At 43.5% G+C, this 71472-nt stretch overlaps 4 protein-coding genes and 1 long non-coding RNA gene across 5 annotated transcripts; all 5 read left to right on the forward strand.

The window, feature by feature from the left end:
• Window positions 1-24974: 24974 nt before the first annotated feature.
• LOC127771018 (sphingoid long-chain bases kinase 1-like) lies at window positions 24975-32288 on the forward strand. Its single transcript, XM_052296816.1, has 9 exons — window positions 24975-25529; window positions 26842-27367; window positions 27465-27821; window positions 28934-29027; window positions 29123-29160; window positions 29245-29391; window positions 29559-29658; window positions 30399-31351; window positions 31910-32288. The coding sequence occupies exons 2-9, from the start codon at window positions 26960-26962 to the stop codon at window positions 32057-32059; spliced, it is 2247 nt and encodes a 748-aa protein (XP_052152776.1). The 5' UTR covers window positions 24975-25529; window positions 26842-26959; the 3' UTR covers window positions 32060-32288.
• A 5678-nt stretch (window positions 32289-37966) lies between these two features.
• On the forward strand, window positions 37967-39307 carry LOC127769835 (homeobox-leucine zipper protein HOX22). The gene is made up of 2 exons (XM_052295494.1): window positions 37967-38453; window positions 38571-39307. Exons 1-2 carry the CDS (start codon window positions 37968-37970, stop codon window positions 38913-38915), a joined length of 831 nt encoding a protein of 276 aa, XP_052151454.1. The 5' UTR covers window position 37967; the 3' UTR covers window positions 38916-39307.
• A 9579-nt stretch (window positions 39308-48886) lies between these two features.
• On the forward strand, window positions 48887-51501 carry LOC127769586 (uncharacterized membrane protein At1g16860-like). Its single transcript, XM_052295179.1, has 4 exons — window positions 48887-49343; window positions 50063-50218; window positions 50836-51047; window positions 51141-51501. Exons 1-4 carry the CDS (start codon window positions 48954-48956, stop codon window positions 51337-51339), a joined length of 957 nt encoding a protein of 318 aa, XP_052151139.1. The 5' UTR covers window positions 48887-48953; the 3' UTR covers window positions 51340-51501.
• Window positions 51502-52871: 1370 nt separating this feature from the next.
• Window positions 52872-54418, forward strand: LOC127769422 (uncharacterized). Its single transcript, XM_052295007.1, has one exon. The coding sequence runs from the start codon at window positions 53131-53133 to the stop codon at window positions 53758-53760; it is 630 nt and encodes a 209-aa protein (XP_052150967.1). The 5' UTR covers window positions 52872-53130; the 3' UTR covers window positions 53761-54418.
• Window positions 54419-63043: 8625 nt separating this feature from the next.
• LOC127769315 (uncharacterized) lies at window positions 63044-63734 on the forward strand. Its single transcript, XR_008016755.1, has 3 exons — window positions 63044-63276; window positions 63368-63429; window positions 63541-63734. It is a non-coding gene; the product is annotated as an uncharacterized LOC127769315 (long non-coding RNA).
• The last annotated feature ends 7738 nt before the right edge of the window (window positions 63735-71472 follow it).

Raw genomic sequence — 71472 nt, forward strand, 5'->3', positions numbered from 1 at the left:
TTGTCGTGGTATACCACCATTCCACCTATGACAATCTACTCGTGGGAGCATATGAGAGATACTTTTCGAGCAGGTTTCATTGATGTATATGAAGAGCCAAAAGAATCAGATGACCTATACGCCATGAAGCAGATGCCGGGAGAAACCTTGAGAAGTTTTATGGTAAAATTTTCAAGAATAAGGTGTCAGATCAGGCAGGTAGATGATGAAATGCTCATAGCATCAGCAAAAAGAGCTTTGTTGCCTGACCCTCTCCGTTTCGATCTTGCAAGGAATAGGCCAAAGACAGCAAAGGACCTATTTGAAAGAATGGAAAGTTTTGCAAGAGGAGAAGAAGATGAGCTAAGGGTGCAAGCAGAAGAGGCTGCATTGTTGGGAAAGAAGCAGACGAAGAACAAGCAAGTTTCTTTGGGGGAAGAACAAAAAGCAGAAAACACTGCAAAACCATGGAAAAAAAATTCAAGAACGATTACAAGCAAGAACAGAAAAAACAAGTAAACTTCATTGGAGATGACTCAAATAATGGAGAAGGAAAAGAGAAGAGACAATGGGAAAACACTCGTGGAGGAAGAAACAATTGGAGGCAGTCTGCAAGAGGTCGAGGACAATGGTGGAATTCTGGCAGAGGTAGAGGACAATGGTGGAATAATGACAGAAGCGGAGGAATATAATATCAGCTTGATCATAGTAAGTTTTGTAAAGCACATGGTCCAGGTGGTCATTCTACGGAAGAATGCTATAGCAAGTTTTGCCAAATTCATGGTCCAGGAGGCCATTCCACTGAGGAATGTAGGCATATGGCTTACTTAGTGGAAAAACATGTCAGTCGATATGAGAACAAGTATGAGGGGGCCCGAGATCAGCGAGGGCAAAATGCTATAGAAGCACCACAAGTCATGAAAATAGAAGCAATCGAAGAAGCTCCAAAAAGGGTGATAAATGCCATAACAGGAGGCTCTTCCTTGGGAATTGAGTCAAAAAGACAAAGAAAAGCATATGTGAGACAAGTAAATCATGTAGGGACAAGCTATCAGTCAAATCCACCAGTTCATTCGAAGACAGTAATTTCCTTTGGGCCTGAAGATGCGGAAGGAATACTTTTCCCCCACCAAGACCCTTTGGTGATCTCAGTGGAAATAGCACAATGCGAAGTTCAAAGAGTTTTGGTTGATGGAGGAAGCTTAGCGGATGTGTTATTCTATGATGCTTTCAAAAAGATGCAAATACCCGAAGACAGATTGACAAGTGCAGGAGTGCCTCTGCAAGGTTTTGGTGGACAACAAGTACATGCAATTGGGAAAATACCTTTGCAAGTGGTTTTTGGGAAAGGCAACAATGCAAGGAAAGAGGAAATAGTGTTTGATGTGGTAGACATGCCGTATCAGTATAATGCGATACTCGGAAGATCAACAATCAATATCTTCAAGGCAATAATACATCACAATTATATATGCATGAAACTTCCTGGACCAAGAGGTGTGATAACAGTCCGAGGTGGCCAGTTGGCGGCAAGAAAGTTTGAGCTTTAGGGAACGCCAAATGTCAAAGGAGTCCATGTCGTTGATCAAAAGCATGGAGAATACTCTAAGTTGTAGAAACCAGTTCCTGAAGGGAAAACTAGGAATGTACAGTTAGATGATGATGATCCTGGAATATACATTTTGTTAGGAGAAAATCTGGAAAAGCATGTTGAGGAGGAAATCTTGAAAGTAGTGAAAAGCAATATGGATGTCTTTGCTTGGTCACCAGAAGAACTGAAAGGGGTAGATAGAAGCCTGATCGAACATAACTTGGCAATCAAGCAAGGGTACAAGCCAAAAAAGCAAAAGTTAAGAAGAATGTCAACAGACAGGCAGCAAGCAACAAAAGTGGAGCTTGAGAAATTGCTCAAAACAAAAGTGATAAGAGAAGTGATGCATCCTGAATGGTTGGCTAATCCAGTCCTGGTGAAGAAGGCAAATGGAAAGTGGAGAATGTGCATTGACTTTACAGATCTCAACAAAGCATGCCCAAAAGATGACTTCCCATTGCCAAGAATAGACCAGTTAGTAGATGCTACAGCTGGCTGCGAGTTGATGAGTTTCTTAGATGCATACTCCGGTTATCATCAAGTCTTTATGATGAAGGAAGATGAAGAGAAAACATCGTTCATCACTCCGTTTGGAACTTACTGTTTCATTCGAATGCCATTTGGCTTAAAGAATGCAGGAGCAACTTTTGCAAGGTTAATAGGCAAGGTATTGGCAAAGCAGTTAGGCCGCAATGTAGAAGCTTATGTAGATGACATTGTGGTGAAAAGAAAACAGGCGTTTAGTCATGGCAAAGACCTACAGGAAACATTCGAGAACTTAAGAAAATATTCAGTCAAGCTTAACCCGGAAAAGTGTGTTTTAGGGGTAGGAGCAGGAAAGTTGCTTGGTTTCTTAGTGTCCAAGAGAGGCATAGAAGCAAATCCTGACAAGATTGCAGCGATTCACCAAATGGAGCCACCAAAAAACACAAGGGAAATGCAAAGGCTAACAGGGAGAATGGCTTCTTTGAGCAGATTTCTTTCTAAATCTGCAGAGAAAGGCTTGCCATTTTTCAAAACCCTAAGAGGGGCAAACTCATTTGAGTGGACAGTCGAGTGTTAGAAAGCTTTTGATGATTTGAAGACATACATACAGAATATGCCAACTTTAGCAAGTCCACAGAAAGGTCAACCTTTGCTAATGTATGTAGCGGCAACACCAGTGACAGTAAGCGCAGTCTTAGTGCAAGAGAAAGAAAACAAGCAGATGCCAGTTTACTTCGTATCAGAAGCTTTACAAGGGCCAAAGACAAGGTACACAGAAGTGGAAAAGTTGATTTATGCAATTGTGATGGCTTCAAGAAAGTTGAGGCATTACTTCTTATCACATGAGATAACCATACCGTTAGCATACCCGATAGGAGAGGTATTGACAAACAAGGAGGTAGCAGGAAGGATTGCAAAATGGGCAATGGAACTTCTACCATTTGATTTGAAGTATACCTCGAGAACAGCTATAAAGTCACAAGTTCTGGCGGATTTTTTGGCAAAATGGACTCCCAATGAGGTGGACCAAAAGGAAGAAGATGAAAAACCATGGATAGTATACTCTGATGGAGCATACAATGCCACTGGTGCAGGGGCAGCAGCGGTTGTAAAAACACCGATGAAGCAAACACTCAAATATTCTGCAAAGCTAGTTTTCCCATCAACAAACAACACAACAGAATACAAAGGAGTTTTATTAGCCATGAGAAAGGCAAGAGCACTAGGGGCTCGACGATTGATAATCAAAACCGATTCAAAGCTGGTGGCAGGTCACTTTTCCAAGACATTTGAAGCAAAAGAAGAGACAATGACAAAGTACTTGGAAGAAGCAAGGCTGAATGAAAAACACTTCCTTGAGATAACAGTAAAAGCTATAACAAGAGAAGAAAATGGGGAAGCCGATGAGCTTGCAAAAGCAACTGCCACAGGCCAACCATTGGAAAATTCATTCTTTGATGTGTTAATTCAACCAAGTTATGAGAAAAGAGAAGTGGCAAACATACAATGCGAGATAGATTGGAGAGAGCCAATTCTGAAGTATCTGGTTAGTGAACAACTTCCAGAAAAGGAAGAAGAAGCAAGAAGAATACAGTTAATGTCAAGGAAGTACAAGGTGATAGAAGGGCAGCTGTACAAGAGCGGAGTCACTGCCCCTTTGCTAAAATGTGTAACAAGAGAAGAAGGGATGAGAATGGTGGTAGAAATACATGAAGGGTTGTCCGGAGCCCATCAAGCACCAAGATCAGTTGCATCGAAGGTGATAAGACAAGGAGTATATTGGCCCACGATCATCAAGGACACAGAGAAGTACATTAAGACATGTAAGGCATGCCAAAAATTTGGTGCAACGTCAAAAGCACCACCAAGAGAGTTGCAACCAATTCCCCCGGTTTGGCTATTTTACATATGGGGAATAGATATAGTAGGTCCTTTACCAAGAGCAAAAGGAGATTTACGTTTTGTCATTGTGACAATTGAGTATTTCTCAAGGTGGATTGAAGCAAAGGCAGTAGCACGAATCACATCTGCTTCGGTACAAAAATTCATTTGGAAGAACATTATATGCCGATTTGGAATACCCAAGGAGATAGTGTGTGATAATGGAAAACAATTTGAGTCAGGGAAATTCAAAGATATGTGCAAAGGTCTTAACTTGCAAATCAACTTTGCTTCTGTGGGTCACCCTCAAACAAATGGCGCCGTTGAAAGAGCAAATGGGAAAATAGTAGAAGCTATAAAGAAAAGGCTGGAAGGTTCTACCAAAGGAAAATGGCCAGAAGATCTATTGTCAGTCCTTTGGGCTTTAAGAACGACAGTTGTTCGATCAACTGGCATGACTCCATTCAGGCTAGTATATGGAGATGAGGCAATGACACCAAGCGAGGTGGGAGCGAATTCACCTTGAGTTGTGTTTGATCAAAAAGACGAGGAAGGAAGGGAAATCACCTTGGAAATGCTAGACGAGATAAGAGTGGAAGCATTAGAAAAAATGGCACAAAGCACAGAAGGAACCAAAAGCTATTACAACAAAAAAGTGAAAATCAGGCAAATAGAAGAAGGTGATTTGGTCCTCAAGAAAACACTCAATGAAGTGGCTGTTGAAAAGTTGGAATCGAAATGGGAAGGACCATTCATAGTAAAAAGGAAGTTAGAAACAGGAGCATACAAGCTGGCACACCTCGATGGAGAAGAGTTAAAGCACACTTGGAATGCTATTTCCTTGAAGAAATTCTATGTGTAAAAAAAAGAAGAAAAGAAAAAAATAAAAAAAAAGAAGAACAGAAAAAAAATAAGAAAAGAAAAAAAAGAAGAGAAAAAAAAGGAAAACATGTTGCTCGAAGTGTACAACACCGACCACCTTGTAAAATTTTGTTGCCTTCTCGATGTTAATACATATAAACAGGACGTAGGGTTGTTATCCATAATGGAGGCCCGAACCTGTATAAAAAACTTGTCTTGTGTGTTTGTGAATCGAGTAAACACTCTGCACGCTTCGGAGAGAAAAATCAAACTCGATAGCAAATCGAGAAAATCCTCCACACGCTTCGGAGAGGAAAATCAAACTCGATAGCAAATCGAGTAAACACTCCGCACGCTTCGGAGAGAAAAATCAAACTCGATAGCAAATTGAGAAAATCCTCCGCACACTTCGGAGAGGAAAATCAAACTCGATAGCAAATCGAGTAAACACTCTGCACGCTTCGGAGAGAAAATCAAACTCGATAGCAAATCGAGAAAATCCTCCGCACGCTTCGGAGAGGAAAATCAAACTTGATAGAAAATCGAGAAAACACTCCGCACGCTTCGGAGAGGAAAATCAAACTCGATAGCAAATCGAGTAAACACTCCGCACGCTTCAGAGAGGAAAATCAAACTCGATAGCAAATCGAGAAAACACTCCGCATGCTTCGGAGAAAAGCTAAACTCGATAACAATCGAGTAAATCCTACGCGCCAAGATTTAACCTTCGTCCGAAAACCTAACGATAAAAGGCTCGAACACTCTTATCCGATTCGAGCAAAAAGTGGAAAATCCAACGACGAGGTAAAGCGTGTTTTCGACCTTGTCACTTCTTTGAAAGGTAAGGAGGACGGCGGTTTTCGAACAGATTTTACCTTCGTCCGAAAACCTAACGATAAAACGCTCGAACACTCTTATCTGATTCGAGCGAAAAGTGGAAAATCCACGCGACGAGGTAAAGCGTGTTTTCGACCTCGTCACTTCTTTGAAAGGTAAGGAGGACGGCGGTTTTTGAACAGATTTTACCTTCGTCCGAAAACCTATCGATAAAACGCTCGAACACTCTTGTCCGATTCGAGCAAAAAGTGGAAAATTCACGCGATGAGGTAAAGCGTGGTTTCGACCTCGTCACTACTTCAAAAGGTGAGAAGTTTGGAACTTTTCGAACAATTCTCTACCTTAGTTATCTTGAATCAGAAAAGTATTCGGAAGAAGTTTTATTGAAGATAACATGACAAATTACATCTGATTCCCTGTTTAAAAAGGAAAAGAAGAAGGAAAAATGACATTGAGAGGAGAAGGCATTCCTGTGTAAGGGACAATTGAGTAGCGCCTTTTCCATATTCTAAGTTGACGCTCAGATGGTCTAAAAGTTTGCCAAAAATCAATGCTACTCAAATCATTATTCGAACGTCGTTTTCTGAACTCGACAACGAAGTCGCGCAAACTGCCATCTTGATGTTCTCTTTGCCATTGGAAAAATTTAAAAGAAAAAATACAAGTGTCATCGTAATATATTTTCTTCTCTTCATCATCACAATTAGTTGCTAGAGGAAAAAGCAACTCTTGTGTGTTCGAAATGCTATGTGCTTCACATTTCGAGTTGAACAACATTTGTTGCGTCGAACCACAACTTTTCGGTTCAAATAAACCTGCATCCCCGACAAAAAGGAAATGATGGTGAAGCACAGGCATACAGAGAAAATAGCTAGTGATACCCAAGCATATTTAGAATATACACAAATAAGTTTTCGACCATAATAGGTTCGATCAAGCAAAATAATAGTACTTTCAAAGACATCTAGTGTTTTCCCAGTTAGTTCACCCTAAAAAACTTCACACCTGCGAATCAGATCTGTGAGCATCACCACCGTCGTCTGGTTGGCTCGAAGAGGATTGTGTGGTGTGTGAGCTCGAAGCCAACGATGCCCGAAGAGAAGCAAGGGTATCTTCATAGCCTCTCTTTTTCCAATACCAAACTTGAAAAGCTTTGACGACAGATCGAATTGCCGCACAGTGTTGAGCAAATTTTGACTCATCGCCAAGTAAGTCGGTGATGGATTCCTTTAAACCAAAGAAATGGTTACATCCGTTCGAAAGAAGACTAGCCGATAAAGCCTCAGCGGAGATCTTCGAACAACGAGAGGCGAAGGGCGCAATACCATCAACCAAACCAGTCGATGATTCTTCGACCCAATTGGCAAGAACAGACAATGTACTATTGTCGGCCGGAAGGCTTACATTAGCTCCAAGTTTTCGCACAGCGTCTTGAACCATCTTGCAACTCTCCAAAAGCTTCGAACGGCAATCTTCGAGTTCTTTCAAGAGGGAGGAATTCTTCTCTTCTTGGTTCAGACGAGCCAGTTCGAGCTGCTTGTTCTCTTTTTCTGAAGCAGCAAGTTGCTCCTTAAGCTTATCTGCAGAAATGGCTCTTTCCCGAGAAACTTCTTGGTGATCAGCCACCGACTGTTCGAGAATCTTTATGCGGGCATGAAGTTTTTTATTCTCTTCGATGAAAGACCTTTTCTCGTCGATTAAACCCTTTTTGTCGCTGCTAAGTTTTCGAACAAGATCGGCAGCAACCTGTTTCTCATCTGAGACACACTCGACTTCATGGCGGAGAAATTCTCTGTCTTTCTCAAGTTTAGCTATGCGTTCGAGCGATTTCTTCCGCCGGGCACATATTGTTGTGAGTGCTTTCATGGCAACACCACGTTGAAGCCGGGCGATGGTCGAAGTCTGAAAAACAAAAAGCAAAAGAACTATGAGCAACATAGAAATGAAGTAATAAAACAATCGGTTCGAGTAAAATAGGAAAAGAATACCTGAGCGGCAGAGACATCAAGTGCAGCCCAGGAAGACATAAGATCGTTTTCCTCGACAAATTTCTTCTCCAGTTCGGGAGTGATGAGTATTTCTCGAGCTCATCCCCAACAGAACCGAGCGGGTGGCGATATTTCAGGTAATTTATGCAAAAATTCAAACCGAGATGGCTATTTTCCCCCAAATCGGAGAAATTAGGTAGTCCCATTAGCCATCGACCATTTTTCGTGCATCGCTCACTAAATCCACCGAGAACATCTTGGATTAGCTGGGGGGAAGGAGTTGATAGAAAGGGAGGGGAATGTATTTCGGCATCCTTCTCCTCTACTTGGTCAGGTTGAACAGTTTCTTCGACGATTTTCTTCCCACTCTCTAAGTCTTGAGCTATTTGAACCGAAGTTTGAAGTTCAATAGTGGAGACTTGTCACCACTACGGGGAAGATTGCTCGAATCAGTTGCTCAAACTAGATCAGCTTCGACATTTTTCTCAACCACCGTTGCAACCGATGCAAGCACATCCAAAGGGGCGACAGCATTAGCAGGCGTGGCAAGGCTGGCGTCAGCTCGAATGGGAGTGACGTTTATGGCACAAACGTCAACTAGAGTGTTGTCTTCGTCAAGCTCATCATCACTATCGACAACAATCTGAATCCTTTTCGAGCTCGGTCCAGGAAGGGAACTGCTAGGACTAATTTTCCTCTTCAAAACACTTGGAGCAGCTTGGGCAGGAGGGACGACCGAGGCAATTTCCTCATCTGACAATGAATTCGAGTCATCGCTTGAGCTGTCACTCGAGTCATCATCACTGCTCGAGCTACCTTCGCCGGATTCATTCCCTTCATTTTCCTCATTCTCCACATGCTCTTCATTCCCATCATTACCGTCGTTATCTGTATTTTCTTCGTTTTCCTCAACTTCAATATCGTCTTCATCAGAAGACATTTTCCTCGCAGCTTTCTTCTTTTTCTTTTTCTTGCCCGAGTCAAGGACAATCTCAGGATGAACTCGAGCAGGAATATCGAGTCCAAGGGCGGACATCACTCGATTCATCCTTAAACCATTTTGCAAGGATTGGTACTTTGCGTGCTCATCTTTGGTATAAGGACCAAGATTTTTCCAACAAGGGTGGACAATGTCTGTAGGAATAACAGCTATAGCAAACAAAAAAACATAATGTAAGTACAAAACATTCGAAGGAAAATGTTCGAACTTAATAAATAACATGAATGTGTTCGACCGAAAGAGAAAATGAAAACTTACTATTCGGATCAACCTCAAAGGGAGGCAAAGTTGAAGCGGCTTCTCTTGGCACTTAGTCCTAAGAGAACAGTCCACTCGGCTGTGAGTGGCTGAATGCCAAGGCAAACAAATTCTTCCACCAAGTCTCGAACACTGAACTTTGAGACAAGTTCTTCCATTCGAGAGCGAATAGAAAGAAAATCCGTTGTAAGAGCCGCTGGCGGTTCGACTATAACCTTAGCGATCTTGCAAGAGAAAGTGAAAGGACACTCTTTGTCAGCAAGAAGGTTGGCAGGGATCTGATGGTAAAACCACCTAGACTGCCATTTGTTCCCCCATTTAGTTCGAATGGCAGGTACGGCTGGCCAAGGGCATCCATGCTTCGAATGGGGGGAGAAGTTGAGACAACCAAACTTCGAATTTTGCTTGGTGTAGCGGCGGATGCTGTGGAAATATGCAAAATCCTCGGCACGAGGATTCCCGCCACAACTCCGAATCATCCATTCGAAGATTCCCACGCACACAAGCACATTGGGGGTAAGTTGTGGGAACTCGAGTTTGAATATCTTTAACACTTCGATCAGAAAGGGGCTGCACGGAAATCTGAAGCCAGCCTCAAAGAAACCTTCGAAAACTAGTGTATATCCAGGCTTGGGAGAAGGATCAGACTCGCCAACAGGTCGAACCAAAAATTTCCGGCTCGAAACGACCCCATTTTGAACAAGGTCATTCAAATGCTTGTCTTTGATGGCCGAAGGGCCCAAGACAATCCCACTTCTCTTGGGTTTTTCGACCTTTTTTGATTTGCCCTTCTTATTTGTTTTCTACTTGTCTTTTCCCATCGCAGAGAAGGGTAGTCAAGAGAAAAAGATGTCTTCGACTAGAAAGAGTGTTTTTCGAGCAAAGACAGATTCGAGTCAAGTACAGGACAGCACAGTAGCCGGCTGAAAGCGATCCCTGCGGACATTATATAGGTCTGGGGGGTGGGGGGTCGCGGTTGTGAGCGGGCGTCAACCCCGAAGCGGCGCTTCACCTTCCAACCATCCAATACAAAGCTGACACGTGGCACACATTCAAGCATCATAATAAATGTGCATATTCAATACATAAAGAATATGTATACACATAATAAATAATATATATATATATATAACAAACAAATAAATGCATAATGATTAACAAGAATAACCACCTTCGAACTTCAAATTTTTATGTCCCAGTGTTTTTTCGACCGAATAGGAGGACGGCGGTTCTCCCCCAGCTTTTGATTCGAACACGGTTTCGGCCGAAAACACACATCGCCCTTACCCGTGAGGGGCTTGCTGTAGCAGGGGTCACCACCGCTCCTCTATATTCGGCCCAAAACACTGTAGAGGAAGAGATTGAGTTAGAATAGTATCCGAGTGGCAAATGGTCATTTGAACAGGGAAACGGTAAAACGTTGTTCGAATTGGAAAACACTATTCGAGTCGGAAAATACCGTTCGGGTACATTCTTGTCACTAAATCTCATTATCCGTTTTGAGTATTTCCTGAGTTAACAACAGGTCAGCTACCGGATAAGTCGGAAAGGGTGGTCAAGCTGGAAAAGACTATTTGCCATGGAAAAGACCCATGGTGGTGGAAAAGACCCTCGGTCGAGGAGAAGATCCATGGTGGTGGAAAAGACTCTTGATCATGAAGAAGGCAATTTGGACAACAAAGATGCCAAGAGAATATTCCCGAGGACCACTCAACCACTTCATCCAGCTGGCACCAAAAGACTATAATGACCTCCATAATGTACGAAAATGCCCTTAGGGTTAGCTGATATAGCAAGGGCATGATTGTAATTTCATGTAGGCCCAACAAAGGGCGCAATTGTAATCTCACATGTAAAGCTGTGAACTATATAAAGTAGACAAAAAGCCTGTAGCAGGCAAGATATCTTGGAATACTAAAAGTCTTGTCACTTAGTGTGTGTTCATTTGGTATTCGGGCTCATTTCTCAGGATAGGCGGGAAAAAGGGTGTTTTCCCGTCTATCCCCAATCTTGTCCGTCACCTTGGGTCACGACATATTTTTTAACACAAAATAAACATATAATCAAGATATATACAATGTTAGATTTACTAAAACTAATTTGAGATGTTGCTTTTTTTTATAAATTTAATTAAACTTTTTTTGCAGGGAAAGAGGTAAATACATTACTCAGCCAGCGTCATCACTGAAGAGATTTAATTAAATTTAATTAAACTTAACAAAATATAAGTAAGAAAAGATCAAAACGCTTTATAATATGAACTGAGAGTATCTAACTAAAGAGATAATGTTCGGTGTTGTGGTGCTGTTATGACTCGATCTTATACTGTACCATTATCTAATAGGCACGCATGTTAATACTATTCCTACATTTGATGAGAGTTATTGTCTGCCGAATTATTGCGTGCGCATGCAGAAAAAGGGCCTATCGATACTTCCTAATTTTCTACGATCTTGATTAAGACTCCAATATACTCCACCTGCCAAACTGATTACATATAATACTCTGCATATCCACGATAAACTGATTATATAATCTCACAAACCGTATCTCGGACTTATTTGTGGAAAAAGTGACCTTGAACAAGCTATGGACCTCCCCCCCTCTCTCTCTCCATGGTGGAGACGTAGAAGGAACTTGCAGATCAGACGATCGATCGATCGACCAATTAATTACTGTTGTTACGTGGGTAAAAGGTTAATCACGCCATGGGCAGAGTCAGAGACGTAGAGATTACAGATTTACAGAGAGACGGGCCAAGGCGGAGAAGGAAGGAGAGAAAACGGGGGAGGCGGCAGGCAAAAGAACCGTGCGAGACAAGAATACACCGAACCAGCTGTGGCGTGGGGTCCACCCCCCACGCGACGGGAGGAGGCGGAACATGGCGGACGCTTATCGCGGATCCCCCACCAAAACCCCGGCGCGGCCCCCTCCCAAAGTCCCAACCTCCATCCGAAATTTCCTCTCTCGTGCCAGCCAGGTAATACCACCACACGATGCCCGCGCGGTGGAAGAAAACCACGCGGCCAATCAACCCCGCCAGCTAGTCGATCGGTTTTTCTGTTTCCTTACAGCAAGTTTAATAGTAAAGCAAATTATTAGCTTTAAACAACTATAACTAATCTAATAGCCCATTCATACAATAGTTAACTATAAAAATATACTACACCGTTAATACCCGGTCTCCCCTCTCATACACACATAACGTCTTAAAGTCCGTGTTGCAGCCGGCTATAAATCTGTAGCCCGTTTTCTCCTCTCTCTTCTCTTTTCTTCTCAATGTATGGCTATAGCTGGCTTATAGCTGCTATTGTACTTGCTCTTAGGCTGTGTTCGGAGGAGAGGGTTGGGAACCCCTCCTCCTCGGCACGCAAAACGAAGTTCGTTTTATTACATAATTAATTAAGTATTAACTAATTTTTTTGAAAATGGATTAATATGATTTTTTTAAACAACTTTCATATAGAAAGTTTTTTTATAAATCACACCGTTTAGCGCTTTGAAAAGCGTGCACGTGAAAAACAAGAGAGGTGGGTTGGGAAAATGGGGGAATAACACAGCCTAGTTTGGTTTTTACTCCTCTCCGTGTGGGTATAGCTTAACTACTACTACCAAATTATGAAGGTGGATCTGTCGAGCAATCTGTATAGGCGTGCGCAAAAAAAAAAAAGAAGAGTTTTTACAGTCTTAATTAAGTTTAATACTATATTATACTTTCATACCAACATCAATAATTAAGTACCACATTACGATCCATCGTTTGCTCAACTTACAAGCTGCAGGCAAAATTTAAATTTTAAATGTTAACTTTACCCTTAATTTAAATTTACTTTTTAAGTCGCTAATAAATATTATGGCTCATAATCAGCTACTATAAAAATGATGGGACTAGCTATGTCTTTGCAACATGTGAGTATATTAAAACACAACCTACTTTTGGAACTACCATTTTTCCTTTATGGGTATGTTCCCTTTTTTACGTCTCAAATAATTAAAAAATATATAGAAAATGATTGTGTTGAATACATCACTTATCTATTGTGCTGAGAAAAAATCAATTCCAAATTCGATCCACATAGGAAGAAAGGAAAACAATTTATTCACTAAATAGTACAAATTTACTATTCATGGTTAGTTTCCTTTTTTTATCAATTTGTGTAGGTTGCATTTGAACTAGTTTGTTGGTGTACGGTGTATCACATAGGAGTAGCTATTATTGCTATTATTTTTTTTCCATAACTAATTACTATTGATACGTAAAGAACGGGTATATACATCATAAAGAGTAAAACGACTTTCGCGTTTTTTCCAAGTAAAATTATGCCTTCTTTGGATAACAAACGCTGAAAAATGTACGAAACGTAAATATAATGAAAATGCAGCTGTATAATAAAAACAAGCATGAGTGTTTCAGGTAACTCGGTGGCGTGGCCAGACAAGGGTGGTTGGGATGCTTGCGCCATTTTCCCCTTGTCCTTGTTTCAATCTGTCGTGCCTGCGTTAAGATTCGTACTTGCAAGGAAATGGTACCGAGCTGCATCTAGCTTGGAAGCATACCCAGATGCAGCAAGCTATCCCACATGTATGGTGTATCTTATATTATACGCAAGAGTGACTTAAACTAAGCCGTGAGATAGTACAATTTACAACTCAGGAAGTTGATCTACACCGAGTAAAGTAGTAATTTAGCGTTGCCCTTTGATGGTTGGAGGTTTGGAGCAGCACATTCTGGTTGCCAGCCAGCCCATCATTAATCCGGGCGGCGCTACCATTTGTCCACTTCAAACTACTACTCCAGCAGTACAGGTATTCGGTTATTAGTACCAGTAGTAGTAGTTCTATACCCTAATCATAAGTTATTGATCATAACCAAAGCAAGCTTTGGAAGGAGGATAGATGGGTATATATGTGCGTCATGTGTTGCTGTGGAATCTAGCTATAGTCTCTCCTGCGCATCCAGGTGGCGCACGACCTCCTGCCCTCGGTGTTGCTGTGATTGTGCAGCGTGATCCATGTTAACTCGAGGTGATAATGATTGATGATGCCCTTGAGGGCATTATAAAAGTGGACCTTGCATATATCCAAGTAGGCAAATGATGGGCATGGATAAAGTTGTCATGAACCTAATTAAACAAGTACTGCTTCCATTACCACTTGAGCTCTACCAAATTTTATGATGCTGGTCAAAGGTAATTAAATTGTTCATGCATATAACTTTATTTTCAGAAAACGGGAGAGAGTTAATTTATTACCGTGGCCTACTATACTCCGGTCCTAGAGAATAGACACTTCAGCCAGAATGTGTATTCATGCTGGTGCGCGAAGAGCATGCATGCCATTTGCATGGTCCGTGCCGTTCGCCTATGCGCAAGCCACGTCCATAATTGTAAGCAATGCAGAATGTGGACAAACCCATCAGCTGAAGTCTGAAGCCTGAAAAGCCTATCTTGGCAGTGTTGCACCCAGTTTCAACGGTAAGTAGAATAAAGATAGTGGAATGAAATTAAACTTATGTTTTTACTATATGTTCTTTCCTTCTTTTTACAACAGAAAAATATATTAAACAATAAGATTTATAGTCTCTGATCTCCAGTTCATTTTTTATTTAATTTTCTGAAACTTGCAGCACGTATGTCATTTTCGCCAGTAGCTATAGTAAAAGCACTGAACAAATAATTACATAAAATTTATTGCCGACCATTTTAAAATACATATCAAGAGCTTAGCTGCCGTATATCACCACAAGCAAATAGTTAGAACGTAGCTATCGACTTATCGTGATTCCTGCAGAAATGATTCTGGGAGGTGCAGGAACACAGCTACATCTCTTTGGATGCTCGAACAACATGTGAAGCTTAATTTACCAGCTAGCTGTAACAATGGGCCCCATCGTTTCGCTTATTTTCTAATAAGCCAAAACGGTTTATTAGGAAATAAAAATAAATTTATAGGTAAAACTTTTATATATGTGTTCTTGGTGACTTAAAAGCCAATGCTGAAAAAGAAACTACGTTGAAAATATCTCAAAATTAAGTTTGAAAATTTAAAATTTGGCTTTTTCTTTGGCTTAATGGGCCATCCGATGGGAGCCAATGATACACGTACTAATCATGCCACATACGGATAACTATTCTAAAATCTCGAGGGATGTTCTCTCATTATTTGTACTCTCGAGGGATATCCTCTCATTATTTGTACGTCACTTAAATGATTATGAAAAAAAAGAGAAGACTTATTAATATGTGATATATCACTCCACAAACATGTAAATTTAAATTCAATTTGTACATCTCGTAACAAAATATCAAATTAAACTACAGCTAGTTATAACATTGTCAGGGTTACGGATACCACATACCTAATAGTAGTTGACTAAATCTCGGCAGGACCCACCACATACCATGTCTTATACGGAAACAACCTTCGGATATAGGAGGAGTTCCGGATAAGGAAGGACAACCAGAGTTCTACATAGAAACGACAAAGACTACTCGGATTGTATCCATATTGGTCTCCCTAGTTCTACTTGCACAAGGGGACACCTATGGGTATAAATACAAGAACCCCTAGGAGGAGAGGGGAGAGAATCAACATGCACGGAACAACAGAAGCCACAACATACAAGCCAACATATGCCAAGACAAGCCGCCGGATATCGACATCATAGATATGCCTGGATCGACCCTATCCGGTACCTACAGAGGCCGGCCGTAGGGATCTAGCGATGTCTCTGATCTCGCTGGGCACGAACTCGAGGAGGAAGACTACCTTGTTATCGACTACGAGTCAGACCTTCAGACCGCCATGTCGACAACAGTTAGATAGGCTACCCCAAATATTGTACTGGTGTGATTATAATGAATAAGAGCAACGATCGGCTTCGGCCAACAGGATGTAGGGCTATTACCTGACAATTCAGGGGCCCGAACCTGTATAAAAATCCTCGTCTCCGCCTCTTTTACCTCAGTCTCGCGTATATTCTAGTACTAACGATCCCCATACTATGTAAATACCGGAATCGCGACATCAAACGTCGACAAACATATATTCACAGTCATATTTTTTGTTACGACATTTAGAAATTGAATTTTATTTTATATGTTTGTGGAGTGATATATCACATATTAATACATCTTCTTACTTTTTTTAATTTTAATAACTTATTTTTAAGTTACATGCAAACAACGGGGGAATATCCCCTCGAGAGTTTAAAATCTACTCTTGCCGCATACGCAATAATATTTGATGTGATGGATACTTCCATCCAAGGTTACAATTTGTAGAAAAAAATATTTCGGTCTAGTTGTTGGCTGTACCAATCATTTACAAGATACTGATGAAATAAAATTAACTACAGAACCATGCAAGCTTGATGCTGATTATTCACCAGACAATATTATGATTCCATGATACATGCATAAAAAAAAGTATTTTTAGCGAAGAAGTCAAGCAGATGATTCTCCTTATGCAATATGTCCATTCTCAGTTTTGTCATAGAAATATGATGAGCGTGGACGACGATTTTCTTCCGTTATCCCACGGCTCTTTTCATCCAAACAAGAGAATTCTAAAATGCTGTCGCTTTTCTCGACCTCTTTTTTTTTAAAAAAAAATATCCCATTATGATCCACTAGCGATTCCACAACTGATGTAGTACTGATGAGAGAAAGCTAATCAATGGTAGGAGTAACCCGAGAGTCAAATTAATTCTTTTCTTCTTATAGAACATTGAATTCTGTAGACATGTTTATCCATCATCTGGAAACTGAATTCTGCAGATGTTATCTGCTAGCTCACCTGTATACTCTGTATAGTTTTACGCGGGCAGTTACTGGTTAGGCTTGAGATTTACCACGCACCAAGGCAAACCTGTCCTGCTGCCCATGCGAGGCACTCCGATGCATATCCATATGTGGTTGCCGGCCAGCCGGGGGGACCGATCGAATCCGCGAAGTTTGGCGTGGAAGTTATGGGCTCCATTTACGTGCCAGCAAGCGGAGATCGGGCCACCCCCTCCAGTCTGTAGCGCTGCATGCGACGCTCTAGTCATCCGTCGCTCGCTTCTCCGCACACGCCCCAGCTTAGCTTAGCCGCTCGATCGCTTCTCCCGCGTTGGATCGATCATTGGATGCGTCCCGCCATCTCCGGTGTTCGATCGATCGGGACCACGTACTACTGCTGCTGGTCTTCTTTTTTTTTCCCCTCCCTTTCGATTCCGCTCTCTTGTTATCTTCCCCCTAGCTTCTTTCTTTATGCGTGGACGGATCGCATCTGTATGTCTAGAAACAGGCTCCGACGATGGGTGGGTGTTTGTTATTCTACGTCTAAGTGGACACCTGAACCCACTTTGGAGTTTAAACTACAGGCTTAATACGTACACAGATGCTCCAATCATCCAAAGAGGAGTACACTTGTGTGGAGTAGTGGGAGTAAAATTTTCAGAGCACGCAGCACAGCCAGGGCTAGCTGTGGGTGCCCGAAACTAACAAAACGCAACTTGGGCTCGTTTCTATCTATACAGATCGATGGGGTTATCATGTTGGCTTTTACTTGGCTCGCCCTTCATGCCGGCACATGACCCTGCTAGCTCTTCTTCAAATCTTAACCAGCCAGCCCGGCGAGCGGTGCATCACAATGCAAAAGCGGTTGCTCGCTTTCCGCAAAAGGACACGCCTTCGGTGTTCGTCTAATGGACGGACGCACAATGGCACGCATGTTACTCTGTTCCCCGATCGAGCTAGCGCGCGCTAGCTCTTCCCTTCCCTGGCCTTTTGCTAAGCAGTTCGCCTTGCATATATCCCCCTGAGACAGCGGGCGGCCATGGCTGCGGTGTGCGCAAGCCGGCCCGTCGCTGCGTTGCGCGGCGCGCGCGATTTGGTCATCTCATCTGGTTGCTCGCCGTAAACGCCGCGGTCGCGTAGTAGTAGGGGGGGGTTGATGTGTGTCGGCCCTCGTGGCTCCGGCTAATCGACGCGCGCGCGTGGGGAGCGCACCTAACGTGCCGTGCGAATGGCCAGACAGTAGTACCGCGGAATAAAGCCGCCGCGACGAGGTCCTCGCCAATGTCCAACGCCTCGTCATGTGCGCCCCTCCTCGTGCGGCTCCTAGGGCAATCAAGCTACTCCACGTAGCTCGCTGTAGCTTCTCCCCCGCCGTACGCAGCTACTGGAGGCGAGACGGACCAAACAGCGCGTGACACGCTTAATTAGTTCTGCTTTAATTTGATATGATTTTTTTTGGGGGGGGGGGGGGGGTTTTGAATCATGCACGCCTAATTCGACCGTTGGCCCGGAGCGTTTGTGCTTTGCGGGTTCGTAGCGCTCGCTGTTCTAGCGTTGGCCAGGATTCTTTAATTTCCGGCAAGCACCAACTGATGTGAGTGAAGGGACCTGCGGTGCACATTGTTGCTGCTTGGTCACAGGGGTGGGGTGTTTCAGGGTCTCCCGATTCAGGCAAGCTGACCCAGGCCAAGGTCTCGTGCTATGTTTTATAGGTAGTACAAGACAAAAAGCAACATATGTACTCCCTCCGTCCTAAAAAAAAAAGACAAACCCTGATTTTCGTGTCCAACGTTTGACCGTTCGTCTTATTTAAAAAAATTATAAAAAAAATTAAAAAGATAAGTCACGCATAAAGTATTAATCATGTTTTATCATCTAACAACAATGAAAATACTAATTATAAAATAAATTTCATATAAGACGGACAATCAAACGTTGGCACGGGAACCCACGATTTACCCTTTTTTTTTTTTTTGGACGGTGGGAGTACGTACGATTCCAGCTAGCTAGGCACGGCCCGCCTCGGTGGACGAGCCGGCCGATCGATTGAACATGGCATAACTCCGAGTTGACGACACGTACACACGTATATCACGGAGCTGCGATCCGAACAAACTGTATCCCTACAGCGCGGGGCGATCGACGACACTGTCGCCGTCGTCGTTGGCTCCCTTGCTTGATTACTGGCGATTCGATCGAAGTCACCGGCCGGATCGATCGAACGCATATGCACGTACGCCCCACTGAGGCACTGCTCCGATCGGCACTGATCCAGTCACCCGTTCGTTCGTCAGTACTCGTCCTGGGCTCCTGGTAGACAGGCAGTGGCATGTGACGTGACGTGAAATCGTGAGTACACACGTTCGGCGTGGCCCGGCCGCGCTAACCGATCGGTGACGCCGCGAGGACGTAAAACACGGAGCTACCGGTTGTATACGTACGACGTTACGCGCGCGTGTAGTGGTCGTCGCACAATCACTACTCTACCAAAATGTGGTGCGTCGCCGCCTCGGCCATTCACCCCAACATCTCCAGGACAGATGAGCTGGGGTGGAGCTACTGTTCACGCAAGTAGCGTCACATGACGCCGGCCGCGCGCGCGGTGGTCCCTCGGCCCTGCAGCGCGCGCCAAAACGCTTGAGCTATAGCTAGGGCGCGAGCATCACCACGCGCACTGTGCAGCATACACATCCGGGGGGGAATCCAACGGGGAATTAATACCTTAACACAATCACATCATCGATCGATCCGTCACAAGCTAAGCTCATGATCGAAGAGGAGCAGCAGCGTTGCGCACAAAAGAGATGGAGGAGGGATCGATTGATCCACCCGGGGGGAATATAACCATGTGCCCATCCCGTGTGTAAAGACGCCACGTTGTGCATTATGATTACCACGATACTCGATCGATCCTAGTAGCAGCTAGAGTAGTAAGTACTGCTCACCTGTATTTCGCGTCTGCAAGCTGTATCGGACATGGATGAGAGATACGTATGTACTGTATTGATGTACATATATACGGATGTGTGTGTGTGGAGTTATACGGCACCACTACGCCCCCATCTCCTCCTGCCCACGAGCTAAGGCCACCAGTTGGTTAGTTGGTTGCAACTGTCAAGCTCCACATAAAGCGTGACACGTTCATTATTTGCCGTCACGACGCTGCGCCGCCGCCGCAGTAATCAACCCCTCCCACACAAACACTGGCGAATATGCTCATATATACTACTAGCTCGTAGCGTAACCCATCATGCGTAGTAATGGTAATCCGCTCGAGCGATCGGCTACCCATCACACGCGCAACCGGGATGAACTAACCGCGCGCTTTTATTGTGTCTTACGGCCGCGCCGACGAATTAGAACTGCGCCCGTCCGGCATCCGGCGCCCCCCACGCGCGCGGGACTTTTCCTAGTTTGTACCCGACTCAGCTAGCTAGAGATGCCGGCCACCGGCCACGCGTGCCTGGGTCGACAGCTCGATCGCTAGCGCGGGGCACGTGAAATCTCGCCGGAATTCAGCAATCGCGGCTCGTGCTGCCGTGTTGCGGCTATTTACGTGCCATTTATTGCCGCGGCCTTGCTTTACCGCCGCGTCGAACTATCTCATCTCAGCCGGTACGTGGTAGGCGGCGTTCTACCGGGCACCACGGGAAGGTTACTTAGCCTGTGCGCGTACGTACACGGGGACCAGATGGCTATGCAGTAGCAGCTGTATATATGTACGAGCACAGCGAGACTAAATCCAATCACCGCCGGGCTGCATCCAGATCTGACAGCCAGGTTTCCCAAGTGGAATTAATCCAACTACCTGCCTGATTTGACACCTCGTCCCACGTTCCCATGCATCTGCGTGCGTGACATGGAAGGCTCTTTCAATTCTGCTGGCGCCTGTGAGCGACTAACTGTGGCGATAGTACGATACGTTCTCTGTTCGATTGATGATTCATCGATCTCTTGCTGATCAGCTGCCTCAGGGGCTATCTGGGCCATCCCGTCCAGACGAACAACCACGGCAGGGAGCCAGGGACCGGGAGAGAGAGTAGGGGTATAAAGCATGAAGGGACGACACGGCGCAGGCAGGCAGCAGCTGCGGCTGCAGATCGATCACGGTGGTGGCCGGTGGTGTGGTCGATCACTGGATCAGATGAGTGAATATAAAAAGGGCCCATGCCTCCACCATGACCTGAGAGTTAGCAGTGCCGGCAGCCTGCCTGAAATCCCTGCAACAATGTACTTTGCTGGCCATTGTTATTTTAGTACTCGTACCATGATTGATTGGCCTAATCTAATTTATCCATCTGACATCTCATGAACGAGGAGAAGTATCTTTCTGTGGCCGGCTGGCTGCCGTTGCGTGAGGTTAGGGCAGGCACCGCCACGAGTGGATTGCATGTTCGTCGTGCACCAGCGTCACTTCGAGAATGTTTTGCGCGCGAAAGGCGCTCCTCGTGCCAATTTCCGCCCCCTCTCAGCTCAGCCGCCGCTGTTGCACTTGCATGCGAAATGCACAGCACTGCAGTGTGCAGGGCTTTCTTTTGGAGATCCAACTCAAAGGATGCCCATAAAAGAGTACCTGATATCCCCCAAGAATCTTTGCTTTGCTGGTCTCATTAGATAGGTGGAATCAAAGTAGCACTTGTGACTCGTACTGCCAAATACTTTAGCCGAAAGAAAACGACTCGTGATTCATACACAACACCAACTGCAATGGGTAATGGTAGGTACTAGTAGTGGTAGTAAGATGGTATAGAACAATTGTGTAAAAACGTACATGGACATCCCTGTCGATGTTACAGAGACAGAGAGCCTTTTGTTCCGGAAGTGCACCACTTGCTTGGTTACTGCTGCATTGCAGAAAATGGTCCTGGCAGCGAACAAATCAGTTCTTGTGCCACGGCAATCTACTGGTTTAAGAATGCGATTGCTCTGCAGAACTACTTCTGAGAGAAGATAGCTGCTACTTTTTTGAATCCTGAAAGAAAGATTGTGAGCTTTGTACTGTAAAGTTATTGGAGCTTGGAGAAAAAGAAGTGGACAGAAATCACATCAGTGTCCGACGCCGCATATTATCCTGCAATGTAGATGCTCTAGGCAGGCTTCTGACACAAGAAGAATCCGGTTTTGGGTGTCATGACTCCACAGCTCATGTGCCCTGATCCGGTGCCAAAAAGGATTTGTTTAAGTTCATTGTATATATTTAGCATTTTTTTTTCGAACAAGTATACGTTTAGCGTTAGCAATGAGAAGGAAACTATGCTAGTGCCTATTTTGTATTTCTTAGGATGTTAAGCCTATGCAAATTTCCGGCCCAAAGGGCCGTGCAACTAGTTAACATGACCTTAAACTTGGTCGGATGCTATCTGCAAGATGCGGGAAACGGAGAGAATCTAGTGAGCCAGGAAAGTAAGCCCATCTGTGATGGGCTGGACTTTGCAATATCATCTTGATGCCATTTGGGGGAAATAAGTTCACCTGTCGTCCCTATACTAGAAATCTTCACCTGGCAGTATAGATGTTTGGTTTCACTGTCGTGGCATCTAGTAAAAAAAAAAGAATGTGGGACCCACATGACAGTCGACCTCTTCTTTCTTCTCTTTTCTTCCCAAGCCACACGGCTGGATGGAGAGGGTAGGAGAGGCGACTGGCGTGGCGATGGCAGCGGGCCACCGCAGGGGCTGCTGCTACTGCTGGCAGTGGTGCTGGATCCGCGGCCAACGGCACCTCCGCCACTCCCGAAGGCGGGGGCGTCAGAATCCCCCTCTAGAATCCGCGTGCCAGCACGTCCCTTAAGCCGCTACTGATCCCAAGGACGGGGGAGCTGGATCCATGCGCCCCCACGACGAGTGCGAACAAGGTGATGTATGCCGGTAAGCGGCGGCGCTGGCAGTGTAGAGGTCTTGGTGCCCACCGGTGGTGGGAACGAAGACGGCGGCATCAGCGTTGAGGTGGCCACCGGGGATTGGGCCGACTTCGCAGTCGACGAGTATGTCGAGGTCAAGGTTGTCAGGGTAGTCCTCCTCACTATCGTGGTTGCCGGGGACGACGATGTCGCGACCACTGGATCCCTCCTCTTGGACGCTGTTGGGGATGAGGTGGTTGGCGTCATCGATGTAGTGCCCCTCCTCCTCCGCAAGCTGGTCCTCAGCAACGTGGTCACTACTATCCTCCACCATGCTGCTGGTCGAAGAGCACCAAGACCAGTCGCGGTGAAGAGCCTAGTCAGGTCGATGCCGGGCGTGGAGCATGACCCAAGTCCCAAGCAGGCTCGCCGGCCGCCTCTCTCCCCTCTCTCCTGCCAGCCACCTCTCTCTCTCCAGGCTTGGGAAGGAACGAGAATAAAGAAAAGAGCACTGACATGTTGGGTCCACTTTTTTTTTTGAAATTTTTTCCTGACTAGGATGCCACATAAGCTAAACCAGTCATCTATATTGCATTTCTGCTATAGGATCTAAATTGCACGGTTTTATATAGTTTAGGGGTAATGATTTCTGGTATTGGAAATAATGATGTCAAACAAACTCAATGTAAAATCGAGGGACGTCAAGTGAACTTATTTCCATTTAGGGAGCCTGAAACTTTGACTCATAATTTTGTTTTATGGCCCAGATTGTCCGGGGGTCAGGGACTCAAAAAATGCCCCTATTTCCTCACTGTAATGAAAGAAAAAGAAGTATAGCTCTTTTAATAATGGAATATTAGTTTTGGCTTTTGTTTGAAGGAAGTTATAATCACTTATTACACAATTTGCTCAACAGTAGCAGCTAAGATAAAAAAGTGAGCCCCGCAAAAAAAAGATAAAAAAGTGAGGATAAAAACACTAAATAAACATCACCACTTGAGAAGACAACATTTATTCAAGTCTATTTATAAATCTATATCGAATTTGGTAAAGATCTACTACTCCGTCCAAAAAAAGACTAATCCTAGACACCCATGTGTCCAGTTTTGTTGCTAGGATTATTATTTTTTTGGGACGGAGGGGTACATGGCCCTAGACATTAAGTTTTGGCTTGTAATATGCATTAGTTATATGTCCTCTTCATATTTTTATAGTTGTGTTTAGAATTAAAGCTAATATACTGCACTGAAATTAACTTTGGCTAACCCTAGTAATGTTTTGGCGACGTACTCATTCTTCATTTTAAATTTGGTCATTGCCATGTTTGAAGCTATGTAATGACCAGGTAGTGTGCTTGGTCTGACGAACCATTGAATTCTAAGAAGACCGCCTTGGTCCTTGTTTAATCCACTTCCTCACCTTCCCCTGGCTTAAAAGACATTCAAATGACCAAACAAGTTTCGAATTTCCAAATATATAAATTTCGGAAATCAACTCTTTTCAAGAACTCCGCTTGGGAACGACTTCTTACTCATTAAATATTTACTCAAATCTAAGAAATCTCAACTACAAACAAAGAATAATATCCTATTTTGATATATAGCTCCCTCAGTTGCGACCTTGGAGAGCTGGAATCCGTCATCTCTAATCATCGTCTAGAAGGAATTAAAGTACTTTCTTTGAACCACCGGACTTGTATAAAAAAGACGACTGGAATGAACACGGTGAGCTTAAAGTCGCAGGTCATTCACTAACTTTGAGCTTTTATTGAATAATGAAGGGAAATAAAGCAAATGATTTTCCTGTCCCCGTTTTCCTAAGGCCTTCACCGTGGCTGTGTTCTTTCCCCCATTTTCCCAACCTACCTCTCTCGTTTTCTGCCCATTTTTCCAACCCACCTCTCTCGTTTTCCGCGCGTACGTTTTTCAAACTGCTAAACGGTGTAATTTATGAAAAAAAACTGTCTGTATGAAAGTTGTTTAAAAAATTCATACTAATCTTTTTTTTAAAAAAATAATAAATACTTAATTAATCATGCAATAAAACAAACTTCGTTTTACGTGCTAACCTTCTCCTCCGAACACAGCCGACCGAACACAGCCGACGTATGCCAAAATTGCCAACCTCATCACGACCACCTTTTTCGACCAAAAGACGAACCAGCCAAATTGGACTGGATCAAACCAAGACATAAACTGAACATTTCAACCGTGAAATGTTGGGTTAATTTGAGCACAGACTGCCCGTTACAGCTTTGTTGCAACTGAAATTCCCTATGGTTTCACCAGTGTCCGCTCTGTCCTACATACTCCAAGTGGTCAACCTGTCGGTGTCCACCGAGAAATTTTCTGTAGGTCAGTTCGGTCGTTCCGCCGTAGGCGTGGCCGGGGAGTAATCCTAACAGAGCATCTCATCTCATCTCATCTCACCATCCACCATCTCGCTTTCTGGGCTGGCTCGTCAGGTTTCCAATGGGCATCATCAGCTGATCAAAGGGAAAAGCCAACCGAGCGAGCACTAGCAGCGCTCCAAACACAGGAAAACCAGTGCGCGGAGGGGAGAAGAGAAAAGAGCGGAGCAAAGAAAGAACAGAGGAAACGGCGGCACCGTCCCTTTCTTTCCACTGGCTTCTCTCCCCTCAACAACAACAACAACAGCGCAGCCGGAACAGCGCCGCCTCGTGTCCGCCACGCCATTTTTTTTCTTCTCCTCCTCTTCCTCGTCTCCTCAGCTGAAAACGCGCACGCCAAAACCCATCGAACCACCACCCCGGCCCTCCCTCACCCGTCGCCCACCCAATCAACCCCTCCACGGCTCCACCACACCGCCGCGTCCGCGTCCTCCTCCTCCTACCACCACCACCGCCTCGCCTCCTGCCCCGCCGTCAACCGCGAGAGCTCGCGCCGCCGGCCGACGTGAGTCCGGAGGCGTTCGATCTGCTGCCGGCGGCGGGGTGGACCGAGGGCCGCGTCCTCAGCTGGTTCCGCCTCCCGATCCGATCGTTTCCAGTGGGGGGGCGCCGAATTCGGTACGTCTCGTTGGGTGGCTTCGATCCGCCTGATGGTGCTCCCTCTCTTCGTGAGGTTTCAATCTCCGTGTTAGGTGGGCGGTGGCTAGCTGATTGGATTGCTCGTCGTGTTTCTCCCTTTCGCCTTCGCAATCCGATTGGTGCGCCGGGCGTTTGGCATTCGAAATTATGCTAATCGAGATCTGTGGTGCCCGTAGTTCGTAGTTGCTATTCCTGCGCTAAGACTTCCATATTCGTGATTGCGTTTCTCCTTACTGAACCAAACAATTTAGACTTCTATACTCATCTATAAACACATTTTATTATTTGTATTTCTGGAGATCTGTTGCTGGTATCACCTATATGCTCGTCTTTGCACTTCTCACTGTACTGCACTAGAATAACTGTTTTCTGTATTGTGCAACTCATCATTTGATTGCTGACGCTTGAGAGTTCAGCGGTACATGCTATTTTATAGTGCTCATACAGTCTACTTGGTACTTGCAATTATCGGGGAACTGATTGCTGTTAGCGTTTATATACCTATATATTTTCGCTGTAGGCTATTAAGCATTTTAGAACTATGTTTGAGGGCTCAACCGATTAATTTGTGAAATAGTTTAGCCTATGTTCCTGCTGTAAGTGTCCCTATAAGTGTCCAGGTGTTTCCCTATAAAAGAAGTCAAGTGAATTGTAGCACCATAGCCTATGTGATGACTCATCTTAATGCCGTCTTCTAGAGCATGGCAGTGAACTGGAGCACTTCCTCCGACCCAGAATAGCATGTCCAGAGTCGTAGTACTAGGATGTGTCACATCTTGTACTAGATTAACTTATTATTTTGGGACTGAGGGAGTAGTTTGATATAGCACATCATATCAGCTTCCAAGAATTGACGATTGCAGTCCTTAGGGTAGTGGCTCAAATTCAACACATGAATACAAATGTTAGTAGTTGATATGTCCCAAGTAGGCATGCACACAGTTAAACATGGAGCAAAAGTTCTTTTGTTAGATTCGTCACAAGGTTTCCTCGCACATATTTGAACATCAGGCTCATATGATAGGAAATCACCATATAAATATTTAAATATTATCAGAATTTTATTTGCTAAAGAAATGCTTCAAACTTTCAGTATGACAAACTTTTGAGGACCTTTTTCTTTAGACCCAAGCTGTTTAGGTGCTAGCCTTTTGTGACTACCTTCTTAGTTATCTGTGGAGATGAAGCTCAGATGTACTCATTTTTTCTGAACAGCTGCTTTTGGTCAACAAATGATGCACATGTACCAGCCAGATGGATCTTATAGGTGTTCTGTTTCCTTTCGGTGCAGGCTATTTTTAGTTGTTAGCAACTTTGACATGGCATTGATGCCATGATCATACACCTATGAGGTCATGCCAAATTCCTGATCTATACTGATGCTCTGAAGTCCTCTTTAAAAGAAAGAGATGGAAGTAGCTGATCTAGAAAATCCTACTTCCAGAAGCTCATCCCAGAAGTCCAGTCGGCGGTCTGGTAGTCGGCGTTCTCAAAAGTCAGCCGGGCAACAATCTTCACCAACTGTATTTCCAGAGAAAAAAGGCAAATCAAAATCTTCGAGGCAGAAACACTTGGTTTTTGACAATAAAGATTCCAAGAAAGCAAAAAATAATGAGCAAAAAAATGATGTGGTGGATGAGAAGTCTAATTTCTCAGGTTATGAAATCTATTCTGGAAAACTCTTTTTTGACAAGAAAAATAGAATTACAGGAGATCAAATTTCAGCAAATGGGAAAGCTGATACAAGTGATGTAAGACTCACAAGTAAAGCCCTAATATGGGGTTCTTCTTTACTCAGTCTTGAGGATGTCATCTCCGTAAGTTTCACAGACCAAGACACTACTATAATTCTATTGCTATTTGGTCCACTTGGGCTGACCAGCTATCTTTGATGATTTGTTTATATGTTGGCAGGTATCTTACAGTTCTGGTGTCCAACATTTCATTGTGCATGCATACCCTTCTAAGAAGTATTTGTTTGGAAAGACACACAGAGTACGGAAGGACCTCCGGTTTATAGCCCCTACTGTAGAGGAGGCCATTTCATGGGTAACATGCTTTGCCGAACAAAACATATATGTTAACATGCTACCTCTCCCTCCAACATCCAGTACCGAGCAAGACCTTGATGGTCCCCTCAGTGGTGCTTTATTTGACCACCCACCCATCAAATGTAGAACTCCACCGAGGATACTTGTTATACTGAACCCTCGGTCTGGGCATGGTAGATCATGCAAAGTTTTCCATGACAAAGCAGAACCTATTTTTAAGGTACCTTCTGATACTCTCATAATGCAAGCTTCTACTTATTGCTCTGCAGTAAGCAACATATAGCTTGACTAACTTTATATGTCTATTATTCTTCTTGGCAATAAACTTTCTTTTTGAAGCTTTTCTTTAAACCATTCGCTGTTTAGTCTCAAGGAGATGTCATGAGGAATAGAATAGTACCTCTGTTCTTTTCTGTATCGAAATTATTGGTTGTTTCATGTTCTATGATGTGTAACTTTGAATTAAATTCTGTAGAACTTAATATTGTTACAACTTAATGTTTCTTATGATGCAAATCTACTGATGTAGTTCTTTTACGGGCAATCTAGATACCTCCAAACATATTGATGGTTAATGTATAGATTATTTGACCATGGAGATTCTTTAGTGCCAACTAAAGAGGAATGTTTGGTATTTTTTGTATCCCAGTAATGGATTTTTAGTTCCAACAGTGAAGAACTCATGAAGAGCATATCACGTTTCTCTTTAATGGATTTTTAGTTCCAACCTGAAGTGTTAAGTTTAGAAAATATCAAAATAATGATCCACGGTTAGATTTGCAGATGACTAATTTATGTTTGTTGTTTGCCCTACCAATCTAGACATGTGGGGGACATCATACATTCCTTCTATTTTAGTAGCTCTACAAAACTCCTGGGCTTCCATCTGATGCTTTAGCAGTAAAGGATTCAATTGTGAATGCAGCAACGGAGTTGGACATAAAGCTGGGTAAAATTTATTGACAAAAGGTTAAGGGAGATTATTTAACCCCCTTTCTCCTGGCAGCACAGGCTGTCAAGTTGCAAATTTACTTTTCAATTTAGACCAACTAAAAGTGCACTTCCTTCACCTTTTAATCGAAAGTGTATAATCGCAGTTAACTTATAGGCCTCCTTCGAGATGTCCTTTAAAAAAAAGAGAGAATTATGCTGACTCGATCACCTCCTCTCCTCTTAGATATTTGCTAATGGATTATTTTTATTGCTTGTATGCATTCACATTTCTCAACTTGGTGATTTTTTACCCGTTACCCTGTTTTTATTATTCATGTGTGCCTACATAAACTTTATATCATTTATTTCCCGCTATTAATTTTGTATCATCTGATGTAGCTTGCAGGTTTTCACATGGAAGTGGTTAAAACTACTCATGCTGGTCACGCTAAATCTCTTGCATCTACATTTGATTTTAGCGCATTCCCTGATGGTATAAACAGCACAGATGTTGCCAAGTAGTTTATGTAGGTCAACACGGCAACCATTTCAACTGGTTGAATTGATAATGTATTAAATGTTTTGTAGGAATCGTGTGTGTAGGTGGTGATGGAATTGTAAATGAGGTTTGTCCTTGATGATTATATATTATAGTTTAATGGGATTTAGTAAAACTTATATATGATAGCTGAACATTTATAGTTCTGCAGGTCTTCAACGGTCTACTCAGTAGAAATGATAGAGCAGAGGCTGTATCAATTCCAGTTGGAATAATCCCAGCAGGATCTGACAATTCACTTGTTTGGACTGTTTTGGGAGTTAAAGATCCAATTTCAGCATCATTACTAATTGTGAAGGTATGCCTATCGCTATAAGCTTACAAAGTTACAATGTGAATCTTTCACGACCTCTTCTTACAGGAAGAGAAAATTTCAACATCACCCTTAAGGCTTTTCAGTTAATTTTGTCCAAAATTATTAGATCACTTATAGCTTTTCTCATAAGGTCTGTTCCTTGATAACAGGGTGGCTTTACTGCCCTAGACATCCTGTCTGTTGAGTGGATCCAGTCTGGGCTAATACACTTTGGGACAACTGTTTCATACTATGGTTTTATCAGTGATGGTAACTTCTTGTACAAGACGTTTGCTCTTTAATACTCCCTCTGTCCCATAATATAAGGGATTTTGGGTGGATGTGCCACATCCTAGCACAATTAATCTGGATAGTATCCAGAATCCAGATTAATTGTGCTAGGATGTGGCACATCCACCCAAAATCCCTTATATTATGGTAGTTCTCATTTATACTGTATGCACTGATATCCTAAGGGCTAAGGCCACAAAAGTTGCGTACATTCTAAATCCCTCAGATTCATATATCTTGCATTGCCATTTTTTCCATAAATCTTGAAATTTGGAATGCTTCATAAGTTGTATTGGGACAATGGTAAACTTTTTAGCTGACAAAAGTACTTTTAGAATACGATAGTTTTTAAAATACTTTTGGTTTACCAAAAATTAGACCGCCTTGAGTACTTATCCTTATACTAAACACTTGATCTGATGCATGCTGAGTTGCTCTTCCCAACAGCTTTACTAGGCTAATGATCTGGCATATACTTTCATCATTTCACTCAATTAGCACATACAAGTTATCTTACTGTACTCTTAATTGTAAAATTTGAGATAACTTGTATGCTTCATTGGTAAATTTGCTACTGTCTCCGTTTCTTCAATGACTGCTCATTAAAGTGTAGTTTATTTATCTATGTTCCAGTATTTGCAGCAGTGCAATGTAGTTTAGCAGTACAGGATTGCATAATAATTTAATAAGCTGAAAAAGGCACTATTACTTTGCTGCAGTCCTGGAGCTTTCTGAGAAATATCAAAAGAAATTTGGCCCTCTTCGATATTTTGTGGCTGGAATACTCAAATTTTTTTGCCTGCCAAGCTATTTCTATGAGTTAGAGTATCTTCCTTCTTCAAAGGAGATGACTGGCCATGGAAAAGGTATAGGACAAGAAAACTTTGTGTCTGATGTATATACCAATGTAATGCGCAGCCGATCAAAAAGAGAAGGAATTCCACGAGCTTCCAGTTTGTCAAGTATTGACTCTATTATGACTCCAAGTCGGATGTCACTTGGGGACGTTGATACATCAGGTAGCACAGCAGCAAGCACTGAACCTTCAGAGTATGTTCGTGGTCTTGATCCAAAAGCAAAACGCCTTTCTTTGGGCAGAAGCAACATTGTTTCAGAACCAGAGGAAGTTTTACACCCTCAACCACATCATTCATCATTCTGGCCAAGAACCAGGTCCAAAACAAGAACTGAGAGAAATTCAGTTGGTGTCACTACTAACGATACACGATTATCTTGGGCAGCCCCATCAATTCATGACAAGGAGGACATTTCCTCAACAATTTCAGATCCAGGACCTATTTGGGACTCTGAACCAAAGTGGGACAATGGGCCAAAATGGGATACAGAGCTAACCTGGGAGTCTGACCACCCTATTGAACTCCCTGGACCACCAGAAGACAATGAAATTGGACCATCAGTGGAACTTGTGCCAAATTTGGATGATAAATGGGTAGTCAGGAAAGGACACTTTCTTGGTGTTCTAGTTTGCAATCATTCATGCAAGACAGTGCAAAGTTTGAGTTCGCAGGTTATTGCACCAAAAGCCAACCATGATGACAACACTTTGGACTTGCTCTTAGTTGGTGGAAAGGGTAGATGGAAGTTGTTGAAATTTTTCATACTTCTGCAATTTGGTCGCCATCTTTCTTTGCCTTATGTGGAATATGTGAAGGTAACATGCACAATTCTTTCTTTTCTCAAGCTATTTTTTCACCCTCTTGTATTTATGCTTTTCAGACAAGGGATTTTTCATTCGAGTACCAGTGGCAAATTTTCCGAATACCTGTTTATTACTTAGGTCCTCTGAAATAAATACCGTTTTTACGTTTGAAACAAATTAACTTCTCTACATAGTTGAATGCATTCTGAAAACAAACATATTCCAATGTGTATATTCTGTTTTTTTTTGTTGAGAGGATATTATCATATACGCTCATGAATACCTGATTTCACCTTTTTATTATCGTAAACCTTTTGGCTTCTTAAGAGCAGCAGTCTGCAGTGCATTTTAACTTTTGTTATGTCAATAGAAGTATGAGCTGTTTGGACCTGTTGGGCGGTCTGGGAGTTTATGTCAGCTCTGGTGATGGATCACTGAAAGTTCACCTAAATTAAGACAGTGGCGAATAGTTATCAAAACATGCTCTGGGGCTCTGGGCTAAATTATTATTTGCACTTATATTTTCATCTACCAAGGATAATATCTAACTTTTAGCTGACGTTGACACAGGTAAAGTCTGTCAAGCTTAAACCAGGTGCAAACACGCACAATGGGTGTGGAATAGACGGTGAGCTTTGCCGCGTCAAGGGACATGTACTCTGCTCCCTGTTACAAGAGCAATGCATGCTTATTGGCCGGCAAAGCAGACAATCTACTTAAGTGCTGTAAAATTAGTTGAATTTCGAGTTTTTGAGGCACTGTATTTTCTGTTTCCACTTCGAACAACTGATTTTTTTTTTCTTTTGAGTTGTCTATATTTCGCTACTTGCTAATGGGGTATGTGAGTGGGTTCAGAACGTGCAGACCTCGAGAATTTGGACTGAACAAACAATGCTGTGATGCTTCTGTATATTCGAGTGATTATAGGAGAATACCTTGATTCTTTTCATTGATATTGTTTTTGCTAAAGAGCATTTGCATTTATCCCGTCTTTCGTTTCCGAGCTGTGAGCTTTGTAGGCTTTGATTGCCTGTGCGGCCATGGTAAGTCTGGGTCCTTAATGATTTCCACACCTTTAACCTGATTCTATGAATTTCGCTTGCAAACATGTTGTTTTCATTTTCTTAAGACGCTCGCAGACATGTTTGGATAGTCGGGTTCCCAAAGAACACAGGTTCTGCGTACAAACTTGTTTACCTGCGTAAAAACTCTAATTAGTCTTGGACATGAATCGACGCATTGAACTTCACGTACAGTTTGGATTTGGAAGATGCCAAGTTGTACAGTTGCATGCATAAGAGCAAGAAAGATGCACGAATGAGAAACCTAGAATTAATATTGCACTTTACGTGTAAAAATGTCTTTTTTGGGGGTTTCTGCCGATGTATTCTTCTCAGAGTGGTCGACACCAAATTCCACGTCGAGTTTTGAGATATGTTTCTTTAATACGTACGCAACGCCTCCTTGATTAGAAAAGGTTGAAGCACTGTTAGAGGTCAAACTCAAACGATGGAATGAGGGAATAGCACAAGCGATCTGGTAGGGCCAGCTAATCAACTACGATAATCTTACAAAATTCTAATGGTCAGTGCGATTTAGCGCAATTCTGCGAAGGGGCTAGCGATGTTTTGGTTTCCAGAATAACTGGACGGACCACTTAGCTAGCAAACGTGCGTTTCTTCAAATGGTTGGGCTAACTTTAGTTTTGAAGTTAGGGTGTGTTTAGTTCACGTTAAAATTAGAAGTTCGATTGAAACTGGAACGATGTGACGGAAAAGTTAAAAGTTTATATGTATAGAAAAGTTTTGATGTAATGGAAAAGTTAGAAGTTTAAAAAAAAAAGTTGGGAACTAAACCATCCCTTACTGACAAAAGTATGTGCGAGTAGTAGAATATAGCTCTGTTGCCGTGCGGACTAAATGCATGATTTTGCCATGTGATTTTCAAGAGTCTCGTGTGTTATACCAGAGATTTCGCTTCAGAAAACCCGGCTTGCATTTGCAGCAACGAAGGTTAAGAAAGAAGAAAGCGTGAACACACAAGATACGCCTCGGCGCCTCGCCATCGCCGAGCAACAAGAACGATAAGGAAGGAGCCGTCGATCGTATTATTCAATAGTTCATTTTGCCTATTTTCTTTGGAATTCATTCCATTATCTAAGGAGACCATGGATCGGATCGTTAAACTGATCCATGTGAAAGAGAGGGCGATAAGCTGAGGTGCACGGTTGATCTTCTGTGTAAGGACCACACCGAGAATTAAACCAACAGGGCCATATGTCAACTACGCATTGCTGAACGGGAAGCCCAGAGCGGCGACGTAGGAGGAGTGGGAGCCGGCCGGGAGAGCGCGCGGCAGCCTGTGCGAATCGAAGGCGCATGCGTGACCGGAAAGAAACGCCCAAGTTGTGGCCACGCGGGCGCGGGCGCGAAGCTTTCGCGCCCCCGTCCCCACGCCGCGACGCCGACGCGCGCAGCAGCCACGAGTACCCGCGCGACGCTGACCCGCCTCTCCCCGCCACCACTCGCGCCCCGCCATGTGCCCGCCGCTGCGCGGCCTCGCCCGTCGCCGTCGAGCGCGGGCCCCGCCGCCGCGCGCGCCCTCTCCTCCTCGTCCTCCTCCGCCACCCCTGCTGGTCCCCGGCTGTATCCTGATCAGTGATCGTCATCGACATCAGCTAGTCAAGGCTAGGAGGCTAGCTAGCGCCCACATAATTAACACAACTCTTCCCCTCCGCTGTGCACTGTGCAGCTGTAGCTGTAGCCGTGATTAATCGCGGTGTGACCCACGGACAGCTACTGTGACGTGCCCGCGCCGAGCGCCTCGCTACCGCGTGCGCGACGCCGACACGGAAGCATGTCTGCCTGTGGAGTGTGGACGCGCGTGCATGCTAGTAGCAAGCCACACCCAAGCTAGCTAAGCCGGCCGGAAGTCCAATTATCAAATCCTTCTTTCTTGACGGGACGAACTACCACCGCCACGGCTGTAGTATATATATATATCCCGGTAATTGTAGCTTAACAGGCTAGTTTCGTCATTAATGGCTTGTTTAATTATCAACGTGGTAGTTCAACTCCGTAGTTTGTCTTTAATTAATGAATGAGAATAGGGGAACCCGGCCCGGGGAGAGAAAATCCGAAAATCATCGACGTGGTGTGGTTTCGTGGGGTTACAGAGTTGGTGGCTGGCCTCGTACTGACGTGATGCTGTTGCCCGAAACTAAAGTTATACGCGCGTATACGCGGGCACTTATATTATTTAAAAGGTAAGATTATTATTTGTTCAGAAATTTTGTCTCATAGATTCAGGGCAAACTAAAGTTTGGATAATGTTATTTTATAATAATTTAAGGGTTCTATTTTTCTTAAGGTATCTTAGAAAACCATTCACAAACTTTTGAGTAGGAGATGGATTAAGTACTTCTGACTTTTGAATCATGTTTTTTTTTCTCGAGTAAATAAGAAACTATTGCTAGTTAATTATCATACAGTCCATGTATATACATACCGTCTAGTATGCCCGCAAATTAAAAATACGAGTGCAAGATACTCAAAATTCTTTTGATTAAATCATCTCATGAAAACGCATGATATAGTAATAAAGGGAGGGAAGCATATGCATGGGAAAAAAAAGAAGAAAGAGAAAAATGAAAAAAGGGAGGGGAGGCGTACGTACCCGCGCATGTAGGTGCGTAAGTACCTATATCGAGGTGGGACCTCGTAGTATTTAGTTTGTTTTAAGATCAATTTAATCTAACGGTTTATAATATTAGACCTACGGATTTAAGCGAAATCAAATAATAGATACTTTGATTTTTTTTGTTAGAATTTAATATTTGCCCTAATTTATTATAGCACCACGTGGCAGCTTGAGAGCATTTTAAGAAATTTTAAATGACTAATTAGAATGTTAATTGCGTAATATATATGTATGGGACATATGGTAATATTTGTTCCAACTTCGTCCATGTTTATATACATGTAGAGAGAAATTAATTTTATGGCTAGCAAGCCATTAGATGTCTAATTAATAACAATTAATTTTGACACCTATTTACAATTGTTCAGAGCAACTCTTATATATTCATCTTACGACTTTGATTGATCCGTTGTTCACCAATTTACTGATCACCATGGCTCGCATGAAAAAAAATATGTAGTACTTAAGGTTTAGGATAGCTGAAATTGATGAATTATATAATTTATGTGATAGCTATTTGAGGGTATAAACGAATGAATTGACTTCTTAAAAAGTTAGAATGTTGTTTAAAGAAGACACCATTTAGAAACTTGGAAAGCGTGCAAACAAAAATCCAAAATATGAAATCGGGAAAAAAAAGAGAGGGCCTTAAACTCCCTTTATCACCTTTGTCGTAGTAAGAGTTCTATTGATATTCGTCAATATTGCGCTCACATTTATAACATAATGATTCCTTTCACCTTTACGAACAAATAGTACAAAATCCAAATACGACATAACACAAATACATTATAATTGTTATGTAACAACTCTCGTTTTCAACTTAAACAGAGCTAATTAGTGTTGAGAAAAACACAACCCATGGTGCTTAATTATTCTCTCACTGCATCACACCTTTAATTTTTTTTCATGTTATTAACAAAATTAATCATCTCCATATATGATTTAATATGTGGCAAAGCGGTAGTACTATAGCGGTTGTGATCACCTTAGATGTCTCAGACACTATGCTTCGTCACACGTGCGAAAGGTAAAGGTGCAGACGTGCATTGTGCAGCGGGAAAAAAGAGAATTTTGGACGCTTTATTTATTAGAAAACAATAGATCCGATGATTATAATAATAGGTCCACCAGTTCTAGCGTAAGTGTAAATTAGTTAATATAGATTTTAAATTGTTAATTTAATGGGTACACAATATAATGGTGACAGTGCATTACTTGAGAATAATAGACCAGTGTAATAAAAAGTAGATTCGATGATTTATATAATGGAGCCATCAGTTTAAGTGCACGTATAAATTAGTTAATATAGATATTGTTTATTTTATAGGACACGATATAATTGTGTAAAATTTATTTTAAAATAGTGCATTATTTGAAAATAATAGTACAGAGTAAAAAGTACACCGGCTTAAGTTATATGATGGTAGATTCTTTGTTTATAAAATTATCATTATTTTAAAAATATATACATTATATATATAAATGGAAAAAAATAAGAAAAAAGGAAAAAAAGGGGGGAGGGTACGGTATATACTTCACCTGCCAATGCACGGGAGGGGAAGATCAATTTTATTTAACAGTGTATAATATTGGACCCACCAATTTAAGTCAAAATCAAGGGATATATGTTATGTTTTTTTTCTTAGAATTTATAAGATTTTCTCTATTTTATTAGAGCGCCACATGGCGGTTTGAGAGCATTTGTAAAAAGTTTTATGGACTTTTAGTATATAACAGATGATCGCGGCACTTTTTAGTTAACTCGTTCGCTACCGCGACTGCGGCGTGATTATCCCCTCGATCGAATTGAACAATCCAAGTAAAAGGTGATCCAACACATTGGATCACCACCGCTTTTAACTTACCTGATCGACTCCAACACGTGACCGGACAAGAGATTGGGAACAACGTACGAACCGCTTTTCTTCTCTTCCTCGCCGTTATCGAGTAGGAGAAAATTCACCCGGTACAGAGATCGACGATAATGATCCATCGAGATAAGCCCTGCGCACTAATCAGATCGATCCAGTTGATCATTCATATCGAAGTGGTTATCACCGAGCCGTATCTAATTATCTGTCTCTAATCTTGTTACCCCACCACTGTCTCGTTGGTACGTGAACAAGCAGCGGGCCATCACACATCAAGCCGAAAAGACCCGGCACCGCGCGCTGGCTAGCTCTACACACTGGTACGACGTAGCGCAGGCGCGCGCAGCCCGGGGCGCCCGCGGGCAACGGGACAAACGCGGCGCGCCACCTCGACGAGCCTTTCGGGCGAAGCCCCCCGTACACTTAGCGCCGCGACCGCGACCGCGACCGCGTACGCCGCGCTCTCCTCGGCCATTGGCCTACCTGTTCCAATTGCGCGCGTCTCCGTCTCTCTCCGGCGCACCCACCTTTCCGCCACCCAATGGCGCATGCACGCACGCCATCATCCGGTTCTTCGTACGAACGAGTGAACGACTACTGCATGTACACCTTAGCAGCAGTGGTACCAATTTCCTGCACGAGGTGGCGATCGATCGAAAGAGGCCAAAGAGGGAGAGAAATAAACGAAAAAGAAATCCGGAGGTGTTGTACAGCAGCCAACGATTAGCAGTAGGCCAACAAGGAACCGGTACGGGAGAAGGAGAGGAATATCTCGCACTCGTGCTCGTCACCGGCGCCACGTGTCAAGTGGCGATCCCGAGGCGGCCGGATAACCATCGGGGGCAGGGGCACAGCTTTTGGCGCGGGCGGATTCGTGACACTTGGCGGGAAACAAAAGCAGCTTTGCTCGGTGTCACGGTGCGTGGGGCCCCGGCGGTTTTCTTTACCCGCAATCGCAAAGACCACATGTTCGCATCTCCCCCGGACCGGACGTGGACACGTCACTCCTCGCGCCGGTATAAAAGGGGCCGACCGGGCCGGGATCCGGGAGAGGGATGAATGGTCGAACACAGCTAGCTAGCTGGGCTAGGATCGCCATGGATCGGGGTGACCACCACCACCTCCAGCAGCAGCACCAGTTCTTGATGCCACCGCCTGCGCCGGTGGTGCCGCCGCAGCTGTGCATGCCGGCGATGATGGCGGACGAGCAGTACATGGACCTGGGCGGTGGCGGGGCGGCGGCGGCGCCGGGGAGGGGCGGGGCCGGGGAGAGGAAGCGGCGGTTCACGGAGGAGCAGATACGGTCGCTGGAGTCCATGTTCCACGCGCACCACGCCAAGCTGGAGCCCCGCGAGAAGGCGGAGCTGGCGCGCGAGCTGGGCCTGCAGCCGCGGCAGGTGGCCATCTGGTTCCAGAACAAGCGCGCGCGGTGGCGCTCCAAGCAGCTCGAGCACGACTACGCCGCACTCCGCTCCAAGTACGACGCCCTCCACTCCCGCGTCGAGTCCCTCAAGCAAGAGAAGCTCGCTCTCACCGTCCAGGTAATTAACGATGAATTAAGCAAGCTAGCTTAGCTACTAATCGTAGGAACATGCAGATCATGTGTTCCATAATTAATTCAAACGCTAACTTGATTGCTCTTTGCATGTAATATGCAGTTGCACGAGCTAAGAGAGAGGCTGAGGGAACGGGAGGAGAGGAGCGGCAACGGTGGTGCCGCCACGACGGCAGCAAGCAGCAGCAGCTGCAACGGATCAGGCAGCGAGGAGGTCGACGACGACGACGACAAGAGGAACGCCGCCGCGGGGTGCCTGGACCTCGAGCCGCCGGAGAGCTGCGTGCTCGGCGGCGCGACGTGCGCCACGCCGGCGGACGTGTCGGTGGAGTCGGATCAGTGCGACGACCAGCTTGACTACGATGAGGGCTTGTTCCCGGAGTCCTTCTGCGCCACGCCGGAGCTGTGGGAGCCATGGCCGCTCGTCGAGTGGAATGCGGTGGCTTGAAAGACAGAGAGTAGTATATTACCCTAGGTTAATTTGTGTGTACATGTAGCTTAAAGTACGTGGATCACGTCTCCTCGACTGATCTGCCGTCTCCCTTGGACAGAGAGGGAAAAGAGGGCCGTGGCAATGACGTGTGGGGCCGGTTTGTAGATTGGGGTTGCAAGAGGAATCTCGTTGGAGTAGTGGTGGTGGAAACCTTGGAAGCAATTAAGCCAATGGACTTTGTGTTTTGGATGGTGCTAAAATGGAGAAAACTAGATCGAGCTCATTGGAAGAGTTGCATAAGAATTCAAGCATCTTTTGTGGTCACTTCGAATTCGGATTTAGTAGTAATCTATTCGAAAGATGTTCAATTGACGATATTATTAAACCAGTTTTATATCTACACATAAGTACACATGCATATACTAAGATGATATTCACTCCGTTCCAAAATATAAAGCACAACCACCTTTAACCCAAAGACCAAGAAACAATTATTATCATCTCATAGTTTGTATCACCCTAATAAATATAATGCATGCATCCAATAGAATAAGAGATCTTGAGGATGGAAGATTTAAAAAAGTAATAATTTAATGGAGAAGAGGTCCTAATTAATTGTATGCATGCATGCATGCCTTATATTATAGAACGGTCTAGAAAATGTAGTTGTGCCTTATATTATGGAAAGGAGGGAGTAGCATGTAAGAAGTCAACATAATAAGGATTTTGTAGGATTCTCCAAGCTAACTTTGATCATTTCTTAGTTTATTTAGGTATATATACTCCATAGTTTCAGTGTGATTGGTAGACCCCAAACACGGATTTTGATGAAAGTTGTAAGGAAAATTATAGATAACCTTAGGCTGCGTTCGTTTTGAGAACATAGGGAAATTGTTTGTTTCGTTTTCCGTGCACACGCTTCCCAAACTATTAAACGGTGCGTTTTTTGCAAAAATTTTCTATATGAAAGTTGCTTTAAAAAATCATATTAATACATTTTTGAAGTTTAAAATAGTTAATACTCAATTAATCATGCGCTAATGGCTCACCTCGTTTTGCGTATCTTCCCAATCTTCTCAATCCCCTCTCCCTCAAACACAGCCTTAGTCTCTTTTGCTCCTTATTTAACTCTAATTCACTAAGTCTCCTCACACCTCCATGTCCCGATCTAGTGACCTCTTGATTTAGCGATGCTCCTTTTGACTCTGTCATATATTGTCCAGGCCTCATCGGTTACCCAATTGCCGAGCATAAGTTTAATTTATCTGTAAAATTTTTATAGACATATTCTTAGTGACTGAAAACCCAATGTTGAAAAAGAAAATATGTTGAAAATATTTTAAAATAAACTCAAAATTAAGTTTTTAAATTTAAAATTTTGGCATTGGCTTATTCTTTTTAGGGCAACCCATGGTTCTTCATAACTGAAGTGTTGAATCGTTTGAAATGAGCAACTGAAAGAAATCTTTCTTAGGTTTGAGGTGGCTCGACGAGGAACACTACTGAGAGTCTGAGATATGCATGGCCAAGAATTTTTTACTGCTCACTGTCAATGGGTCGCAAGCACATCAAATTCACATTTGATCGATCGCTCTCTTGAACGTATATAAGATTTCCAGGTTGAGTAATCATGGTATTTACCTTTTGCAAGCATGTTAATTTAAAACAACGAAGTTTTAGATTTTGTACTCTAGTGTGTTGCATTCAAGCGGGCTAATTTTCTCGCCTTAAAGTCCGTTTTGTAATTTAGATTAATTGTTTGTTATGTTCTTGTGTGCATCTCTTGATACGGAGGTGCTATTTGCTTCTCTTTTTTTTTTTTTTTGACCAAGGGCACAAAGCCCCCATTTCCATTACTAGAAATGATCAAAGCTACATAGTTCAGGAAAAAAAGAAGGACATAGAAACCCTTACAGGGTTGGTTTTATAACATGATAGCTGACAATGGTAAACCCCAGCAACAGAGAACTGAAAGTGAGGACACACAAAAGCCTATTGAAGACTAACATTCAATCCTACAGCCCAAAAACAGCGCACACATAGCAGCAACAACTTCAGCATCAGATTTCCTTTTTCTTCAGAATCCTATTCTTCTGACATCAGCTCGCCATCCAAACTTGGAATTGAAGACGTCACTTGCCACTTGTCTTATAAGCCGGGCCCCCAAGAGCAGCCTTCTTAGATCGACCTCCTGTTTTTGCAACACAGCCCAGGTTTCCACCCAATGGCAGACCAGAAAAACAACATCAGTTGGATCCTTGGGGAGTTTTTTCTCAAAGCAGGCTTTATTTCTGGTTTTCCAGATTGCCCAGAGTACAGCAGCTACCCCAGTGATTACTAAAAGTTTCAATTTTTTTTCCAAAGGCAGCAAGCCAAGAGCCAAATAGATGATTGCTATCTATCACAGGTTTCAAACCAAAAGCACAGGAAATAATGTACCAACCTAGCCATAGGACAATCGAAAAAAAGATGTTGGATGGTCTCTTGTTGATCACAAAACTGACAGTTTGTGTCTCCTTTCCTCCATCATCTTTTAAAAAGATTATCCTTAGTAAGAGTCCTTCCTTTTAAGATAAGCCAAATGAAAATTTTGATTTTCAAGGGAATTTTGAACTTCCAAACTTTCTTAAAGGGTACATTTGTTTGTTGAATACAGAGTGCATTATAAAAAGATTTAACAGTGAAAGTCCCCTGTTTGGTCAGGTTCCAACAAAGCCTATCTCTGCAGTTAGGGATGAAATGTAAGTTATCAAAACCCTGTTTGATCTTATCCCAATCTCTTAGTTTTTCACCAAAAAGGGTCCTTCTGAATTTGATCACACCCCAACCATGTTCCTTTATCATGGCCAGAGAAATGTTTTTTGACAAGGTAATATTGTAAAGGGCAGGGAACTGACTAGTTAGAGGTCGACCCCCTAACCAACTATCTTCCCAAAACATGATGGACCTTCCATCACCCACTTTTTTTGAACAAAACTTGAAGAAATCATTCCTTACTTCCATAAGACCCTGCCAAAAGTGGGAGTCACGAGCTTTAGTTTTAAGGACAGACATGGGTTTTTTCTTCAAATATTTATCCCTCAGCATAACCTGCCACCACCTATCCCCATTTTCCAAGTTCCAGATCCATTTTCCCAGCAGAGCTTTGTTCATAAGATCTAAATCTAAGACCCCCAGCCCCCCCTGATCCCTAGGAGAACAAATAACCGGCCACTGCACCAGATGGTATTTCCTAATACCCTGATCTTCTTGCCAAAAAAATCTCCTCCTAAAAAAATCTAACCTCTCTTTTACACCCTGAGGGACCCTGTAAAAGGAGAGCATGTAAAGTGGAACATTACTTAAACTGGAGTTGATGAGGATCAATCTCCCTTGCCAACAACCTAGCTTGTGTTCCATTTTGTTTTCAGCTGTTTTCCAATCCCTTTTAAGAATTCTTTTTTTTATCAATTGGTACCCCCCAAGTACTTCATAGGCAAATCATCTATGTTACAAGTAAAGAGTTGACTATACATATCCTGCCTCTCTTTTTCCAAACCAATACAAAAAATTTCACTTTTATTAAAGTTGATTTTGAGCCCTGAAAGCTGCTCAAAGAGACAAAGAATGAATTTGAGGTTTCTTGCATATTCCAAGTTATCAGGGATCAAAAAAATGGTGTCATCAGCATATTGTAAAATAGCCACCTTATTTTCATCATTGATTCCTAGACCTTCTATTAAAGAATTCTCCTCAGCTCTCTTCACTAAGAGGGTCAGAGCTTCTGCTGCTAAATTAAACAGTAGAGGGGATAAAGGATCACCTTGTCTAAGTCCCTTGAAAGTCTGAAAAAAGGGTCCAATTTCATCATTAACTTTAACTGCAACTTTCCCCCCTCTAATGAAGGAGGTGCAATTTGCTATTGAGCCTTTTGTTATCTAAGAAAATATGCAGTTAGTGGAGAATGCATGATAGTTCTTAGTCATACTAGTAGGGTTCACAATACCGTGGGGATTGGATTTTGATCCCTAACAACATGTCTACAACCGGTAATTTTCATCCAATTTTGATCAAATTTCTATTCGATTTACAATTTCAAATTTGAATTTCTGAAAAACCATTCAAATCTCCCTCAAAATATCATTTTGAGCCACCTCAAAATCACAAAATTTCATGAAAATCGATCAGCTTGAGTTGGTAGTGTAAACCCTCTATATATTAGACCTATATATTTTTTTAAGGGTATCCATACAATACACCAAATGATAGAGATTCATCTTATCCTAATATTGTTATACCAGTTGAATAGATTTGGATGAATAGTATTTTCCCTTTTTTAAAAAATAACTAGAAAAATACCCGTGCGTTGCAACGGGTGAATGCTATTTAATCTTATTATTGTTATATGATTTAGTTATGGTAAAATTTACTGTGGGATATCACTTGGGATTTTTTTTTAGAAAATCATGAGCTACAGTTAGGAGTCAGACTTTCATCTTAAGTTAGCATGTGGAGTTTTCTAAAAAGAGATTTCTTATACGACTCATTTTCTATTTCCAAAAGCAAATGAGCTTGAAATCCAACTCAAACACGGATATGTATTTCCAAAAACGAACAATCTTAAAAACTGACTTAAACACGGACGACGTACCAAAATACCAGCAAAAACATCTTCGATTTTTATAATAGTATAGATATAGATATAGATATGGAAATTTTTAATTAATTTTGGAATTTGTAGCCTTTTATTCATCTAAGATTGACGCGGAGAGTTCCAAGATGTTCATCGTCAATCTTAGATAGGCATTGACTCAGGACAAGGCATATATAGGATCACAAGTCGTAATTCGATATATCTCACAGTTTTTCAGTGCTACTTACTTACGCCGTTTCACAATGTAAGTCATTCTAGCATTTACCATATTTATATTAATGCTAATGAATCTAGACATATATATCTATCTAGATTCATTAGCATCAATATGAATGTGGGAAATGCTAGAATGACTTACATTGTAAAACGGAGGGAGTAGCATGCAGCCATTATTCGCACTCACATAAGTGAATGAATACATATATAGAAACGCTTGTGGAGAACCAAACACATTTTACAACTATTATGCATTCCCACTCAGACAATAGAAATTATTATATCCAAACATGTAGTTTAAAACACATTTTAAAATTCTTGTGGAGTACCAAACACATAATTTTCACTTAGATAAATGGAAATGATTTATATCCCCGGCTTTGCCATTCGGCACACATGCAGTAGTTTTTTTATTGAATAAAAGGATGTATAATGATGGAACAAATAAAAAAAGAACAGTATAATTTTGGTACAACTTTGGTTCTCATTTCTGGTATGAAAAGTCAGAGACTGCTTACTATTTAAAAAAGATGGTATCTATTTATAGTGCTCCCTAGCTAAAACCTTCGATGTTCTGATAGTAGGGCTAAAGCAACAATTTTTGTATGATAGCAAACCCAAAACGTTACATGGAAAATTTACTCCGCTAAAGTTTAGGCATTGCAAATATATTGATCTTTTACTAGCACGTTTTCAAAAAGGTAGATATGAATGGAGAGACTATCATATCAATAGTATTAAGCAATGAATGATTCTCAAACCCGGACCGACTAATAATATCAATCAACTTATGGTGATAGCCGATAAGACTCGAGGACTTTCTCTTACCATTATAATTCTAACACCAATCAAATATCTTCTCATTTCTACCCTGCCAAAATTTAACAAACTGACCCAGAGTTCTCAGCGAATGAAAAACAAATCCTCCCTGGGTTTGCATTCAGTCCACGGTTGATAATACAGCGCGTGATCTGTCCGGAACGCTTGCGATGAGACGACACTACACGTCAAGGAAAAGAGGACGCCGTTGTTCTACACCCAGTAGTCGGCAGGTCGTTGTCGTCTCGTTGCTATACTATCAACAGGAGATGAATACGTGCCAGGGCTTTTCGCTTTGGAGCCTAGCAAACATTCGACTGCTTGGCAATGTCGACTTTTTTGTCCCCCTTTGCCGCTTTGTGAATTGGCCGCTACTGTGCAGGCACAATGCATGAAAAATAAAAAGAGTGAGAAATCCCAAAGGGATGGATACATCCATCCATCGATCGATCGATAGCTAGCAGCAGCAGTATGAGTACTTCTGGACCTGCCTGCCTGCACGTCACGGATCAGGAATACAGGAGAGTGAGGCAGCGAGGAGAAAGTTCTCGAGCCGTGGCCCGGTGGCTCGAATGTGTGGCCGAAACGGGTCCTCCAGTCCTCCCGTACTGTGTCATGATTGAAACGTAAAACGATTTTTGCCGGACAGATATTCCTGAGAATTCTAAAATGGAGTTTATCTCATGGACGCGTAGGATAGCACAAGTATTTTTGGCAGTAGTGGTTTGTTTATTTTTGGATAAAGGAACTTGCCTTTTCTTTAAATTGGTAAATACGGGCTTGTGCAGATCATATGGCTGGATGTATGCTTATTTATGAAGAAACCTGACTAGCTCTGAATTGGACAAGTCCTGCTGGTTTATGTTGGAAATTAATTTGATATTGGGACTAGTCAGGGCCTATATGGTGGTGCTTAATTGGTTTGTTTTATTCTTTTTCCCTGTCTGGATTGCTGCTCTCCATTCACGCATTCAACATGCGTGACCAATGATGGGTCAGAGACTCAGAGAATTGATGATCACTTATGGTTAGTTAACTGTTTGGTGCGATACAGATTAGTTTCTTTAAATGCGTAGGTTAGTAGGAGAATTGAAAGGATCATTATTAGAAATGATCATTATAGTCAAAGCAACAGGCAAGGTCATTGTTATACTCCAGTTTTCTAAATAATCATTGGTGGGCATTGCTTATTTGCTTTGGTATTGGACCTGTTAGAGAAGAATCTCAATACATATGACGTCTAAACCACTGCTTCTACGACTACGAGGAAAAACTAAGGTATCCAATCAAATCGTTAGTTATCAGAGAGATCTTCAGACAAACCATGACGAACTGGTTATCCCCAATCAAAAGCTCTTTGGAATTTAAAATTATTCCCTTTGTATATCTGTACACCGTTTCGGAAATATTATACGGCAATGTACGTGAAAGAGAGGCTGCACACATTTGTTTAGCACTGTTTTGATCGACGGAGAACGACTAGTTCAGAATTTTTTGTACACCAATTCGAGCTTGACAATTGACAAACCAACAGACCGATTTTTTATGCTATTGGGGGGGCAACTTTATCCTTTGATCTCTGATCTCCGATTTCACCCAAAAAAGTGCTTTTTACACCTGATGGCGACCTGCTCAAAAGAAGGAGATCAAAAGGAGTCCAACACGGCTAAAGCTGCGACTTTGGGAGCTGATTAAAACCCCAATTTAAAACCAACGGTGTCTTGGAGCTCCAGCTTCAGGCCGTGTGAAATCTTCTAGAAACACCGGAAAGGCGCAACGAAAAGCTGGGCCTCCCAATCTCTCAAAAAAACAGAGAAAGAGCTGGGCGACCTTCCGTTGGGTTAACCGCCCAAACACCACTTTGCAAGGATAATGTGGCTAACGATTCGATCATTGCACTGCTTTATGGTCCATGTCTGTATCTGATCACACAGTGCGTAACTGGACTCATGGATCATCGTTTTTTTCCCCATTGACCCGAGCCGGCTGCATATGCCGCGTGTAACATACCGTTTGCTTTCGCAATCGCACTCATACTTCTTTGCATTGTCCCCGGCCGTCTTAGCGACCTTCAGCTTAATGCCACTGAAAGCTTTGCTATGGCAAACTTGCGTTCGCGCGAAGTAAAGAATCTTGTATATCCAGCTTGCACAGTGCCTGGTCCTTGCCTGTGGCAAAAAGCTTCAGCAATCACCATCAAATTACAATCGATCAGCAGTGTGCCGCTTTAGCGGAGAGAGAGTTGCAGATAGCAGCTACCCTGGCTAGGGGCGCGAAGCGTGCACATGCATGAGCTGGCCCTGCAACTGCAGTACGTGACAGGGACCAAACGAAAGAGCTTTGGTAATTGGTACTCTAGCTCCATCCACACCGATCGGGTATACCGGTGTGCGTGGCGTGGCGAGACGATGCGCTAGCTGCCGCGACGAGACGGGACAGCGCGTAGCGCGAGTACGAGGAGGAGCGCGACGTCGTGTGGCGCCGTCTCTTCCATCCTCCCATCTGGCCATCTTATCGATCGCCGGCAATGCGGCGGTGGCCACCTAGCTAAAGATCGGTGCGATCGATCGATCCCGTTGTTGTTAATGTGATAAGGTGTCCGCGCGTGGCCGAAAAGACGAGGTTGGTTGGTAAGTGTCAATTCTCTGCCAGCGTAGGCGCGAGGATACTGAGGACCGGGCAAAGCCTTTGCTTTTCTCTTGAGGTGGGGGTGGTGTGTGTAAACTTTGTAGGAGCAAGTCATTATCTAGTACCGGTCGATTGACCAGAGCATATTGTATATAGCAATTGGGAAGGAACTAAAGATGAGCAGTCTGCAGTTACAAGTAAGCATGAAATCATTGACATCACGTACTAAGCCCTCCCGGCTGGCTTACTTGTCGCCAACCTAAGCTACAGAGATGTACAGAACCTTTCAATCTCTCACTGAGCGGGACTCGAGTGAATACTCACGGATCTCAAATCATGTAAGGGAGTCAGAGTGAACTTATTCCTCTAATTAACTCGGCTAGGGTGGGTGGTCCGTGTGTGGGCTGTTACAGATGAGCCTTTCTCTAGCCCAGTATTGGCCGTTCGAGGAGCGGCCGAGTGGGAGGCCCATCTCGCCACTACCCGTTGCTGGGCCTCGCGTGCCCCCGCTCGCCGACACGCATGTACGCCGGCACGGCGCAGCGCTCGGCTCGGTTTCCCCTCGAAATTCCGCCGGACCACCGGACGCACCCGGAGCGGTCACGGGTGTGGCTTTCTGCGTGGGGCATTGTGAACAGTATACGGAGAGCACAGTGAAACATGGCGCGTTGGTCTACGCACGGCATCACGCCGCTTCCGTCAACCAGTCGAGGTACAGTACCACGGACGCCAGCGGCTGGCCACAAGAGTACGATACTACAGTAGCATTGACCGAGAGGGAGAGTACGGCGAGTACAATTGAATGGATCAGATTGCAGATCGGATCCAGGGGGCCCAGCGCAGCGCTAGCTAGCACCACTAGCGCAGTAGCGCCTCCTTGTATACGAGTGGTGTGATGCAGAGCAGGTCGCTGCAGTCTGCACCACCGTCAGTCTCGGGGCAAGTGGCGATTCAAACTTGAGAGTATCGAAAAGATTAGGCATGTGACTGTTTGCTTCCTCTGCTCGCAACGGCTCAAAACCGCTCGTCGGATGAGGTCATGAGATTACTGTTAACTAATCCACCCAAAACGTAGGTTAAGGCTGTGTCAGTTTCTTAATTCTTCTGCTTAGCTCCTTCTCCTGTACTACTATACCATTTGCCCCCAACCATACTTGTGCATAGTACTAGTACAGATCACTCGGTACTAGGAGTACTAGTACTAGATCAAGTACACATGATCGGTAAGCACATGAACCGGGCCCCACTAGCCAGGGACACAAATTGTGCGAGTACAACGCCAACCGCTTCAGTGTCAGTCACTCACAACCCAGTGATGAGGAGCAGCTCATGTGAGCACGCAATGCCCTGATCCCGTGGTCCACGTTCTCCGACGCACGAGGCATCGCACCACGGGCTCTCGCTGACATCTCGGTACAGGTTGCCCGGGCCCCACATGTCATATTGCTAGTACTCCTTTTTGCTCCAAAAGCGAGAGGAGGATAACTACGCCGTGTACTCCACAGCTCACCCCCCACAGCCTTGTCTGTGTCACTGACATGCGGGCCAGACTTGTTATGGTCCCACATGTCACGCTAAAGTAGAGTTGCCGATGCGCTCCACGTTGGTTTCCTTAAACCGCACGCCAAAAACCAAACCCACCATACCGAGTTGAGGACAAAAAGGTCCAATAGAAGAAAAAAAGGAAAAAAGAAAGAGGAGTAAACTGAAACCCCCCGACCCCGAGACGCCCACCCCAGCAGCGGCGCGAGCTGATTATGCTTCCGGGAGGCGAGGACGGCGGCAAGCACCGCGGCGCCACCGCCGACGAGGAGGCCGCCGCGACCGCGGCCTCGCTGAACGACCTATGCGCCACCGCCGGGGATGCGGGGGGGCTCCCCGCGCTGGCGCCGTTCCCGAGGGCGGCGGTTTGGGCGGTCGCGGCGCTGCTCGCGGTGGGGCTCGGCCTCGGCGCGCTCGTCCTCGCCGTCGTGCACAGCGCCGCACTGCTCGTGGTGGCCGTGCTCCTCTCCGCGGCCGTCGTCGCGTTCCTCCTGTGGAATGCCGCGGCTTCCGCGTCGGGGCGCGCCCTGCGGCGGTTCGTGGACGGGCTGCCCGCGTCCAGCCTCCGCTCCGCCACCGACGACCAGCTCGTCAAGATCACCGGTGTATGTTTGCCCATTTGCAAAAGCATTATCTTTCTTTTGCCATGAATGTGCTGCTATTGATCCAATAAGTCTATTTTATTCCGTCTTTAAGTCTCTGAATTCTGAATTGCTGAATTGATAAGGAGCATTTTGGTGGAGCCACTAGATGCATGGAGAATAATGCATTTGGTGCCGTAATTCTACATCATATAGTGCTTTCATGTAACTTGTGGAATTGTGGACCGGATACACTTGCATTGTTTCATAGTGGGGTTTGTTTGCACCTTGAGTGTTCTTCGTTTTTTGGTGGTCACGTAGTTCAGTGTAAATAGGATGCGCCAAATTATGGATTCCATAATCGTGCAATGGGGAGCAAGCACAGCAATGTCCAGATTTGTGTGCAGTAGGTTCACTGGCCATATCGAACCAGTCAAGGGCAGTTTCTTTGTTTCCTTTCTCAACTTTGTACTGGTAGTACATTGAATGTATCTTCTAGTCTGAAGGGGAAATTTTGTGCCTTTTACCTTAGGGAGTGTATGCTGTGATGCATTGATTTGTGTTTTTTTCCACATTTTCCTATTACAGTACATTTATTGTTTTTCATTATGTTCTACTCTTGTTACAAAAAATGTTCTTTTTAGTTGTGTTCAGTTTTCAGCATGTTATTCTTGCATTGTTTAAAAAAAAATCAGATAATGTGTTATTCTTGCATGTGTGGTGATGCCCCTTGTTTTATGCAGCTTGTTGCGTGCGGTGATATTTCACTGATTTCTTCATATGAGAAAGTAGAGAATTGTGTATATACATCTACATTATTGCGAAAATGTGGAAGATGGGGTTCTGAAGTAGCTAATCCTAAGAACCGCTGTTCCAAGTGGAAATTGACACACGCTGAGGTAAGGATGCTTTGTTGCTATCTCAAGGGCTTCTAGTGTATGTGTGGTGGAGTCTACAGAACACATGGGTATTTTCATTTATCTTGCACCTTATGTCATTAAAATTTTGTTTTTTTAATTATTGTTTCACCTTTTTGTTTATCATGACTCAAGCTAGCCCAATTCAATCCAACTGTAATACTAGTGTGTTTGTTTTTTATGATGATTACAAAAGCATTACTATTTCATAAACTAGCTTGCATTATTATTGTACACAATTAGTAATAACCTATTGTTTCAGTTCCAGTTCCACTTGTGCAATATTGGTGATAAATTGGAAATTCATAATACCGTTTCTCAGTTGTATGTAAAGTTCGAGAGATCTTGACTGCATAGTACAATGGAACAAAAAAAATAATACATTTCATAAGTAGATCAACGAGTAGACATTACCCATTTTTCACAATTTTAAAACTGTTGCTCATCTGCGTTATGTCTGAGTTGTTTATTTAGTAGTCTTTTAATTTCTCTAATGTCATTGTATCTGTTGCTGTAAAATTGAGTTCATTATAAAGGCAGTAAGATGCCATAGATAGTGTGATGTTTGTCTTATTCAAATATTTTGTGGAGTTGGGCAGAGGTTTGCTGCTGATTTCTACATAACGGATGCAAAATCAGGTAAAAGAGCCTTGGTGAAAGCTGGGCACGACTCGAGAGTAGTTCCCTTGATCGATGAAAATCTTCTGGTTACGACAAGCGGGAACACTGAGTTATCTTCAACCTTGAGGTGTTGGCTGGATGAAAGAAATATTCCTTCTGAAGAATGTCAGCTTATCCGTCTCGAAGAAGGGTAATCAAATTGCTCGATAATAGATATACATTTTGCCAGCATCTTTGCATATTGCATCTTTGGAAACTTAAAATGTGAATGCAAAACCTGTAGGTATATCGCTGAAGGTATGCGATTGAGCGTGATCGGAATTTTAAGCAAGAAAGATGGCGATCTCATGATACTTCCACCACCTGAACCTATTTCTACAGGTTGTGTGTTTCTGTCGTTTCTCCTTCCAACTTATTTTGATGGTATTGTTCTGAGATTAGTTGATAGAAGCTATTTTATGCACAATTCTGGTGTTTCGTGAACTGATGTCAGAACTCATGAGATGTAAGTGTAACAGCTAACAATGCTAGTGCAATGCCCTTGCCCCTTGGGATCTTCTATGGGACCACAACATCATTAGAATGTAAATTCTTACTTGATTGAAATTGCTAATGCCTTGCCCGATCTGGAAGTGTATTGGGTATCTTCTCAATTCTCATTTCATTTGGCCCCTTCATTTATCATTGCTGTACATTGGTAATTCTGCCGATAGTGTACTACTCTTATCTTCAGTTTTACTAGTCCTACTAGTGGAGAGTATATGAGATGCCTCGGTGGTACGTTCATAGTTTGGTTCCTTGCAGATACTTGCGTAGTGCCCTGTGAGTTATGCCGATCACAGAACTGTTATTTTTCTGTAAGAGCCTGACAGGTCCTTTTGTTTTGCCAACAATACAGAAAGTTAGTACGTAATTTTCTTCCCGATGGTTAAAGTCTTAAAGAGGTGGTCAAACAAATAACCTTGCCAGTCTTTGTCGTTCTGTTCAGTGTTCACCAATCCCCATCTTTGCAAAACCAAAATGATAAGCGCCTTTACCTCCCAAGCAGCATTCTCCAAGGCTTCCATCCTTCTGCCACACGTGCACTTGAAAAAACTGTGAAATCTCGAGAGGTCTGAGCCTGCATAAACCTCGAAGGTCTCTGCACGTCCAAGAAATAAGCAGCAGATTCAGCTAATTTGGGCTCGGAAGGCAAGTTGGCAACGAGTGAATACTGAAAACGAAACGAAACGAACAGACAGACTGACGTCTTACACAAGCGGCCTCACCGGCTAATAATATATCCAAGCTTTCTTTTTCCCCGTGTCAAGCTTGATTGATCGCACCCCTCGTTTTTTTTTTCCTCATCCTCAACAAAGAAAAACCTATTCCCTCTGTCCCAAAAAGCAAACCCTGGGTTTCCGTGTCCAACTTACCCTGGATTTCCGTGTCCAACCTTGACTGTCCGTCTTATATGAAGTTTTTTTATAATTCGTATTTTTTATTGTTGTTAGATGATAAAATATGATTAATATTTTATACATGACTTATCTTTTTAATTTTTTTAATAATTTTTTTAAATAAGACGGACGATCAAACGTTGGACACGAAAACCAGGTTTGTGACGGAGGGAGTAAGGGCAGGGAATAGGTACGGTGGGGGTGGTAGGTGCCCTGTCAATCGTTTCCGTGATTCGTGCTTCTATAACCATTGGATCAAGGGGAACGCACATCCGCTAGTGATGCTAGCGAGATCCGATTGTTTATCTGTAACCCCATTTTAAACCAAGTCTGTCCACTTCCTTGCTGATGATGACATGCTGATCGGTTCATCTGTAAACGAGTGTATCTGTACGCATATACAGTCGATATTACTGCTTCTGAACTCCGAAGTTCTGCTCGCACGCACCTGTCAACGAAAAGCTTCGCTGCTTTTTTTTCTGGGCGACGATTTTACGAGGAATGATTCCAGATTCCAGGCGCAGAGGCTTCGGAAAAGGCTGGTGGATTTCAGGCGCCGCTCGGCACGGCCGTGTCACGACGCGATCCCTCGCGCGGCGAGCACACGACACGGAGTCGCCAACACATGGCGACCCCGCTCGGGCTCGGTTGCCATCATCCCCACAATAATTCACCTCCCCCCGCCCACATCGCGACCGCCACTAGCCCGCCAATAATAGCAGCGCGCCCAAAGGCTAAAAAAAACCCACGACGCGCTGGTCAGTAGCCACCACACAGCGGCACAGGCGCTGCGGCAGCGGCAGCTGAGCGAGTGAGCGCCGAGGCTCCCCGGCCATGTCCAAGCCCGATCGCCGCTCCGGCGCCGCCACGTCCCCGTCGCTCCGCTTCCTCGGCCTCCTCAAGCAGCCCGACGACGGCAGCGGCGACCACGAGCTGGAGCTCGACGAGCGCGACGTCGTCTGGTCGTCGTCGTCGTCGTCGAACACCTCGCCCTCCTCGTGGGCCTCCTCAACCAATTCCTCGCCGTCCCTCACCCCGTCCGCGTCCGCGGGCGTGGGCGTCCGCCGGCCGCTGTCGTCGTCCCACGCCTTCCCCGCCGCCGGCAGCGTCGGCCTGTCCGCCCTCCTCGCCGACGATCACGCCCCCACGGCGTCCATCCCGGCCAAGGCACGCCCGGAGAGGCAGCAGCCCCCGCAGCCGTACCACCAGTCGGCGCCGGTCGCCGTGCCGGCCTGGCCCAAGGCCACGGACAGCGACAGGCGTCGCCGTGGTGTGCAGTACGAGGCCCTCAACGACGAGGAGGACGACGACGACGAGCTCGTGGTGCCGCCGCACGAGATGGCCGCGCGCCGCGCCGCGGCGGCGGCGTCGGTGATGGAGGGCGCCGGGCGGACGCTGAAAGGGCGCGACCTCCGGCGCGTGCGCAACGCGGTGTGGCGCACCACCGGCTTCCTCGACCTGTGAAAAAGGATATGAACCTTTGGAGGTTTCTCTCGCTGCCGCCACACATCAGCAACCTGCTTCGTGTTGTACTGGATTACTGATGATCCGTATGAAAAAAGGTTGGGGATTTCTTGCTAAGCTCGGGATTGTAGGGGGTAATGTTTCGATGGCTAGTACTATTTGTTAGTATTTTGGGCTATGGCTAGTTAAGCATAGGCTGAAATTTTATTCCATTATCTTAAAAAATTTGTTAGTATTAGATCACTGTCGACGTGAGGTTCAAGGTTCTGAAGTTCTACGTTTTCCCTAGAGAAGAAAACTAGTACTCCATTGGTTATGAAGCAATTAATCGCAGTGGGCTGCAATTGTTTCAGACTAGACTGCAACAATTTTCTCTTCGAAAGAAGGTGCTTTACAAAGCAATCCGTAGAAAGATTCAGCTTTGGATTGTAAATGGTTCGAGATAGCTAAATTTGCATGGTCAGGTGTTAAGACAAAGCTGAAAAAAGGACGTATTGTGTGCGTACTGTTTTGTATATCATCACTATGTGTTAAAGGAAGTGACTTTTCAAACCAAAATAGAAGTGATCTTCTATAGTTGTATTGACATATTTCAGTGTGACATCAGTTGTGCTCATGGCTAAATAAATCAATTGTGCTCCATGAACAATTTAAATAACAGTTTTTTTAAGTTAATTAGACTGTTTAGAACTTTAACATTGTTGAGGGGAAAAAAACATTTCAACTTCAAGATAACCTGGCATGCTATATGCCACACCACACCTACAGTTATCTCGGAAAGATACCATATCAACAGGCGATATCACACATAAATGAGAAAATAATATTCGTTCCGTCCTACGACGATTAAAATTTATTCAAAAAAAAAAAACACAATTCTAGAGGTTACAGCAAAGCTGCAGCATCTATCTATTATATTATTAAGACAGCTTGAAAAGGAGGCACCATGTTCGCTGTGGGGGCTAAAAATTCCCACATTAATCGGAGAAAAAGAAAAAAAAAGAAAAGAAGAGTCTAAGTAGAAGTATAATCTAAAAATAGCTGAAATTCAGAATTAAAAATAAGCAATATTGAAAGAAGTTTCCATATAAGAACCCAATACGAGATTAACCAAAATTCGAAATAAAAATAAAATACAATCTAAAATTAGAAAAGGAAAGGAGAGTCCAAGTAGAAATACAATTTAAAAATAGCTGAAATTCGGAATTAAAAAAAGTAATATTGAAAGAAGTTTCCATATAAGAACCCAATACGAGATTAATCAAAATTCGAAATAAAAGAAAAAAATACAAAATTAGAAAAGGAAAGAAGAGTCCAAGTAGGAATACAATTTAAAAATAGCTGAAATTTGGAATTAAAAAAAGTAATATTGAAAGAAGTTTCCATATAAGAACCCAATACGAGATTAATCAAAATTCGAAATAAAAGTAAAATAAAATACAAAATTAGAAAAGGAAAGGAGAGTCCAAGTAGGAATACAATTTAAAAATAGCTGAAATTTGGAATTAAAAAAAGTAATATTGAAAGAAGTTTCCATATAAGAACCCAATACGAGATTAATCAAAATTCGAAATAAAAGTAAAATAAAATACAAAATTAGAAAAGGAAAGGAGAGTCCAAGTAGAAATACAATTTAAAAATAGGTGAAATTCGGAATTAAAAATAAGGAATATTAAAAGAAGAGTCCATATAAAAACCCAATACGAGATTAATTAAAATTTAGAATAAAAATAAAAATAAATCCAAAATTAGCAAAAGAAAATAAAAGAAGAGTTCAAGTAGGAATACAATTTAAAATTAGCTGAAATTCCGAATTAAAAATAAGCAATATTGAAAGAAGAATCCATATAAGAACCCAATACGAGATTAATTAAAATTTTGAATAAAAAATAAAATAATATCCAAAATTAGAAAAATTAAAAGAGAGTTCAAGTAGAAATACAATGTTGAAACAACTGAAATTGAAAATAAAAAATAAAAACATTAAAAGAACACAACACGGTATTAACTAATTCTTTTAAAAAAATAAATTCTGAAATTAGAAAAAGAAAAATAAGATTTCAATTAGGAATAAAATTTATAAATAACTAAAATTTTTGATAAAAATAAAGACTATTGAAAGAAAAGACCATCTAAAACACATGACGAGATAAATTAAGTAACAAGCCTATAAAGAAGTAGAGTGGTGGCAGGAGTAGAGTGGTGGCGGTTGATAGTTGATACGATATATAAAAATTGTTAATAAAACAACAAATAGAATCCTAATGACGATTAAATTGAGGGACGTCAGGCAGACCGTGAAACAAACAAGTAAGGCGGTTGCCAGGACTTCTAGAAAGTAAAAAAAAAACCATTGATAGTAAAATTCGATTTTTAAAATCTCAATGACAATAAAAAGGAGAAGCAGCGCGCGGGGTGCATAAGAGTATAGTTGCAGAGCCGCCGATGGTTGACGGGACTTCTAGAAAATAAAAAATGAATTCCAACAATAGTTATGTTCGATTTTTAGAATCACAATGAATATTAAAAGAAGAGTCCATATAAGAACCCAATACGAGATTAATCAAAATTCGAAATAAAAATAAAATACAATCTAAAATTAGAAAAGGAAAGGATAGTCCAAGTAGGAATACAATTTAAAAATAGCTGAAATTCGGAATTAAAAATAAGAAATATTGAAAGAAGTTTCCATATAAGAACCCAATACGAGATTAATACAAATTCGAAATAAAAATAAAATAAAATCTAAAAGTAGAAAAGAAAATAGAGTCCAATTAGAAATACAATTTAAAAATAGCTGAAATTCGGAATTAAAAATAAGCAATATTGAAAGAAGTTTCCATATAAGAACCCAATACGAGATTAATACAAATTCGAAATAAAAATAAAATAAAATCTAAAGTTAGAAAAGAAAATAGAGTCCAATTAGAAATACAATTTAAAAATAGCTGAAATTCGGAATTAAAAATAAGCAATATTGAAAGAAGGTTCCATATAAGAACCCAATATGAGATTAATCAAAATTCGAAATAAAAATAAAATAAAATCCGAAATTAAAACATTAAAAGAACACAATACGGTATTAACTAATTTTTTAAAAAAATTTCTGAAATTAGAAAAAGAAAAATAAGATTTCAATTAGGAATACAATTTATAACTAACTCAATTTTTTGATAAAAATAAAGATTATTGAAAGAAAAGACTATCTAAAACACATGACGAGATAAGTTAAGTAACATGCCTGTAAAGGAGTAGAGTGGTGGCGGGTGATACGACATATAAAAATTGTTAATAAAACACAATTGCCGCGAAGGAGGGACGTCAGGCAGGCCGCGAAGCAAATGAGTAAGACGGTTGCCGGGACTTATAGAAAGTAAAAAAAACAAACCCCATTGATAATCATATTCGATTTTTAAAATCTCAATGACAATAAAAAGGAGAAGCAGCAGGTGGGGTGTATAAGAGTATAGTTGCAGAGCCGTCGACGGGACTTCTAGAAAATAAAAAATGAATTCCAACGATAGTTATGTTCGATTTTTAGAATCACGAGGACAATAAAGAGTAGGCGGCGGACGGGTTGTAGAGGGGCATAGTGGCATCGTTTGATGGGACTTCTCAAAATTATAAAAAATGAAACTACAAGTCCAATTTTTAAAGGTTCGGAACTTCTAAAAAGTAAAAAAAAAACAATGATAATCATGTTCGGTTCTAAATCTCAATGATAATAAAGAAGGGAGGCAGCGGGCGAGCCGTAGAGGAGTACAATGGCAAAGCCGCTGACGGTTTGGTGGGACTTCTAGAAAGTAAAAATGAACCAAAACGATAATTATGTTCGATTTTTAAAATCTCAATGACAATAAAGAGATGAGATAGTTGATGGGCCGTAGAGGAGTATAATGGCAACGTTTGACGAGACATCTAGAAATTATAAAAATAAAACCCAACGTGACAATAAACTCTAAAAATTATAAAATCCATTTTTTAAAGGTTCCAAGAAGTATGAATAGAAATAGTTGTAGATCGAGCAAGCAAATAAAGAAGGAGATGACATAAGGGGTAGTAATTGGTGTGACTTTTAAAAACTATATAATTAGAAACACGAGAATGATAAGGTTTGGTCTTTCAAAGTCTTAAGACAATGAGATAGCTATTTAACAAATTTTGAATAAATCATATTAAAAATAGATAATTTTGTATGGGTGCTAGCCGCACAATTGCACGGGCTACCCAGCTAGTTTGCATTAAATCAAAACCTATGGAAATAGTACAACCAAGAGTATTAATGAGGCACAATATGATCATTTCTCGACACTACTAGAGATGGCAATGGGTACCCGGTCCCCGGTCCCCCGTGGAGAATTCTCCCATTAGGTGATGGTGATGGTATCAATTGTGTCTCCATGGGGAATCAAATGGAGAGAAATTAGTCTTCGTCGGGTCTGGCGGGGGCGGGTTTGGTTCACCGTCCCCGTCCCTGCCCTCCGTGGAGGCCCGATATAAAAGTATGTGTGTAGTAATATCCTGTGTATTTGGCCCATAAAAACCAGCCCAAAGCATAGAGTATATAAAGCAATTGTGTAACCCTAACCATTCCAATCCTTATCCCCTCCGTGCCCATTCCCCAGTCCACACGCCGCCATCCGCCCCGCTCGTCCCAATCCCCACGCCGCCACGCGCCACGCCGCCGTCCGTCGGCCATAGCGGCTGAGCGGCACCGGCTCCCAATCTCGCGCCCGCGCGCGCAGGGCGCCGCGCCCGCCGTGTCGGCGTCCGCGCCAGCGCCGAGCTGCCCGGTCCCAGGTGGCCCAGCTCCCAGCTCCCGAGCCCTGTGGCCAGGTGTAACACCCTGAAAATTCGACCGACAAAAATCTAAACTCTAAAAATACGGATTTTCAAAAACTTTTTAAATTAATTGCATCATGCCGATCCTATTCGCCTATTTTATTTGGATTTGATCTCGAAGTTTATTAACCGTGAGTAAAGAATAGTTAGTTAGGAATAAACCATAAAAACAAGTTGGTAAAATAAATATAAATTAAAATAAAGATTAGGTGTGGATAGAAATAAATAAAATATTATCGCGACCATATTTGGATCAATTAAATTTAAATACGATGGGATAAGAATTAACCCTAATTAAAACTCAAATAAATTATATAAAAATAAAATATGAGTAATATTAATCTAGGGTGGATTCATTAGTTAAAATAACACAAATATTGATTAAACTTCCTATATGCAAAAATTAGGAATTGTTGAATCAAATTTATATGGAAAATACACAAAAATCGGGATAAATAGAAAAGTCACTGTTCATTGCACTCCAGGTGCTCGACACGGTCCCCCTAGCCCCGCCCCCTCCCCTGCCGCGCGCGCCGCTCGCCGCGCGCCGCCCGCCTGTGCGCCGCTCGCCCGCGCGCCGCTCGCCCGCCGCGCCGCCGTCGCCATCATCGCCGTCGCGTCGCCGTCGGCCTCGCGCCGCGTGCCGCCGCCTCGAGCCCTGTACCGCCGCCTCGCGCCCCGCGCCGCGCGCCCGCCTGCCGCCACGCGCCCATCCCGTCGCCGCGCCGCGCGCTCGTCCCGTCGCCGCGCCATCGTCCTTTCGCCGTCGCCATCCCGCGCCGCACCACCCGCCCATCGCCATCGCCGCCCACCCGTCGTGTCGCCGCCCATCGCATCCCGCCCCGAGCCCGCGCCGACATCGCCACCCCGTGCCGCGCGTGCTGCCGTCCCGTTGCCGCGTCGCCTCGAGCCCCGCGCAGCCGTCCCGTCGCCGCGTCGCCGCCCGTCGCCGTCAAGCCCGCTGTCGCCGTCGCCATCGACGTCCCGTCGCTGCGCGCGTCCCATCGCCGCTGCCGCGCCGCGCGCCGTCTCGTCGCCTCGCGCCGCGAGCCCGCCGCCTCGCGCCCCGCGCCGCCGTCGTTTCACCCTTCCCCCTCCTTTCCCTCTCTTTCTTCCCCTCTCCCCTATAAAAACCCCGGCCCAATCCCCTCCTCCACCCCACTCCATTCCCTCCTCCTCTCCCTCTTCCCCTTCTCCACGCACCGCCGTCGTCGCGCCGCCGCGCCGCCGTTGTCGTGCCGCCGCGCCGCCACCTTCGAAGCCGCCGCGCTGTCGCCCCGGAGCCGCCGCGCCGTGCGTCGCCGCCTTGCGCCGCCGTCGCCGTCGTCGCCGCCACCGCCGCCACCGGTGAGCCGCCTTTCCCCTTCGCGTCCACCGCCGTCGCCGCTCGGGTAGGGAGAGAGGGAGCCGAGAGGGAGAGAGACAGGGAGGAGCCGGGTGGAGGAAGAAGGAAGGAAAAGAGAGAAGAGAGAGGGAGAAAAGAAAAGAAGGAAGAGAAAAAGAAAAGAAAAGAAAAGGAAAAGAAAAAGGGGGAAAAGAGAAGGAAATAAGTAGGAAAAATTAGGAGAAATTTAGGACACTTAAAAAAAATATATATTAGAATTTAAGTATAGGATTAACGAAAATATAGTATTTGCAAAATAATGCTATAATCATAGATGTATTTAAAAAACTAAACAATTAGGTGAATTATATAGATTATTGTAGATTGTTTTTAATGATCTCTACAAATGATCAATTCGCGGTAGTAATTTAGATATAATTAATTAGATGAATTCTTATAGGCTATTATAAATTATATTTGGGTAATTTCTATAAGAAATCGATTCACGATAGAAATTCGGATTTAATCACTAGGAATTTTAGACGTATATTATATTTAATCATTTAGCCATAGACTAAATTAAATCGTATAATATTATAAGATAATTTTAGGATTCCGTCCGATGTTTAGCTCGCAATAGAAATGTCTAACCTATTATATGGATATAATGCTCGGTTAGATTAAATTAAAAACTTATGACAACAAAATATTTATACCCGCAAAATAGTTTGAATCGAAATTGGGTTTGCCTTAGTTCGCGAATAATAAAGTTAATATAAAGAAATCGACTTTCGCATTCGACCTTTATTTGGATTTATTTGGATTTTAATTTGAATTCTAACCGAATTCAAATCAATTTTCGCACGTAACTATAGAGCCCGAGGGAGTTGCGGATCCAAGCGAAGGTCAAGACCCGCAAGACATTGAGCAAGGCAAGTCATCACTATTCCTTGAACATGTTGATCCCAATTGCGAAATTATTTTGTTTACAAATAAAATTGCATGCAATGATGAACATCCTACTTGTGATTATGCCATGCCTTGATTATTGTTTGCCCTTATTCCTTGGTAACCATGTTTACGTATGAGTCCCTAGTCAATTATGACAATTGCTTAGAAATGCTATTCTAGAATTATGCATACTCATATTTATCAAATGCTATATGCTTGGGCAATTACCTTTGGGAAGGTAATTGAGATGCGGCACGTGGAGACATGGGCGCCACATTGCCATGATATTGATGACATGATTTGTGAAAGGAAAAAAAAAATAAAACTAAACAACTATTTTCGACTGGGGCGGACGGAGGATTTGGGTGGTATCTGGAAAAGGCTAGTACCGTCCCCGGTCAATTAAGGACCGAGCCATGAAGTTAAGCATGAAACGACCCCCGTACAACCGTACTTCTCGAATGGGTATAGACCTAGCGGATTAGATAGCCGAGCGGAGGCAGTATCCCTGCATAGATGGTTCACCCCTGAGTGAGGCAGGTGCGCTACGATGGGACAGCCGTTGAGGTAGGGCCGAGAGGCGTGCCCTACATCGGTGTTGCCATTGGTAGGACTGCCATGAGTGTGTGAGAGAGAGAACTTAACTTGAACTATAATTTAATATGTGTGTGAGACTTCTCTTTCCCGGGAGCGCCAGAACTCCTCTCACTGCTAGAAACATGGACACCTAGAGTGCATGAGGATTTAAGTTCATAGAGCGGGTACTGCCAATGCGAGGTTATCGAAAAGCTTTGCCGTGACGCGTCTCATGTGTTGGGACGAGGCTCATGTGTTGGGCAGTTGCGGAGTGCGGGTAAAGTGTACATCCACTGCAGTGTGAGTAAACCAAATCTATTCGAATAGCCGTGCTCGCGGTTATTGAGCACCGGGACATGTATTACACTTGGCTAGACTCTAAATTCTTAACCTGTGTGGGATGGGATATTGCATGATGATTTTTATGCTGATGGAGCCACTTCCTGAGAGGTGGGAATGTGGACGTCCTCAGAAAACCATAACGACTCGATGGCGGGAAGCTATCCTTGGGATCACAATGGATGGTGGACAGAACCGTCATTGTTTAATATGAACGCTGGTACTAAAATTTGGTTAGTCTGTGCTAGGTCTTAGGCTTGCGAAAAGAATTACAAAACTGGCTTTGCGCAAAGGAACCATAGCTATCCTTTGAATACCCCTATCATGTGCATTTCTTGCTGTGGTGGCTTGCTGAGTACGGTTGGTACTCACCCTTGCAAATATAAAATTAATCAGAAGTGGGAGATGAAGCTTCGGAGGATCCCTATGCCTACTACCAGGAGGGAGATGAAGACGATGGCGCTCAGTAGGTCTTAGTTACGGTCGTTGCCTGTGGCAATGGCATGCCGCTGCCTGAATTCCGCTGCCTCATCTATTTCTGCTTTTGGATGTATTCCGGACCGCTCGGTTCGATGATTTAAGAGAATGCCTGCGGGCTTATGATGTAATAATTAGCACTAGACTCTCGTGTATGTGCTTTTGGTATTTCAGCTATGAACTCGTGTGTACCAGACTACTTGATCCAGGGAAATGGTACTGTTTACACGAATGATTCCTGTTATAGAAACGGGGGTCCACACCAGGTCCCAGCGCCACGCCGCACCGTCCCGTTCCCTTCACTCCCAGTCCCAGCCTCCCAGGTCCGAGGACATTGTGGACTTGGCACCGGCCACCGGACGTCGGCCTCCTCCTCCACCCTCCGTCAATATCTGATCCATCATGTAGGCTTATTTGTTTTGCTGATGGTGGATGCAGGTGAAGGCTTCGGTGGCAAGAAAGGGGAAAACGACGAGTCCACACGACGACCAGCCGCTCGAGTCCGCCATGGCTTCGCCTTCACCACCGCTAAGCTCCGACGACGATGCAAGGTGAGCACATCTAGCTGTCCTACTCCCAACTCAGTACCCCTCCCTAGACGCCTAACTACAGTACCATATCCCCCTCCCCCTCCACTAAATTCCTCTTCCATGGCTGCATCGTTGTCTCGTTGAGTCACTAACTCACGTTCGGCGGTCCACAATAAGGGACGCCAATGCGGAGTTGGACCAGCCATCGCATGCTAGACAGGTACCTAGAGGATGAGTTGGTTTCAATTAATACAGAAAACTTTAAGATTCTTAATTGGTGGAAAGTGGCTGGGACAAGCTTTCCTACATTGAGGAAGATAGCACGAGATATATTTGCTATTCCTGTTAGCACTGTTGCATCTGAATCTGCATTTAGCACAAGTGGAAGGGTTCTTAGTGAGCATCGTAGCCGGCTTACTCCAGAACTCTTGGAGGCCTTAATGTGCTCACAAGATTGGCTGCGAAACAAGTATCGAGGTACATATGCTGTTTTATTCATACATCATGCTTAACATAGATTTTACAATGCAATGGATGCAAAATAATTCTTATAATTGTTATCTTGTAGCTGATAATGAAGAAGCAGCAAGCTTTTGGAGTTGCCTTCAAGATATCCAAGATCGGATTGAGGTATTCTTTCAACAACTTAAAATTAGCAATCAAACTCCTACTGCCATTATTTGTTATATCCTTATAAAATACTTGACTAATTGAATATCTTTTGCTACTTCTTTAATTTAGGGACTTGCTCTTGTTTGAAGACATGAATGTATGGACATGCACTGTTCTTGCAATGATTTTGGATGTTTGTAACCCCTGTTATGTGTCATGATAAACTTGTAAAACCATGGCAATGCTTTTGGATATTTGGCACAAAAGACCTACTCCGAACTATGGTTTTGTGTATGCCTAGGACAACATGTGTTGCTGCTGCAATGTGGTGATAACTAATGAGTGATGACTGATGAATGATGAATGATCATGTATTATTGTGTTGTTGCTTAATCTTGGAATATGATGGATATTGTATTCTTGGGCACACTTTTGTTGCACTACTTGTTGCTGCACTGCTGTTGTAAGTGATGAATTGATGATGTGCATTTGCGAATTTGTGATCTGAATTTGTGAACTTGTGTTCTTGTAGTTGTTGTTGATGTGCTGAAATTGATGGCTAGAATTGTTATTTTGAGTGTTAATCTTTTGTATCTAAATTATTGTTTGATATGAGAAATGCATACATGTTGACTGTTGAGTAAGTTGATAGCGGGGATGGAGGCTCCACGGGGATAAATTACCTGCACGGAGGCGGTGATGAGGAAAGATGTTGCCCCGTTGCATTTCACGGTGATGGTGATGGGGAAAATTCTCCACCGCGGAGGCGGGTATGGTGGAGTAACCTCCGACAGGGAATTCCCCGTTACCATCTCTACACACTACTACTAATTTATCTCGCAATTATTTGTCTTTCCAAAATATAGAATATGATACGATATTGCCTAGCAGCACGAATTTGTACATGCCACTAATTTATCTCGGAATTACTTTCTCTATTTCAAAATGTAAGTGTCTCATACATGATGTGATATTACTTAGAACTGGCTTATCCAGATTCACAGTGTTAGATAATACCACATATTGTACTGAGAATTAGATATATTTTGGGATGGAGCTAGTAGTATTGAAATTAAGATGCTTCTTTTTTTTTATGATGGAGGTAGTATTATGCAATAAACTCTGGTTTTTCATTCAGTGCCTTTTCGCGGTATTTTTCAACCACCAAAAACCTACATCCTCTATTTCATATTATGAGTCGTTTCGACTCTTTTTTCTGTTATAAAAGTTAGCCGATATAGCGGAACGACGACTAACCTTCTCGATCGCTTCAATCATTGATCACCCAAGACATGCCAGATGACGAAACAGGAACACACGATATTTGTTAACGAGGTTCAGCCGAAGCCTACATCCCCGGGGCTCTGATTATGGGCACTCCTCCCCAACCAATATAGCTCCTAGCCGCTACGAGTCCATGGCCATGCCGCCATCATCTCCATGCGTGTCTACGCTACATTGTAGTCGCCATGGTTACATTGTGGTGCCCCCCTCTCTATTTAAGAGAGATGCCGGGTTACAGAGTCCGACTCTAACTCCACCCCCTAACACCTATTACAACTCCAAGTCCAACCGTAACCAAATAGGACTAGTATATTCGACACCTATTCTAACAAACTCCACCTTGGCGAATATACGCCACCTAGAAATAGTAGAATCACCATGCCGATCCACCTATCCTCCAGACTTGGGTTGTCTTCTTCGCAGCTTCACCGCAAGCCGCCCGACGAGTCTGCGCCAGACCCGCCGCCACCAAAAGCAATTGCTATCCCAGCAACCGCTTCTTCCTGGACTCCACTTGCAACAGTGCACTCTCGCAGCTTGTAAAGATGCGACTCCACCTTCTCTCCAGTCATCACAGTCATCTTGCCCTTCATGATCTCCATGGTCTTCTTATTTCGATTACCGCGAAATATTAACCCTTCTTCATGAAAGGTTCCAAGCGAAATCAGATTCCTCTTTAGCCCTGGTACATGCCTGACTCCCTGAAGAACATGTTCACCTCCATCTTCTAGCTTGATTTTGACTTCACCTACTCCCACGGCTGGATAACTTGTGTCATCGCCTAAGTAGACAAAACCAAACTCACCAGACTTATATGAAGAGAACCACTCCTTCCTTGGCGTCACATGAAACGAGCTAGCTGAATCCAATATCCACGCTTCTGCATCCTTAGACTGTGCACTTGACATCGTGAGAAGATCACAACCATCGCTATCCGAGTCATTTGAAGAAGTCGCTGCATTAGCCTTAGCTTTTCCCTTCAGTGTTGGACACTCCCAGCTTATATGCCCCCACTCATGACATCTGAAGCACTGCACCATCTTCTTCTTTTTGTTCTTCTTTACCTTATGCCCAGCATGATCTTCTTTGACTAGCAAACCCTCCGCTTGAGATGTTTCACCCTCTTTGTTCTTTCTCATCTGATCACGAGCCAGCAACGCAGAAGTGATATCTTTAGTTTTGATGGTCTCCTTGCCGTACGTCAAAGTAGTCACCACATGCTCATACGATTCAGGTAACGAACACAAAAGAACTATGGCCTTGTCTTCATCGTCAACTTCCACATCCATCTTCACAAGATCAGTGACTAGTTGATTGAAAACATTCACATGTGCTGTCAGATCCGCCCCTTCCTGCATCTTTAGCCCATACAACTTCTGCTTCAGATACAGTTTATTGGTCAGAGTCTTGGACATAAACTGAGCTTCCAACTTTTCCCAAATTATCTTTGGTGAGGTCTCCTCCATCATATGGTACATGACCTGATCTGAGAGACATAGCCTTATTGTCACAGCCGCCTGCAATTGCATCTCCTCCCAATCGTCATCCTCCATCTTGGCCGGTTTGACACCCTTCAAAGCCTTTGAAACTCCTTGTTGAGCTAACAAATCTTTGACCCTAGTTTGCCACAAGCCAAAATTTCCGGAGCCGTCAAACTTCACCAAATCAAATTTTATACCTGTCGGCGCCATCTTGCCAACCCACGACCTGACTGGTCTGTCGCCACCAGAATACTCGCCTTTCTCAGTACCGTCTGTATTCGTCTTCACAATCTCGTCTTGTGATCCGATCTCAGACATAGACTAGCAAACCCCCGTTCGCTATAATCCGATGTGACCAATCTTCCGCCCTCGATGTGCCTCTGCTCCGCACAATCTTGTCGGCCTGGCTTGGTCCACCCGTACGTGTGCGCTTTGTCACGAGCCTCTACACAGCAAGCCTATAGGGCCCCTTGTACAACGTTTGACCAATCCCGCCGAGCCACCTGCTTCGCTTGATTGCTGACGCCGAGATGTGTAGCCTTCAAAAACGCTGCCGCTTCTTGTTGCTTTGGTTCGTCTCCCTCCTTGGCTGCCTATTTAAAGCACAACCAATAGGAAATCGATGCGGCCACGAGTCGGTGTCCATACACGACTGCATCCGATTCCGTAACAATTGCGGTCGAATTAGCCATGTCCGACTCTGACAAGTCGATTTTTTCCGCCAACTCCTCCAGCCGATTTCTTTTGGCCCACCAATCTCTCTCTGTCAGCTTTTGGTTCTGTCCGGTTTGCACACATCTGTACGCCTGCTGTACGATCTTGCCTTGAGCCCAGATTTGTGCCTTCCGTGGTAAGCTTACGAGTGTCTCGATCAATTGCCCGTCGCCTTTTCTGCCATAGGTTCACGTCCTGACCGCTCCTTAAATAGCATCAGCCACCGGGATACCGAGTCCAGATCGACTTCGAGACCGGATGGACACGTCAAGCCGAGTCCGCGTCGATGACATAATTTCGTGCCTTATCAGAAACGGTCTCCTGACCAGCTCCCACACGGAATCAGGCCTTTGATGTTTGACTTCTCCTCACATCTTCTCTCACGGCAGCAATCCACGTCGTCTGTTCTGCATGCCCATGCATGCATGCAGCTTGTACGTGTCCCACACAAATCCAATTGAAATCGTATGCACTCATGCATTAAGATGCAACTAATTAATCCATGCATGGAATTAATATCCTGCATGCTTGCAACAACTCGTGCATATCTCTTGCTCTTGGCCACCATCTGTACACGTACTGTATGCATGTGACACGTACACATACGTGTCGTTCGTGCCTCTGCACGCACCGCAGTCGCAGCCCTCGTGTTTTCCGTCCACGATCCCGTCGTCATCGGCCCTGCACGTCCGCCGCGTCGTGCCACGCTCGCCGGCTTCGCCCTTCCGTCACTGGCCTCCCTGCCGCGGCGGATCCGCGTTCGCCGCGTGCGTCGGGCGCGCCGTCCATGGCGCTACCCCTCCGATCTCTCCGGTCGCCTTCGGCCACGCTCGGCCCCGTCTTCCGGTCACGTTCCGCCATCGCCGGTCTGATCGCGAGCGAGGTCATCACCTCCGCAACGTCCTCGTTGTCGCCATCGATCTCATCACCACGGCTGACGATCTCCTGTCGATGCGCGACTCCCACCTCGTGTTTCCTCCTCCACATGTCTTCTTGATCCAATGTTGAAACCTTCTGCTCTGATACCAGTCGTTATAAAAGTTAGCCGATATAGCGGAACGACGACTAACCTTCTCGATCGCTTCAATCATTGATCACTCAAGACATGCCAGATGACGACACAGGAACACACGATATTTGTTAACGAGGTTTAGCCAAAGCCTACATCCCCAGGGCTCTGATTATGGGCGCTCCTCCCCAACCAATATAGCTCCTAGCCGCTACGAGTCCATGGCCATATCGCCATCATCTCCCTGCGTGTCTACGCTACATTGTAGTCGTCATGGTTACATTGTGGTACCCCCCTCTCTATTTAAGAGAGATGCCGGGTTACAGAGTCCGACTCTAACTCCACCCCCTAACACCTATTACAACTCCAAGTCCAACCGTAACCAAATAGGACTAGTATATTCGACATCTATTCTAACATTTTCCAATTTGGTGCTTTGGATATTGTTTATAGAAAAAATAAACAATATCCAAAACATCAAATTAGTTATATTCTAATAATATGTTTATTTTGTGTTGAAAGTACTACTATGTTTTCTCTACAAACTTGATAAAAAAAATTTGAGGAAAAAATCAAAAGACTTATAATATTAAATACTAGATGAATACTGCTTTATGCAATTGTTGAAATGATATCAAGATGATACTGGCTGGATGTATTCTTACTTTTTGGTGAAGGTGAACCCTAACCGTCTGTCTTAATTAATTACCCCCCGGGTCTTGTCTCTCCCAAAAGCAAAGAGAACGATTGGTGCTTGCTGTCAAGATTCGGAATCATTATTTGTGGATTCGGAATTTTTATTTGTGAATTCGGAATTATTATTTGTTAACTTGGAATATTTCGATCGTGTCGATGTATCGTTTTCAAAAGGACTATAACTATCACTGTTTTAAACCATGCCTGCCAAAGTGCCAATCGTAAATACCGGGAATACGGAATCCTCCGTGAGTCAAGTGTTAGTCAGTTCTAGAAGGGAGCACGAGACTTCGATAGATCAAAGTACCAAAGCCCATTTGAATTGTAGGATTAAGAAAACGTAGAAATAACACAAATATAGAATTTTGATAGAAATATAAGTGTAAAACAAATAATTGCATAACACATGAAAAACATAGGAATGTCCGTTTAATTGAACAGTAGAAAAAACACAGAAATTGGATGAGAGAGAAAAACTCAAAGAAAAGTTACCAAAAGATTGAAGGCTCTTACTAATTTCCTCTAAAATTTCTATAGGATTGTCCATTCCATAGGAATTTTAAAGAATTGGATAAGATTTATTCCTTTGTTTCAAAGCGTTTCATAGGAAATTTTTCTATATGATTAGAATCCTATAAAATTTCTATATTTCTCCTCCAAATAAAGGAGCCCTCAAAGTGGAGTAATCCTTCGGTACAAAATTCTCCTGTGGACAGCACGTGCACGCATTGTATAGAACCTTTGCTAATTTGACGCCAAGGCTGTGTTCTTCTTATATGTTTGAAACGGCTAATTAGTCACACGTAAAACAGAAAAAATGATTAGCATATGATTAATTAAGTATTAGTATATAAAATAATGAATATATTAGATTTTTTTAAATAACTTATATATAAAAAAATTTCACCTAAAATACACTGCTTAACAGCTTGGGAACCATGTGTTAAGGAAAACTGAGTAGCAGCTAAACTATAATATTTGAATAGAACGCAGCCCAAGCACAATGACCAGGCGATTGGATAGATGGTGGCCTGATCAGTCGCTGCTAAGGGCAAAAGTGGCTAATCAACAAACCATCTTCGATTTATATGTTTGGTTTGGGAATAAGCTAGGATGGGTGGGTTCATTCTTAAATTTTAGGATAGAATGGTTATATTTTCTGTTTGATTGGCGGGATGGAGTGGATCTTTTTTTTTATTGGAGGAATGAAAGAAAATGGAATGATCCTACACTTATTTGGTTAGAGGGATATTGGTGGGATATTGCCTCCTCAGAAGTGTTAATAAGATTGCCACAGAAGAGGGCACAGGATGATGTTGCTGATAGTCACCGCTGCCGCCGCCGCTTCCTGCACGAGAAGACGACATGGGAGGAGAAGAACAGAGGGAAGAGGAAGGAGGCCATGGCGGATGCTCCCTCACACACTCGACCTTGCCGCTGCTTCTTGCCACTACCGCCGTCGCCGTCGCTTGGGCATACGCACGGTCGCCGCCACTTCTCGCATGGGCGCCGATCTAGAAGAGACAAGAAACGGTGAGAGAGAGATACTGTGACCACACATGTGCATCTCATGTGACTCGCGCGATAGAGCTATATCGAATCGATTTGCTAGATTTTCATCGGTGAGTTGAACCTGAATATCAGTGGAATATTCTTTTTTAGAGCCAACCCATCCCACCAAGTATCACAACCAAACTAATAATGGTGTGATGAGGACATCAAGCTAATAAAATCTACATGTCGACTACTTGAGATAACAGTCATGCAGTTTTTTGCCAACTTTACTTGGAGGTTCACCAATAGGATTCAATAATCAATGGGTCTTTGTTTTGTGTGGATTCACCAATAAGATTCAATAGTCAATAGGTCTTTGTTTTGTGTGTGTTTTTAGTTTGTGTGAATTTGTGTAACAATTTGTAGTTACTCTAGCAAAGGTCAGAATTTTATTTCATTATCTAAAAATCACAACCAAACATCTATATAAAAATAGATTCAACCCAACGTAATCCAACAAATCCCTTCAACCAAACACATGCGACTAGGTGCGCCGCGCGCGTGGCCCCGGCGTGCCCCGCATGCGGGACGGGGGGAGTCACGAAGGGGGCTGCGCGATCACGCAGCCGGCTTCGCTCGGGCGCAAGGGGAGCGTGGGTCGGGGCATCGCGGGTAGGCAGCGCCTACGCACTTACGCAGACGGGCGAAGGCGGGTCTGGCTGTCTGGCACATGGACATGGGTGGGGCTCTCGACCTCTCGTCGCCCTGCTCGTGTTCGGCGGATTCCTGCACACGCGCGGCTCCCAAGATCGGACGTGCGCGCGGGCTTGAATCGTGCTGGATTCTGACGCGAACTACGAATCTGTTGCGATCACGTAGATAGTAGTAGTTCCGATGAACTACTATCTGTTATAACTGTTCGTCTGTTCGGAAAAACTAGTGGAATTCTGGCTACGTTCAGAGGACTTCAGAATCTGGACGGGGATTGTGTGAGGCCCACATGTCAGCGGCAGAGGATCTGCTTCTTCAGAAAATTCTGGTTCAATCCGTGCATGCAAAGCCACTTTCCTCGGGATGGAAAAGCAATCGATTTCACCAATCAAACAGAACTGACAGGACATCAGGCAGTACGCGAGGGTTCCATGAAATCCTGTTGTTTTCAGCACAGAAACTGAAGACCACCACCCTGCGCATCGTCAGACTGTATAGGCATCTTCAGCGCTCAAAAGTGAGGAGACATCAGTGAACGACGTCGATCCACACCTAGCTGTTCGTGTGAAGGCCGGAAATTCCCTATCGATCCACAAGATGCCCTGTCCCTTTCAGGCATCATCATCTGGATTGTAATGCAGAAAAGTAAATAATCCGGTGAGGCGGTGACTG

Source organism: Oryza glaberrima, chromosome 4 (genome assembly GCF_000147395.1).
Source record: "Oryza glaberrima chromosome 4, OglaRS2, whole genome shotgun sequence".
NCBI lineage: Eukaryota > Viridiplantae > Streptophyta > Magnoliopsida > Poales > Poaceae > Oryza > Oryza glaberrima.

Bases quoted from the DNA above. Each gene is read 5' to 3' on its own strand.
- LOC127769835 (XM_052295494.1), top strand. From the start codon at position 37,968: ATGAATGGTCGAACACAGCTAGCTAGCTGGGCTAGGATCGCCATGGAT. The intron at 38,454-38,570 runs GTAATTAACGAT...TGTAATATGCAG, and splicing joins AGCTCGCTCTCACCGTCCAG to TTGCACGAGCTAAGAGAGAG.
- LOC127769422 (XM_052295007.1), top strand. From the start codon at position 53,131: ATGTCCAAGCCCGATCGCCGCTCCGGCGCCGCCACGTCCCCGTCGCTC.
- LOC127769586 (XM_052295179.1), top strand. From the start codon at position 48,954: ATGCTTCCGGGAGGCGAGGACGGCGGCAAGCACCGCGGCGCCACCGCC. The intron at 49,344-50,062 runs GTATGTTTGCCC...TGTTTTATGCAG, and splicing joins AGCTCGTCAAGATCACCGGT to CTTGTTGCGTGCGGTGATAT. The intron at 50,219-50,835 runs GTAAGGATGCTT...GGAGTTGGGCAG, and splicing joins GGAAATTGACACACGCTGAG to AGGTTTGCTGCTGATTTCTA.
- LOC127771018 (XM_052296816.1), top strand. From the start codon at position 26,960: ATGGAAGTAGCTGATCTAGAAAATCCTACTTCCAGAAGCTCATCCCAG. The intron at 29,392-29,558 runs GTATGCCTATCG...CCTTGATAACAG, and splicing joins CATCATTACTAATTGTGAAG to GGTGGCTTTACTGCCCTAGA. The intron at 29,659-30,398 runs GTAACTTCTTGT...ACTTTGCTGCAG, and splicing joins CTATGGTTTTATCAGTGATG to TCCTGGAGCTTTCTGAGAAA.